Here is a 72,089-nt window from a genome sequence, read left to right on the forward strand (position 1 = left end):
CAAAGACGGTGGACATGGGATGGAAAGAGCAGAGAGAATAGAACCGCCATGTGCTTCAAAATGGAAAATTGAGAGAATTAGCCCTCATTGCAGTTTGGAAAGGCTCTCTAGATTTTACTTCAAGGGCTGTGCCAGGTCCCAAAAGAGAACCTGTCGGTTCTTGCAATAATGTTGATGAGACAGTATTAGTCAACCTTGGATAACAAGTAGATGAAGGATACTGATGATGTTGTATTCCCAAACGACATGCTCTCTGTATGCCAAGAATTGTTTGTACATATAAACTTTCCCTCTCTATAAGTGACCGAAGCAAAGCAGGATGGAGAAGGAGATACTCATGGAAAGGCCAATGTTGGGTACAGCTTTTGATATGAGAATTCTTTCCTCCTCACCTGTCTCTGGGGGACAGAAAGCCAGGAGCACCACGTTTGAACAAACAGTAGGTTTACTCCATTGTCTTCAAAAAACTACATATGAAAAACCTTAAAAAAAATAGGAGCACTGTCACAATGGGTCTGTAAAGAAAAGGAAAGAGCATAGCTAAGTCACAGCCCATAGATGTCAGCAGACTCCAAAGGATCTGGCCTACAGGAAGCCGAATTCCAAGCTGCTGCCACAAACAAGAATAGGACTTCATTGATGCTGTGTCCGTCCTTTGTCTGTGCAGAGGCTGCAGGAGCCCATTCAACAGGAACCTCACCCTCTGTATTTCCATATCAAAGACAGTCTGGGGTTCTCTGCTGGCCTGGGTGGCAGTTTCACAGCCAATATCCTACCTCAGATCAATGCTCCCTGCCACTCATTACCACAACGGGGACTTCCTAACTTGTCTGCCCCAGAGAGATTTATTCTTTTCAAATTATTTGTGACGGAAATCTCAGGGGGAAAACCCCACAGCCTTTTGGCTCTGGAGGTGAGATGAGACCCTATTATCAGCAGAGCTCACCTCCCTCCACATTTTCTCTTGGCCTCAGAATTAAGTGGGACCTAGAATGAAAAACACTGAAATAAGATATGTAGGTATTTTCAGCTTCAATGATTGTTTCCAGCTTTTCAAGGGATTTTATGAAACTGACAAAGGCTTGAATGGGGATAAATTATTCTTTGGATGCAGGCCATAGTTAGAAAAAAAATCTAGTCTCCCTCCATCCCTCCCTCCCTTCCTTCTTTCCTTCCTTCCTTCCTTCCTCCCTCCTTCCCTTCCTCCTTCCTTCTTTCCTTCCTTTCTCCCTCCCCAACTTTCCCTTTCTTCTTCCTTTCATCTTTCTTTTCTTCTTCCCTGCATGAGAAAAGGGCTTAGGAACACTAAAACATCACAAAGACGTTACTACTATATTCCAGTTGATGCTACATGTCTTAGTCACAACGGGCAACAGCCATAATAGGAAGCAAAATGGAGAACTTCAGTTATTACACTGTGATCAGTGTTCCTCAAATACACCCTCGGGTAATATGTTAAAGGCTCAGAGTCTCACTGTAGACATAACTCTTAGACATTGTAGTAACAGAAGATTCTAGTCTTTCAAAGAACTCTGGCTGTGTTCGGACAGTAATGAGACTTCTAACTCATTGAGTAATTAAGCCATGCACTTCTATGTGCAATTATATGATGACCATTCACATCCTCTTAAAATTCTTTCGTCCTTTGTTTGCCATACATTTACACCAGAGTTTCCCAAACTCTGTATCTCAGGACATTCATTCCATGAGAAATAAATAGGTTTCACTCTCAATAAGGGTTCTCTGTCCTCTAAGTTTGGGAAACACTGCAACATACTCTAGAGCCCCAGAAAAATCTATGTGTCAAAGGCTCTATAAGGTTTTGGCGTCAATAAATTTTCTTGACTCGGTTTACCCCAGTGTTTCCCTCACATATTTGACCAGAGAACTTTCTTTTGCATATCATTCATTAGTGACTGTGGATCTAGAGCAATGCTCCAGTCCGCTCTTGTCCTGTGTCTTTTCTCCGATCAGTCTTCATTTGGTGTCTCTGAATCTCCTTTCTCCTTTTGCTACCCAGTTATAGACTTTCCTCAGTGTTCAACTTCTGCTTCTGGGTCTTTGTTCCTATGCATTGTTTTGAGGTTTTCATCCACTTTTATGGATTTATACAGCAAGTAAACTCAACTTTATGGAAGGTCTTGTTCTTTTTCCTTTGTTCCATTTTTATTCCCATTTGTCTTTTTTTATAAGTCCATTTGAAAGTACCCCCTACCTCACTCTCCTCAACTGAACTGATTCCATCTTTTTCTGCAATCCAGTTTTCACTTTCAATTTGTTTACGTGTTAATGACACTGCCATTCTCCCTTGAGAGGGAAATCTTGTTTAACTCTTTTCCCCCCACCCTTGGAAAAATGATTACTGACCTTTTTCATAAATAGCTTGAGGATTCTTTCTTCTATAGAGAAACATTTAACATGAAAAGGATGATAAGAACCTATATACAAATATGAAGACTTCACTTTGTGGATTTAAATGGCTAGAATAAATGGTTGGTGTCATCAAATGTAAGTCTTATTGGAATGGTATTCTTAGAGAACTCTGCTGGGTCTCTCCCTACCTCCTCAATTTAGAGACCAAATGAACAAATGGAAAAAAAAAAAAAGAACAAGAGAGTGAAATTAAAGAGCAAGAAATACTTTTTCCAAACTGGAGAAAGATGGTAGGTTGGTGAGGGATACATGCTGAGCCATTCTGGGAACACGTGGAGATGAAAATGTGTCCAGTTGGTGTGTCTGATGCCTGCACATGAGATGTTCTGCCACCCTGTGGGGAGTCCTGGTGTCTGTATATTTTATTGTGGAAACAATGCTTATTAATTAGGATTCATACTATTTGAACTCTCCTTGTGGTCTGGTGAATGGGGGTGGGGTCCCCACATTCCCCCCAGCTTGCTCTTTAAGATATCCCCAGACCACACTGATTATGCTGGTTACAGAAATTATTTCTTTGAATTCTGTTTCTTAGCTGTTAGCTTTTTTTTTCTTTTTGGCCTTATTGCAAAAGCAGTGCATATTCATAAAAAAAAATACAAGTAGTGCAAGAGAATAAACAATACCTATCATTCCATGCAACCAGATGACTTGGTATATATGCTGTCAGTCACATTTTTGCTTTTGCATAAATATGTGCATTTCTTTTTTTTTTAATCCCCACCCCAAGCACCTTTTAAATTTTATTTTATTTACTTATTTTTAAATATTTTATCTTTTTAAAAATTTATTTATTTACGTATTAATTTTGGGCTGTGTTGGGTCTTCATTGCTGTTCACGGGCTTTCTCTAGTTGTTGCGAGCAGGGGCTACTCTTTGTTGAGGTGTGCAGGCTTCTCACTGCTGTGGCTTCTCCTGTTGCAGAGCATGGGCTCTAGGTGCGCAGGCTTCAGTAGTTGTGGCATGCAGGCTCAGTAGTTGTGGCACACGGGCTTAGTTGCTCTGTGGCATGTGTGATCCTCCTGGACCAGGGCTTGAACCCGTGTCCCCTGCATTGGCAGGTGGATTCTTAACCACTATGCCACCAGGGAAGTCCCCATGCATTTCTTTACAAAGGTCATTCTGTGATAGTTTCCTAATCTGGATTTTTAAATGGATAATCTGCCTTGAAAATATTTTCACACAGTAAATGCACTTCCACAGCTTTATTTGTGAAGGTAGCATAGTATTTCATTTCTGGGTTTCCTTCAATGTTTTTTGAACAGTTAGATTAATAGCATTTCTTCTGTTATAAACAGTGCCATTATAAACTCTTAGAGATAAAACTTTGTGCAGAATCTCAATTTTTTTCTTTTTTTTGGCTGCGTTGGTTCTTCATTGATGTGAGTGGGCTTTCTCTAGTTGCAGCAAGCGAGGGCTACTCTTTGTTGTGGTGTGCGGCTTCTCATTGCAGTGTCTCCTCTTGTGAAGCACAGGCTCTAGGATTGTGGGCTTCAGTAGTTGCAGCACTTGGGCTCACTAGTTGCGGCACGTGGGCCTTAGAGTGTGCGGGCTTCAGTAGTTGTGTCGCGTGGGCTCTAGAGCGCAGGCTCAGTAGTTGTGGCGCATGGACTTAGTTGCTCCACGGCATGTGGGATCTTCCTGGACCAGGGCTCACACCCCTGTCCCCTGCATTGGCAGGAAGATTCTTAACCACTGCACCACCAGGGAAGTCCTCAATAGAATGTTTTGTTTTCTTTTTTTTTTTTTTTCTATTACTTCAGGACATCTGTTATTTGGGCTCATTAAGAATTAAATTCCTGGGACTTCCCTGGCAGTCCAGCGGTTAAGACTTCACCTTCTAACGCAGAGGGTGCGGGTTCAATCCCTCGTCGGGGAGCTAGGATCCCACGTGCCTCGCGGCCAAAAAACCAAAACATAAAACAGAAGCAATATTGTAACAAATTCAATAAAGACTTAAACAAAAATTTTTTTTAAAAAAAGAACTAAACCTTCTCCATTCTCTTTTCTCCACTGTATTACCTTTGCTCCTTTATCAAAGATCAGCAGACCATATTTATGCGGGTCCTTTTCTAGGCTCTCTATTCTGCTCATTGATTTGTCTATTCTTTCACAGTACCACACCGTCTTGAGTACTGTAGCTTAATAGGAAGTCTTAAAGTTGAGTAGTGTCAATTACCCAATTTTCTTCTTCTCTTATAATACTGTGGTTTCTGTTCTGTTGTTTTTTTTTTTCCCTCCTCTCTGTATAAACTTTAGAATTAATCTGTTGATATTCATGAAATAACTTGTTGGAAGTTTTACTGAAAATGCATTGAATCTGTAGATCAAGATGGGAAGAACTGTCATCTTGACAATATTTAGTCTTCCTACCCATGAACATAGAATATCTTCATGTTTACTTAGTTCTTTGATTTATCGTATTGGAGTTTTGTAGCTTTTGTCCTATAGATCTTATACATATTTTGTTAGATTTATACCTAGGTATTTCATTTTATGGGATGTTAATGTAAATGGTAATATGTATTTAATTTGAAATTCCACTTATTCATTTCTGTTATGTTAGGAAAGCCACTGACTTTTGAATATTAACCTTAAATCCTACAACCTTGCTATAATTGCTTATTAGTTCAGGAGATTTTTTGTGTGTGTGTCAATTCTTTCATATTTTCTACATAGATGATTTTGTCATTTGTGAACAAAGATAGTTTTATTTTTTCTTCTCAATGAGTATGCATTTAATTTGGTTTGCTTGTTTTTTTTGCATTAGCCAGAACTTCTAGTACAATATGACAAGGACTGTGAGAGAGGGCATACTTGCCTTTTTCCTGACCTTAGTGGGAAATCTTTGTTTCTCACCATCAAGTATGACATTAGCTGTAGGGTTTTTTTGTAGTTGTTCTTTATCCAGTTGAGGAAGTCTCCCTTTATTCCTACTGTGCTGAGAGTTTTTATCACAAATGTGTTGGATTTTGTAAACTGCTTTTCTGCATTTATTGATATGATCATGTGACTTTTAATTTTTAGCCTGTGTATGTGATGGATTACATTAATTGATTTTTGAATGTTGAACCAGCCTTGCATACCTAGGATAAATCCCACTTAGTTATGGTGCATAATTGTTTTTATACATTGGTGGATTTGATTTACTAATATTTTGTGGAGAATTTTTATATCTATTTTTCATAACAGATATGGGTCTGTAGTTTTCTTGTAATGCCTTTGTCTGGTTTTGATATTAAGGTAATGGTGGACTCATATAATGAGTTAGAAAGTGTTTCCCGTGTTTCTATCTGCTGGAAGAGATTACAGAGAATTGGTGTAATCTCTTTCTTAAATGCTTAGTTGAATTCACCAGGAACCCATCTCAGCTTTGTGCTTGATGGTTTGGAAGGTTGTTAACTGCTGATTAAATTTCTGTAATAGGGGCTTCCCTGGTGGTGCAGTGGTTGAGAGTCCGCCTGCCGATGCAGGGGACACAGGTTCGTGCCCTGGTCCGGGAAGATCCCACATGCCACGGAGCGGATGGGCCCGTGAGCCATGGCCGCTGAGCCTGCGCGTCCGGAGCCTATGCTCCGCAATGGGAGAGGCCACAGCAGTGAGAGGCCCGCATACCGCAAAAAAAAAAAAAGAAATTTCTGTAATAGATATTGGTCTGCTAAGATGGTCTATTTCTTATTCTGTGAGTTCTGGTAGATTGTGTTTTTCTAATAATTGGCCCATTTCATTTAGGCTAGCAAATTTGTAGGAATAGAGTTGTTTATAGTATTCCTTATTATCCTCTTAATGTGCAAGTGATCTGTTGTGGTGTCTCTTAATTTTGATATTAGTAATTTGTGTCTTCTCTCTTTGTTTCTTAGCTTGATTAGAGGCATTATCAATTTTACTGATTTTTCTCAAAGAACCAGCTTTTGGTTTTGCTGATTTTCTCTATTGATTTTCTGTTTCCAGTTGTATTGATTTCTGCTTTTTTTTTTTTTTTACAATTTCTTTTCTTCTGCTTGCTTTGAAATTAATTTGCTCTTCTTTTATTGGTTTTCTAAGGTGGAAATTTAGACGATTGATTTTGGAGCTTTCTTCTTCTCTAATACATGCATTCAATGCTATAAATTTCCCTCTGGGCACTGCTTTCACTGCATCCCACAAATTTTGATAAGATGTACTCTCATTTTTATTTTGTTCAATATATCTTTAAATTTCTCTTGAGATTTCTTCTTTGACCCATGTGTTATTTAGAAATATGTTGTTTATCTCCAAGTATTTTGGGATTTTCTAGCTATCTTTCTGCTATTGATTTCTAGTTTAATTCCATTGTGGTCTGAGTGTATACAGTGAATGACTTCTATGCTTTTAAATTTGTGAAGGGGTGCTTTATGGCCCAGAATGTGGTCTATCTTGGTAAATGTTCCAGGTAAGCTTGAGAAGAATGTGTATTCTACTGTTGTTGGATGAAGTAGTTGATAGATATACATTATATCCAGTTGATTGATGATACTGTTGAGTTCAACTATGTCTTTATTGATTTTCTGGCTACTGGACCTGTCTGCTCCTGATAGAGCCATGTTGGAGTTTTCAACAGTAAGAGTGGATTCATCTATTTCTTCTTACAACAATATCAGTTTTTGCCTCATGTGTTTTGATGCTCTGTCAAATTAACAATTAAGGATTGTTATGTCTTCTTGGATAATTGGCCCTTTTATCATTATGAAATGCTCCTCTTTAATCCCGATAATTTTCCTTGCTTTGAAGTCTGCTCTATTTGAAATTAATATAGTTACTTCAACTTCCTTCTGGATCGCGTTAGCATGGCATATCTTTCTCCATCCCTTTACTTTTAATCTTTATGTATCTTTATATTTAAAATGGGGTTCTTGTAGACAACATACAGTTGGGTCTTGTTTTTTCATCCACTGACTTTTAATTTGTCTTTTAATTGGTATATTGAAACAATTTACTTTTAAAGTGATTTTTGATATTACTGGATTAATATCTACCATGTTTATTACTGTTTTCTATCCATTGCCCTTGTCCTTTTTCCCTATTTTTGTCTTCCCCTCTTTTTCTGCCTTTTGTGGTTTTAACTGAACAGGATTCAATTTTTTCTTCTTTCTTAGTGTATCAATTATACTTTTTTTTTTTACTTTGTGTTTGCCCTAGAGTTTGCAATATACATCTACAACTAATCCAAGCCCATTTTCAAATAACACCAACACCACTTCATGAATCGTTCAAGTGCCATATAATAATGGAATATTCCTAGTTTCTTCCTGTTATCATTCCTGTCGTTATTTCTACTTTTATTTAAGTTATAATAATTAACTACATTGTTGCTATTATTTTGAACAAACAGCAACTGTTATGTGTTAGATCAATTAAGGATAAGAAAAATAAGTTTTCATTTTGCCTTCACTTATCCTTTCTCTCATGTTCTTTCTTTCTTTATGTAGATCCGAGTTTCTGACCTATATCATTTTCCTTCCCTCTAAAAAATTTTTTAACATTTCTTGAAAGGCAGGTCTAGTGGCAACCTAATCGCTCAGTTTTTGTTTGTCCAAAAAAGTCTATGTCTCCTTCACTTTAGAAGGATAATTTCTCAGGATATAGAATCCTGGTTAGTTCGTTTTTCTTTTTTCTCTCAAAACTTTAAATATTTCACTCTGCTTCCTTCTTGCTTACATGGTTTCTGAGACTAAGTCAGAGGTAATTCTTATCTTTCCTACTCTGTAGGTGAGGTTTTAAATTTTCCCCCTCTGACTTCTTTTAGGATTCTTTCTTTATTTTTGATTTTTCACAGTTTGAATAGGATATGCCTAGGTGTAGTTTTTTTTTTTCTTCTTGTATTTATCTTGCTTAATGTTCTCTGAATTTCCTGTATCTGTGGTTTGGTGTCTGACATTAACTTGGGGAAAATGCTCAGTCATCATTGCTTCAAATGTTTCTTCTGTTTTTTTTTTCCCCCTGGTATTCCCATTATGCATATGTCATATCTTGCATACTTGTCCCACAGTTCTTTGATATTCTGGCTTTTTTTTTCAGTCTTTTTCTCTTTGCATTTTAATTTTGGAAGTTTCTATTGACATATTCTCAAGCTCAGAAATCTTTCCACAGCCATGCCCAAGTCTACTAATAAGCCCATGAAAGGCACTCTCGTTTCTGTTAGTGTTTTTGATCTTTAGTATTTCTTTTTGATTCCTCCTTAACATGTCCATCTCCCTGCTTACATTGCCCACCCCCCTCCTTTGTTCTTCCATGTTGTCTACTTTATTCATTAGAGCTCTTAGCATATTAACCATTAGAGCTCTTAGCATATTAATCACAGTTGTTTTAAATTCCTGGTCTGATAATTTCATCATCCTTGTCATATGAGTCTGGTTCTGTTGCTTGCTCTGTCTCTTTAAACTGTGTGGTTTTTTTTTTTTTTTTTATCTTTTAGTATACCCAACTTTTTCCTGATAGCTGGACACGATGTATTATATCAGCTAAAAGGAACTGTGGTAAGCAGCCTTTAGTAATGCGGTAGCAGTGTTTGCAGGGGAGGGAAGCAGTCTTTACTTCTGTAGTACTCACTGAAGCATTGTTTAGTGAGCGTATGCCTCAGGACTGTGAACTTCACATGTGCTTTTCACACATTTTCTCCTCTTAGGTGGGACAAGATGGCTAGCATGGGCTGGAGTTGGGATTTTCTCTTTTCCCGCAAGGAAGGTTAGAGGGAGTTCTTCCCTAAGCCAATTAAGCTCTGAAAAAGCCCCAATAGTTGAGGCTATGGTAAAATAGTTTCTCTTGAAGGCAGGCCTTGTTAAGAAGCATAGAATACTTTGCAGTATTTCATACTCATGCGTAAGTCTCCCCCATCCCCCCATGACTGGATCACTTGGGAGTTTTTGCTCTAGACTTGCCCACACTAAGCCTCCAGCTATTCACCGCTTACAGGTTAGGTTTTCCTAGCCCAGCACTGGTTCTCATGCTTTCTGCTCTGGTTAGTTGTGACTCTCTGTATCTGCTTGTCTGTCTCTCCAATTTTGGGGCCAGTGGTTTGCCCCAAATGAAAATGATATAGGTCAGAAACTTGGATCTACATAAAGAAAGAAAGAACATGAGAGAAAGGATAAGTGAGTGACCTCATTTCTGTGACAAATTTAAGAAGAGGTCATGATTTTTTTCAGTTTGTTCAGCTTTTAAGTTGTTGTGAAGACAGTGATGACTTCTAAGCTCCTTACATGTTGGACCTGAAACCAGAAATTCAGGCCAGTATATTTTTATGTAAGAAAGTTTTATCAATCACTCCATCATATCTCTTTGCAAAAAAATTTGTGAATATATATATATACACATATACACATTATACATATATGTAAATTGAATTAATTTTTTCCTTCTTCTGACTGTAAGGCTTTACGTGTTAAATGTTTATTCTGGATTAAGTAATCATCACAGTTATTACAAGGTAATGGATCAAATAAGATAAACATATTGCACATTTTGATAAATAATTATTAATCATATAAAGTAAAATTTTCTGACTTAACATTTGTTAACCCAGTCATTTATCATTAATCTTCTTAATTTCCAGGAGGTACACCAAAAAGTCTTTACTGAGTCTTATCAAATGGTATTAATTTTACTAGGTACTCTTGTACTGACAGTCACCTTTTATTAAAACTAAACTTAAAGCTGAACTAAAACGTGAAATCTCACATTTTTGTATTTTATTATAGTAGGCTGTGAATAATGAGTGGTTTATTCATCTCAAAGTGTAATTTTTCATGTTATCTCAAAATATCTTTTTAAATGACAGTCAGACACTTGAGAATTTATACACATAACACATACATATTATCGAGTTCATTTCATGGTTGAAAATGATTTGGCAGAATTAGAGTAATATATAAAATTTGAGGAGGAGGAAGTAATTCAGATTAAACAAAGGTGTTTTCTAAACTGTACGGCCCCAGTGGATGCATGGGCATCATTTCGGTTGCACGTTGGAACGTGTTGCCTACACGTCCATTCATTAGTAGTTGTTCTCACTTTGAAGGAGGAGTTTAATGTACTTGTGGAAATAAACTGCAAATAGAGAAGAGAAGATCTGAGGCCACTAGTTAGCTAGCAAGTGAGGAGCTTATAACAGGCACATGAATGGTTGTTGTGAAGTGCTATGTTATATTCCAATTATGCTAATACAGACCTGAGAAGTGTGTAGTCAAAAGAAAGAAATGAGCAGGTGTTGGAAAACACAGTTAGCAAAAGACACGTTGCCAAGTAAAAAATAAATATAGATTTACAGCAGCCAATGGGTAAAAGTTAATGAAATTATTTCTTCCGTGGGCTGAGTAAATAAGCAGGAAGATATAATAACATTCTATCTTACTTCTGATCTATTCTCAGTTTACTCAAAGCTACAACATGATCTGTTGGAACAAACTGAAAGTTTTTACTTCCTCCTACTTGAAATGCTACAAAATATGCACCTGACACTCACTCAGCTTTTTGTGTTTCCCGAGAATGGTGAAAATGCAGAGAAGATGTGCCTGCGGCAGACGGTTTTTCCCGATGCACGTGTGTGTGTATGTGTATATAAACCCCGACTATCACACGTGTGTGTATGTGTATATAAATCCCGACTATCCTAATAGTATGACGGAGAGATAAAGAGATAAGGCATGGATCCTTGCCCTCAGTTTGTGGCCTTGTGAAGGTAAAATTCCACTGCCTACAGTATTTCACACTGACAGTTTCTTTGCTTTGCTCTCACCAAACTCTCCCTAAGGAGTGATAACTATAGGACTACAGTCAGGGAGTAGAAGAGGTAAAGTCATTAAATGCCAATATCCATCCCTCCTGCTGCCTCAATCTACAATATGTCTGGATTTAGAATGTCTCAACATAGGCCAAAGCACCATGCTTTGACCTTAATAGAAGTGTTACAAATGTGGGAAACGACTCATCCCTCTGAGTGAGTTTATGGTGGCTTGATTAAAAGAAGTGTCTCAGACACTGATATTTAGAATGGTCTGTCCCCTGGGGTATTTTCACACTCTGGGGCACTGTAGTACAGTAAGATTCGGGATGGAGGAGAGGTACCTCTTTCTTTTAAAAAGTGGGTGGGGCTTCCCTGGTGGCGCAATGGTTGAGAATCTGCCTGCCAATGCAGGGGACACGGGTTCGAGCCCTGGTCTGGGAGGGTCCCACAGGCCGCGGAGCAACTGGGCCCATGAGCCACAACTACTGAGCCTGTGCGTCTGGAGCCTGTGCTCCGCAACAAGAGAGGCTGCAACAGTGAGAGGCCCGCGCACCGCAATAAAGAGTGGCCCCCGCTCGCCGCAACTAGAGAAAGCCCTCGCACAGAAACGAAGACCCAACGCAGCCAAAAATAAATAAATTTTTAAAAAAATTTTTTAAAAAAGTGGGTGAAGGTGACACTGAAAGGGAAAGAGACAAAAGAGATCCACTTGCCAGCTCTACCAGAGGACGTTTTTAGGCAGACCAATTTCTGGGGAGAGGCCTAGTGTAAAAGAGCTACTTTATTGTACCTTATATTAGTTTCCCGTGGCTGCTTTAAACAAATTTCCCCACACTTGATGGCGTAAAGTAACAGAATTATACTCTTCCATGGTTTTGGAGGCCAGGAGTTGGAAATCTGTTTCACTTGGCCAAAATCAAGGTGTCAACAGGGCTGTATACCCTCCAGGTGCTCCAGGAGAGAATCCATTTCTAGCCTCTTCCAGCTTCTGGAAGTTACTGGCATTCCATGGCACGGGGCAGCACCACTCCTGTCTGTCTCTGTGGTCACAATGCTTTCGCCTCTTCTGCTGTGTCAAATCTCCCTCTGCCTCTGTCTTATAAGGACACTTCTGACTGCATTTAGGGCCCATCCAGATAATCCAGGATAATCTCGCCAACTCATGATCCTTTACTTAATCACACCTGCAAAGACCCTTTTTTCATATCAGGTAACATTTACGGGTTCCAGGGATTAGGACCTGGTATCTTTGACAGGCATTATTCAGCCTACTCCGGTACTCAGTAAATATTTTCCATCTACTTTAAGGAATTTTCTGCTGTAGGTTTAGCACATAAATGGCTAGCTTCTTAAATTCCAACAGTGGTGAATTCTCTTGGGTTCTATAAAAATGTTGCTTGTTGGTCTTCATTTTCACAGTAGTTATGAATTTTAGTGTATGTGTGTGTGCACAGCATGTTCCTAGGGTACACTGGCCAATGCAACATTAGGATATCAGGTGCTCTGTAAAATTTTGGAGAGCAAAATCAGGTGGGACATCCCAGTAAGAGAGACAAAACCCATCAAACTGATCTGCTAGTTTCCAATTTCCACAGAAACTTGAACACTAAATTATATCTCCTGGTGCCCCGGCTCCTTTCATAGACTCCCTGACTCACTCCTCCCTCCATAATCTAGCAAATCCCAATAAATATCAATGACCCCAGATGCCTTGGGATCAATGCCTAGTTTTTCCTTGGGTTATTGTAAACATAGACACTTGGCACCATCTGGCCCTAAATTTGGGGGGGTTCAGAGCCATTTACCACATAAAGATCACGTATTCCAAAGAAACCAAACTCTCTTGTACATAGCAATGATAAAAACAAAATGAAAGCATTATTTGGGCAGGAGAGGCCTCTTATTAGCTAAGTAGGCCCACTGCATGGCAGATAAAGCACAGTAATGGTTATCTCCAGCCCACAGGCCCAAGACCAACTATAAATGATCCATTCAAGTCCCCCTGGGTGCATGTGTTAAAGGACTTCCAGATGTCCTCAAAGGCAGGCCCTCTGTTCTATGATCTGGGTCTCATCCACCATATGGTGCTAATTTGGTTGTCCTGATACAGCAATGTGGGATGAAACACTGGCTGCTCCACAAGCTACAAAAGAGTTGGTAAATTGTTTAAGGCCTCATCATTCATCAGGTTGGAGCTCCCTATGGCAAACACTTCCTGATTTCCGTGGGATAAGGAGGTGTGTAGGCATACTCTAAGGACAGGTTGTTCGTGAAACATATAAATGATTATGTCAGTGCCCTGGAATGACCCTACATATTTTGGGATCTTATCAAAATGCTCAGTCCATGGCCAGAAGCTTGGAGCTAAACTGGAGTTGTAAAATGCAAAGCAGGGGTCAGAATCTTCTGCATGCACTCATCCTTAGGGCTTTATTTCATTACTGAAGGTGCCTACTCCTCTTGGTTATAGCCGATGGCCACTCCCATGGCAGCCTTTCAGTGACGCTTGGAGAACCAGAGAGAATTAGGATCAAACGAGGGTGTTTAGGGCTTCCCTGGTGGCGCAGTGGTTGAGAGTCCGCCTGCCGATGCAGGGGACACGGGTTTGTGCCCCGGTCCGGGAAGATCCCACATGCTGCGGAGCGGCTGGGCCCGTGAGCCATGGGCGCTGAGCCTGCGCGTCCGGAGCCTGTGCTCTGCAATGGGAGAGGCCACGACAGTGAGAGGCCTGCGTACCGCAAAAAAAAAAACAAAAACAAAAAACGAAGGTGTTTAGAGAACATCTATTTCGACACTCCTTTTTTTCCAAATAAGAAAAAGGCATAGAAGAGGGTATGTAGTTCATCCCCAATTCACATATTAGGGTCTCTGCCTCCCAATTTCTGATCCAGTGCCCTTTTTACTCCCATGGATGGCCTCTCTGTCATGGGCGTCATCTTAAACAAGGTCATCTTGACCTGAAAGCCAGAGGGAAGCCCACTGCATTGAAATGCTCGGATCCGGAGCTGCAGGCAGGTTGAGTTGGATGTGTGTACTGGGAGGGAAAACCAGAGCCACCTGTAGCCAAAATCTTGTCTGCTTTGCTAACTTTCCTGTAATAGTCGTCCTCATCAAATTTCACTGTCAGTTTCTCAGAGGAGAGTCAGAACAAAATTTCAAAAGGGATCAAAGATAGTAAACAAAAGCCTGAATAGAAGTTTAAAAGGGACAAAAAATACCCAGTAAAAGGCGGAAGAAGAGTTTCCTGAATTCTTTTTTATAGGAGAATTGAGACTATTTGGAATTAAAATATGACACATGTGAAACTTACATCCATGCAGATAGATGCAAAACACAATCAAGCTTCATATGCATACTCAGAGATAAGATACACAAAGACAAATTGGTACCCAGCGTCATGAAATAGAGATGTTTTGGCAAATATGAGGATGTACTGTGGCTTAATCTTTACTTCATTTCCTCCTTTCCTGGGTATCAGCCATCAAAGACAGTAAATAATGTTCTGACCCATCTGCCTGCCTCCAGTCAGTGACTCTTCCAGCCTTTTTTCCACATTTCTACCCAAAGGAATGTCCTCTGTACATCAGTCTTCCCCCTCAAAAGCCATCAATGGTTTCCTGTGGCCTGTTGAGTAATGACCAAGCTTTGTCTTATGGTATTCTAAGTCCAGCACCAAAACTGGCGAGTAGGTTTCAATTAGGGCACCCACCCTGATGGATTTTGTCCTCCCTGCCTGGAGCCTTGTGTTGAAAAGGGATCTAAAGCTACATCTGAATTCAATGAGAAGCCTGTGTCTTGATTGATAGGGGATGCCTGCCATGATGTGGTATCTGGGAGTGAAAGTCCAAGGCTACATATTTCCCAGCCCTGCCAGACAGCATCCGATCTCATCTGTCACTCCATCTCCAACCCAATTCTTTGCTTCAGCAACTCCAGATTGTCTTATGTTCAGTTAAGGGAGGATTTAAAGAAGTGCAGCAATGTCTTCCTCATTAGATTGGCAGATGTTTAGAAATATCCAGTCTATTCCACCTCTTAAAACCTTTTGTATCCATCCCCTCTGTACCATCCTCACTGCCTCTGCCTTAGTTCAGACCCCCCTCCCCAGCTCTCCCCTGGCCTATTTCATTACTCTCCTATCTGATCATTTTATGGTACATTAAACCCTTCAGTGGCTCCCATTTCAATCTCTTTAGCTCGGCTCAGGCGGCCCACCAACCCATCCCCTCCCCCCACCCCCCCCACACAATGTTTTAGCTAATGCTAACCCTTCCAACAGTATCTCTGCCATACCTGCAAATGTGACCTGTGATTACAGCCAACTTTACCTGTAAGCTCCTTGAGGCCACGTCTTATTTATCTTTGTAACCCACATCACCTATTATATTGCTTACAATACTGCTGACATTAAATCAACATTTGTTTGAATGAACTGATTAATGAGTGAATAAAGACTTGAGGATTTGGATTCTAGTTGACCCGTTGTGAGTGTGAAAAAAGTGCTGAAAATATCCTAGAACCTCAGAGACTTGGGAGTGGAGGGGATTTTGAGAACTGTGACCCACAGAGACCCTCTCATCAGGGTGGAGTGAAGTTCTTGGAAAACTACCTGGCTATGGAATCCAGCCCCAGACCTGGCAGCCTGGTTAGAGGAGCTCTAACCCCTGGAAGGAAGGCTCAGCTTTCAGACTTTTGCAAGGCCAGCTTCTTCCCTTCATCCATCTCTTGGGTCAAATGTCACCTCCCTTCACCAATTACATCACCTTACTTATTTTCTTCAAGGAACTTTTTATTTACCTTTCTTCTATTTTTTACTATTGATGCATTTCCCTTCTTTCTCAATAGCATATGAGTTACATGAGAGCACAGTTATTTTGTTTATTGGGGTGTCCTTGGCTCCTAAAACAGGGTCTGCTACTGTTCAATTTGTTGAATAATCGAATCGATGAATTCTCAGTACTGGTATCCACTCAGATAAGAGAGAGGGGCAAAAGAGGTGATGTAGGTGGAGGCCCAAAACTTGGGGTGGGTAGCAAGAAAATGATAGTCAAGGGAATGAGTCAATGTGCACCTGACCTTATCCTCAGAGAAGAGGGTTGGCAGTAATTAGGGCAACTACCTATCAACTTTAGAGTTTGGGGAAGGGCAAGTATTGGAATGCTACGAAGAGAAAGCGGTAAGAACTCCAATGGGTAAGCAACCATGTCGGGCTAGGGAATGCTCCTGGGTCAAGTCGATGGTCTAGAAGAATTCCAGGGATGGATCCTGGCTCTGGTATGGTGAGTTCATTCCAAAACAATGAGGCTGATGGGGGACTTTAAAGTGGGTGAGGCTATGATATATATCTCTATATATCTATATCTATCCTGATGTTGATGGTCTTAAATCAGGAATTGAGGGAAGCCTTAGCCCACAAATGGAGGCAAATGGAGGCATGTGTATTCAAGCTTAAAAACTTGGGGAAGGCTTGGAAGGAGAAAAAGAGAGAGGGGATGAGGTTCGGGGAAGAAAACAGGTTGTTTTTAAAGGCCTATTAATGTGCCAGTCACTGTAACTGGTTGCTTGCATGAGCCATCCCATTAAATCCAATCCAACCCTACAAGGTCATTATGATCAACGTCATTTTATAGACGAAGAAACTAGGGCTCAGTGAAAGTAAGGAACCTCCCAAAGTTTACACAGGCCATGGAGAAGCCAGGGTTAAAACCCAGACTAGATGACCCCCTAATTCTTGCATTTTCCCATTCTGCCACAGTAGTTTCCTATAAAGCACTGGTTCCCTCTTTCTTCTGGGATATGTAAGACAGATGATCACACAGTGACACACTTCTACACAAACATATATACAAACACAATTTTGAGGTGTCATGTATAACTCTCTCTCTTTTTTCCCACTTAGACAGCATATCAGAATGTGAGTGTATTGCTATCATGGGGATAACATGAATTTTGGATTAAAAAGCAAATGGTTATTAGATTTCTAAACTTCAGTAAAAAATGGTTGTGAGACACCAGGGCTGGGATGGAACCAAGGCCGGAAGTGGGATACTGAATTTGTTCGTATCTTCTTGGGTTCCCCTACTTGGTATGGAGTTAAATTTTCAGAAGGAGGTTGGAAAGTGCGCTTTACTATCATTAAACTCTGTTTAAAAAGGCTCCGTGAAAAGGGAAATTAATCTGAATTTGGAACTCAGCCTGATAAAGCTGTTGTCCTGGATCAATAATTGGGAAATTGGCTGGACTGAATCCACAGTTTGGAAGATTAGTGGGATATATCATGGACTTAGAAGAAAAGTCAGGATTCGTTTTGATGTAAAAATGTAAAGACAGACTCATATTGACTCTCCCAGTTTAACTTAGAACAGCTCTAGCTGATAGGAATTGAACTTAGTTCTGAGTGCAAAAGTCTAGAGATTAGTTGATTTTGTAGACGGCAACAGCAGAAATGGCATTTAATCAGCTTCCTAGGACTGCCATAACAAATTCTCACAAACTTGGTGACTTCAAAGAACAGAAATTTATTCTCTCATAGTCCTGGAGGCCAAAAGTCCAAAGTCAAGCTGTCGGCAGGGCCACGTTCCCTCTGAAGGCTCAAGAGGGAGAATCTTTCCTTGTGTCTTCTAGATTCTGGTGGCTCCAGACATTCCTTGGCTTGTGGCTGCCTAACCCCAATCTTTGCCTACACCTTCATATGGCATTCACTTCTGCGTTTGTGTCTTCTCATTTTCTGTCTGTCTCTTATAAGGACCCATGTCATTGATTTGACTCATCCTAGTAGGTGTGAAATGGTATGTCACTGGGGTGTTGATTTACATTTCCCTGAGGACTAATTACATTGAGCATCTTTTCATGTACTTGTTGGCCATTTTTATATCTTCTCTGGAGAAATGTCTATCCACATCCTTTGCAAATTTTTACACATCCAAGAAATTTAAACCTAAGAATGCTCTCAAAAACAAGAGAGACTGTGGTGAAGGAAATTGGGAAGAGATTCATGAATCTAATGAAGGTATATCCTAGATTATGGGACAGCTAGTGTGCAGGAGAGAACCAAAACATAAGACACCTGGGAGGAGTACCCTAAGACCAGGACAACTATAGATTCTTTGAAAATTAAAATGAACATAAACAGAATAAGCATTTTGAAACATATTTATAGGATCAGTGTTTTAGCCATCTCTTGCTTTAGTATCTTGTCACTGGTATTTCCCTGGAGAATGTATTGTTCAATATGACTTTTTTTTTTTTTTTTTTTGGCGGTACGCGGGCCTCACTGCTGGGGCCTCTCCCGTTGCGGAGCACGGGCTCCGGACGCGCAGGCTCGGTGGCCATGGCTCACGGGCCCAGCCGCTCCGCGGCATGAGGGATCTTCCCGGACTGGGGCATGAACCCGTGTCCCCTGCATCGGCAGGCGGACTCTCAACCACTGTGCCACCAGGGAAGCCCTAAATCTCTTTTTTGAAGTAAAAGAAATGCCCATGTATTCTGAGTTAAGATTTATTTTAAGTCGGGAATGAGTATGGAGTTTTATCAAATGTTAAACCTGTATTATAACATTGTGTACAATCTTTAAGTGAATCCCCTACAGCGATACATAAATACTCAGTTTTCATACAGATATGGAGCAGAAAGCTAGAAAATCTTTGGTATATTGTTGCTAAAGTAGGAGTGGAAGGAACACCTATGATCTTGGATCTATTCTCAAGGCTCTAAGGAAACAAACTCTCATGCCTTTTGGTGGGAGTGTCATCTTGAACAATTTTAATAGATGGCAATCAGGAGGTATCTGTCAAAATTATGAATACAAGCACCCATTGACTAAGCAAATTCTGTTCTATGAATTTATCCTGTCAACATATTCTCAAACGTCTAATGTGACACATATACGAGATTATTCATTTCGGCACACTGAGTGATAGCAAAAGGTCAGGAAACAATCTAAATATCCATCAGTATAAGACGGGTTAAATAAATTATGGTAACATTCATACAGTGGAATAAAGTACAATCCTAACAAGAATGAGAAAACTCTTCATTTACTCAAGGGGAAAAATTGGCCAAGATACATTATGAAACCCAAAAGGCTGTTTTAGAACAATATACCTAGTATGCTACATATGTGGATTAGAAAGGGACAGGGGAATAAGTACGTAGCTGCTCTACATTCAAAATATATCTGGGATTCGACTTATTGTTACCAACCTCACTGCCACCACGTGGGTCCACATCACCCTCATCTCTTGTGGGGTGACCGAGATAGCTCTCCAGATGGGTCATTGCTTCTGCACTTGCTTCTGGGTTGTCTGTTGTCAACACAGTCAGGGTTGTTATTCTTAAAAGGGGCCTCTTCTGCCCTTGAAAGATTTCCCATCCTCTTCAGAGTCCTTAGGGTGACCTGCAGGACCAGGGCTCCCCTACTCTTACTCTCATCCACTCTACTCCAGCCGTACTAGTCTTCATGGGCATCTTCTCTCTTCCAGGCTTTTCCGCCGTTAGTCCCTTCCTGGATGGCTCCCCCCGTTTCTTCAAGTCTTGACTCAAAAGCCATTTTCTCAGTGAGGTCTATCCTTACCTCCATTTCTAATATTTCAAACCATCCCGTATCATTATTTCATATCCATTTCTTTGCTTTACTTTTTTTTCTTTGTAACACTTGTTATTATTTACATTTTTTACATCTTATTCCCCCTGTCTCCCCAACTAGAATGAAAATTCTATGACGGCAAAATTACTTTGAGGAAACCTCTCTCTGCTACTAAATCCTCAGTACCTTGCTCATAGTAGGTGCTCACCAAATGTTTTTTAAATGAGTAACAGAAATGACTAAATGACTGAATGACTATAATTAAAATATTTCTGGAAGATTACTTGGAAACTGATAACATAGTTATCTTTGGGGAAGGGAATTGAGTGGTCAGGGTTAGGCGGAAGACTTTTCATGGTACATCCTTTTATAATATATTAAAAATTTTGAATATTTTGCCTAATAAAAATATATAAATTAATTCAAGATTTAAAAATATATATATTCCTTTAATTGGTAATCACCATTACTCATGCAGCCAGCCTAACTGGCTTTTGTATTGCCAGTCTAGTTATGAATAATGTTCTTTGATTCTAGTTCTAATTTACATTTCTATTGTGAGTGAGGTTAAGGGTATATGAATACATTTCAGAGTCATATGTATTTTCTGTGAAGTGTGTGCACATACTTTGCTCAATTTTCTGTTAGGTTATTGTCTTTTCTTATTGACTTGGAGAAAATTTTAAACATTAGTGACAGGAGTTGGAAATGTGTCTTCCCATTTACTGTTTGTCTTTTGACTTTGCCTACAGTAGTTTTTTTTAAATTCATACATTTATGATTGTATGTAGTTCAGTGTATCTTTTTTATTTTTCTAAAAAAATCTTTTTCTAAAAAAATCTTTTTTATTTTTCTATTTTTTCCTGGGAATAGTTTAAATAAAACAGCAGTTATCTGTCCTTTAAAGATTTGGAAGGTTTCCTCCTTGAAGCTAACCATGTTTAGGTGTTTTGTGGGCTATAGCTCGAGACAACTGTCTCTGATTCTTCTGCCATAATTGATGTGTTTAGACTTTTCATATCATCTGGTGTCAATCTGAATAAAGATTATTTTCCTAGGAAAGTATTTCATTCAAGTTTATTTTCACAAAGTACAGGAAAGTGGTTACTTGTAATTCTTCTAATTTTTCTCTGCATTTGTGATTATTTCCTCTTATTTCTTGTTTTTTGAGCTTACTTTTAAATTATAAATTAGATGAAAGTTAATTTATTATTTTTTGCTGTACGCGGGCCTCTCACTGTTGTGGCCTCTCCCATTGCAGAGAACAGGCTCCGGACGCACAGGCTCAGCGGCCATGGCTCAAGGGCCCAGCCGCTCCGCGGCATGTGGGATCTTCCCGGACCGGGGCACGAACCCGTGTCCCCTGCTTCGGCAGATGGACTCTCAACCACTGCACCACCAGGGAAGCCCGAAAGTTAATTTATTTTTATTTTATTTTTCAAAGAACCAGGTCTTGAAATTATTTTTTAATTCTTTCATTTTCTGTTTTCTAATTTATTTTCTTTTTTATCTTATTTCATTCTTTTTTATTGTATTTGCTTTTTTGTGATTATTCTGATTTCTTGAGTTGAATGCTTAACTCATTATCATTCTTTCATTTAAAATGTTTATTGAAAACAAAAGTTTTCTCTGAGTAATGCTTTAGCTCTATTTCGTAGGGTCTAATATATAACATTTTCATTGTTGTTAATTTTCGGAAGTTTTACAGATTGTTAGATTTCCTCTTTGATTTAAGAATTGATTAGGAAGGGTTTTAAAATTTATGAATGGTAGGGCCTTTTGTTTTATGGTTTGGTATTAATTTATACTTTTCTTTTCGAAATGTATTGATTCAGGGGCATGGAAACAGAAGTGGGATCAGGCACAATACATAAACTCATTTAATCTTCAAAAATAGTGTTAGGCCCATTTTATAGATGAGAATACAAAATTAAGGAATAGTAGCGTGATACACACACACATATTTAGCTAAGAACTCATTGCCAGAATAATAATAAATAAATCCTGTAAATCAAAACCAAACAATCCAGTTAAAAATATGCAAAAAACTCAACCTAACCCTACATAAAGAAGGTACCCAAATTGTCAAACAGCATTTGAAAGGTTGGTGCCCAGCATCACTATTCATTAGTGAAATTAAAACCCAAATGAGATATCGCTGTGCCTGCCCACCACATCTGAATGGCTGAAATTAAAAGATCTGACAAGGCCAAGTATCTTTAAGGATGTTAACCAACTGAAATTCTCATACATTGCTATTTGGAGAGTAAAGTGGTTCAGCCTCTTCAGAAAACTGTTCTTTTTTTTTTTTTTAGGTTAAGCATTTTCCTACTGAGTCTGACCTAGCAATTCTACCCAAGAGAAATCAGTGCATATGTTTCCAAAGATATTCGCACAAAACCAAGTTTAAAGCAACTCTATTATAGTAGCCTAAACTCAACAACCCAAATGTTCAACAGAAGAATAGATAAACTGTTTCATATTTGTACAAAATAATATTACTCGTTAATACAAAAAGAATGAACTACTGTTACACTCAACAACATGGATGAATCTTAGTCAGTTACATTGAGTAAAAGAAGACCAAGCATGGAAGAATGTATGTTGTGTGATGTCAGCGAGCCATAACTAACCCATGGTGATCAAACTCCGAATAGTGGTTGGTTTTGGGGGTGGATCGATGAAAAAGGATTCAAGGAACTTTCTGGGGAGATGGAAATGTTTTCTATCTTGCTCTGTGTTGTGGTAACATGCGCATGTTACTGTTTGTTAATTATCCCAATTAAAAACAAAAAGACCAAAGGAGAAAAGAAAAGCAAGTTATCAAGTTACGTGCCAAGCCTATAAGGCACCTGGTAGACCTTGCCTTCCCATCACAGCTTATAGCTTATAGAGATCACTGCAGACTCTGGGGGCTTGTTCCCTGGCACTGCTGGTGGGTGTCATAGCACCATAAATCTACCCAATATAGGTGCACATCACTGCTTCTTGGTCTGCAAGAGGCTGCAGCTCATGATGGTTGCCATCCAGCCGTGTCACTGCCTGAGGAGCTGACCTGCTTCCCCGGCAGGGGGACAGAGTGGTGCATGAAAACATCACTGCAATGCACTTTACCCAAAATTAAGTGCTAAGGGATGATAATGGGGCTTTTATGCTACGTGTATGTTTTCCTTTCCATTAAATCTCAGATATGCTGTTTGCTTTAGTATCCTTAGTTCAGGCTGCTTTGAAATGCATAGGGAGAAAGAAACCCTTCATTAAGTTCAGCAGCCCAGCCCAGCAATGCAGCAGTGCTCCTATTTGGTTTTCCTTCTGTAAATATTTGTGCTCTCTCAGGCTAAGGAGTGGCCTGTGCCAGAGACTAAAATATTCCCATTTATAAATCCTCCAGGTGCAGCAGGGAAAGCCTGACCCCTCACCCTGCCCCTGCAATGACCCCAGCCTCACTCATGCGGACCACCCTCTAGGCTGCCCCCAATGCAGACCCATGATCACCTCTCCAGGTTGAATGTAGAAGAGCAGGAGAGGATGAGGCTGAAATTGAATGGTTATTGCAACCCAATTTTTTCAGTCGAAAGGTGAAGGTTACTTTGCTTTTTGTTGCTGCTGTTAAGCTTGTTAATGGAAAGATGGAAAAACAATATTGATAACAGTGAAGTCCAATTTATCCAGAAATGAAGGCTGATTTATTATAGAAGTGAAACAGAAGACGAATAGAAAAGTGAGATATGTAATAAGACCAATAATAGAAAGAAAACTGTAAAAGTCTTAGAGAACTATTTCTTTTTCTACTGGGCCTATTCATCTGGGTTTTCAAATTTCTGCTTTTCACAAGAGGCTCATGATATGAATGCTAATCCCATATAAGAGGTCAGACTGAGGCTTAATTATCTTCCACTGCTAACTCCAACTGACTTGCAGCTAAGGGAATTTTGTTCATTCATTCAATAAACATTTATTGAATAGCATAACATTCCAGATGTTGGGCTTATTCATTTACTTTTTAAAGTGTCAATTTTACGTCTCTATAAATTCACTTCCTTTTTCATTTTCCTAAATTCTTATCATGCTAATTCATGTCAAAGCTGTGATATTCCATGCATTTCTAAGTTTTATCTTACATAAATTGCCCCGTCTGGCTTATAAGTCCATGATAAGGAGCAAATGAAGTAATCTTGATAAAAGCATATGAAAATATTTTCCATCTTAAATACATTTCAAAGTATAATCTAAGTCTTAGACTTTTGTTGGAAAAGAAAAACATCAAAGAAGTTAATTCATCTTTGTAATTTTAATAACCTTATAAAAAATGGAAACAGAACAAAAAACAGGGAATGGAAACTGACATGAGATCAGAAATTTTTCTAGTAAAAAATATGATTGCTGAATTTAAAAATGCAGTAGAGAAAAAGTATTTATGGAAAGAAACCAAACGTCTACCCTCTTTAAAAAAGGGCTAACCACAAACAGTCTTACAGGTCAGTTCTTCACTTTTGTGAAACGTTTATGTTATGAAATATGCCAAATCTTTAGAAAGAAATGAAAAAATTTCGTATCTCTGATGCTAGAGCCTAACATATATATTATAGGATAAGAAGTGGAACATAGGGACTGATTCATATGTAAAATCAAATATCCTAAATAAAATGCCAACAAATCAAATATACCAGTATATATACCTGCATATATACATACATATATGAAATAGAGTTCAAATTTTATGGTGAGACAAGAAAAATTTAAACATACGACATTTTTCTCTTCCCTTTGGCCTCCTTTCTCCCCTTCACTGTGCACTGTGTATCTGCATTAGGCATCGACCAAACCTCCGCCATGGGCAGAAATACCTCCTCAACCACAGAGAACAACATTCTCATCGCACCAATAAGACAACTTAAAAGATAACACTCCTTCTTGATCTTGTAAGGGGTCACGATGACCAACCACTTTATCCTTGCAGATCTGAATCATGTAAACTGTCAATAATACGTCATTTAATGTACAACCATCTGTCTCAAAAACGTATATAACTGTGCCTAGACTTCTAATGGGCAAAAGAGTTCTTTTTTTTTTTTTTGCGGTATGCGGGCCTCTCACTGCTGTGGCCTCTCCCATTGTGGAGCACAGGCTCCAGACGCGCAGACCCAGCGGCCGTGGCTCACGGGCCCAGCCACTCCGCGGCATGTGGGATCTTCCCAGACCGGGGCATGAACCCACGTCCCCTGCATTGGCAGGTGGACTCTCAACCACTGTGCCACCAGGGAAGCCCCAGAAGAGTTCTTGAAGCTTTTCTGAGATGCTCTTCCCAGGTTACAGTCCTCAATTTGGCTTGAATAAAATTTTCCACTTCTTTCTTAGACTGACTAATTTTTCATCAACATATATATACTAGTATATACGTATTTCTGTTGGTAGCAGGGTGGCAGGATTTAGCATGTGACAGGTTTTATGGTAGCCACTGGCTTGTCTAAAAGCATAGCCTGAAGCTGAATCAACCTTCTGGGGGATAGCCATTCTGTTCCCTCAGAACTTACTAAAGCCTGGACCCGGTGTGGAGTCCATATAGTGATCAGTGATTGGCTGAGCAAATGTTCACTTTCCAGCCTCCTAAGCAGAGTTGAAGTAGCTGTTACTGCCAATAGGTAAGGAGGCCATCCCTTAGCAGTTTGATCTGACCGTCGAGATAAATAAGCAACCACACGAGTTAGGGTCTCCAGTTTCTGAGCTAATACCCCAAGGGCTGTGCCCCTTCTCTCATGAATGTAAAGGTCAGAGGGTTTAGCTCAATCTGGGAGGGTCAGGGCAGGGCCTGACATAATTGCTTTTTCAATTCTCGAAAGGCCCCTTTGCATTCTGAGTTCCATTCAAAAGGGTCATCATCCTTTCCTTTCAACTTTTCATATAGAGGCCCAGCTATTAGACCATAGTTAGGGATCTAGATGCTCAAGACCTGGCCACTCCCAGGAAACCCCTAAGCTGTCTTCCAGCTTTAAGAGGGGTGAGGCTGCAAATGAATTTGTTCTTTTCCTGGGGTGGGCTTCCCTGACTTTCCGTGAGAAAGAAGCCTAGGCGGGTCACCTTAGTTTGTGACCCATTGCCGGGCCCACCTTCCCTGTCTCCTAGCTGGTCTGGGGCCCAGGTTGTACCACACAAGACGATGAGATGCTTCTGCAGGACGCACCCTAACGGGCTACACTTCAGCTCAGTGGACGTTTGGTTCTCCATCCCTTAGACCAGGGGTCCCCAACCCCCAAGCCGTGGACTGGTACTGGTCTGAGGCCTGTTAGGAATCTGGCTGCCCAGCTGGAGGTGAGGGGCGGGCGAGCAAGCAAGCCTTCATCTGCTGCTCTCCGTCGCTCCCTGTCGCGCTCGCATTTCCGCCTGAGCCATCCCCGCCCCCCGCCACCCCGCACATACACACCGCCCCATCTGTGAAAAAATTGTCTTCCACGAAACGGGTCCCTGGTGCCAAAAAGGCTGGGGGCCGCTGGCTTAGATGCTCTGTTTTGGATTTGTTTCTAACTACTCTGGGGGTGGTTGGCACCCAAATGTCATAAGATTTGACTCAAAGAAGATTTCTGGTTTGGGAAATTCGGACCCAGCAGCAAACTGTTAATAGATTCCGTAAAAGACCCAAATAGGAGGAGTCCAAATGGCATGGACTCTGATATAACTGGGGTCCCCCTTGAATTTGTAATGGTCCAAGCTTGAGATAGTCCCTTCTTAGCCAGAACAACCTGGCCGGAGCAGGTTGGTCCCTTGGGGGGTGGTGCTGCTGTCTGAGGGAGCGGGGGAGGGGGTCTTCACTTTCCTCCTTTAGGCCGAAAAGGAGGAGTTTTTCAGACTTCCTGCTGGGTGAGAGTTAAAGGCATGAGGGGTTCCCCAGGGTACTCACCCGTTCACGGGAACAGCGAGGATTCTGTGCGGACCCTGGGAGGAGAGCCTGGGAAGTTTGGTCGATGGGTGTTTCCTGTTCTCTGATCTCGCCAGCAGCTCACAGGGCTTTGCTCCCGAGAATGGGGTTCCTGGTCTTGCGAGGGGCTCTCAGGGCTCCCCAGCTCACCTCCGAGAAACCAGTGCTGCCCAGATGAGGCCACATCACAGGTCGTGTGGCAACCTTGGGATGCTTTTGCCCCTGGGCATCCCTGGAATCCTTTCCTGAACTTGGATCGAGACTCCTCGTTCTATTTTCTTAGGCATCCTCATTGCCTGGGCCTTTCCCAAGTCTCATCCTTTGGCTCACTGGGCTGCCCCCTGACCTTCACCAAACCAGAAGTGACCGTGGAGGATGCTATGGTTGACCCCTGGAGGTGAACGAGGAGGGCCAGACGCCCTGGTGCGGCTGCTATGCCTCGTACTGGGGTCGAGGGGACCGCACTACTGGCGACATGCCGTGGCTCCCTCTTATCCACAGGTCCCCGCCACCCCCGGGGTCGGCACTGCGGGAAGGCCAGCCGGAGGCAGCGGCAGACACGCGTCACTTTCAGTCTCCGACCCCTAATGATGCCACAGTGTGGTCCTCTCGAGGGGGCGTGGTCCTGATGACTCTGGGGGCCAAGCTGGGTGCGCTCCACACCCGGGTGTCGGGTTGCTGGGCAGAGTTGTTCTGAATTCGGCCCCAGACTGCCGCGTTTTACCCGGTCAGAGAATCCTCAGAGATCAGAGTCCCTCAGGCTCACGAACCTCCCAAAGCCTCTACCGTCCTCCCGTTGGAGCCGGGACGAGCCCGGAGCCTAGAGGAGGGTGCAGGTGAGAAAGGCCACAGTCTGTCCCATCTGGGGTGTCAAAATTTTGTTACCGAGCCTCCTGAGTTGGTCTCCAGCAAGGGTCCTTCTGCCGGTGTCATTGGAGCCAAGAGAACGAGACCGAGTTCGGTTCATAAGCAAAGGAAAGTTTTGTTCTTGGATCTGAGAACGCAGAAGGCAAGCTCCTGCTTTAGAGGACACGCTTCCCGACGAGCGGGGGGCAGGGCTGCTTTATAGGGTCTCGTCAGAGGGGAGGGTGGTGGGGTTCTCGCGAGATCTCAGGGTGGGACGCAGCGTCTCTGCGCACGGCCCGCAGCCGCCATCTTGGACCGTCGTGCACTGCGCGTCTGCGCACAGCCCGGAGTTGAGCTGTAGGTGCGGCTGTGTTGCGCCAGGAGTTCCGGGTTGAAGGGCCCGTGTGAGGCCTCTGCATGCAGACCCCTGTGAGCAAGAGAGACTGGACTCAGCACAGAGGAAAAAAAAGGTTAGACTTTATTTTATTACCCAGGTTCTATGTTTATTTCTGTGTTTATTTCCCGGGAATTGTTCTTGGGCTTTGCCGGTGACAAGGTCGAAGGAGGAGCACCCCGGTGAGATCATAGAAGCCAAGAGGCGGAACGTTTTCAAGGAGCGAGGGGTCGACTGCTGGGAGGCCAGAAATGAGGAGGCTAGAGAAGCTTCTGACTTTCACAGCAGGGAGGTTTTTGATGTCCTTCCAGGAATCGTTGTGGAGGACCATCGCGAGAAGTATCTCGGAGTTTTTTGTTTGTTTTGTTTAGTTTGCGGTACGCGGGCCTCTCACTGTCGTGGCCTCTCCCGTTGCGGAGCACAGGCTCCGGACGCGCAGGCTCAGCGGCCATGGCTCACGGGCCCAGCCGCCCCGTGGCATGTGGGATCTTCCCGGACCGGGGCACGAGCCCGTGTCCCCTGCATCGGCAGGCGGACTCTCAACCACTGCGCCAGCAGGGAAGCCCTCGGAGTTATTTTGTTTTTACTTTTTTTTTTTTTTTTACTGTTTTAAAATTGAAGTATAGTTGATTTACAATGTTGTATTAGTTTCAGGTGTAAACAGGTGATTCAGTTGAGAAGAACCTCCTTTTAAGTAGGTTAAATAGTGAATGAAAGGTGAGTTAGTGTAATTAGTAATTGCAAACAGTTGTTCCCAAAGGTTTTAATGTGCAGGGAAAGAGAAATACGAGGATGTGGGGTTTGGGATACTTTTTGTTCCCCCAAGGAAGATACAAAGTAGATCATATTTATTTGCTGATTAAAATAATCCAGGAAGGAATCAATTACATATGCTGGAGAGAGATCATTGTTGGAGGAAAATATTTGATGATGGAGAAGAGATCCCTCATAAATGGTTAGAAAACTTATTCTTAGATAACAAGATATGTAAATATGCATTGTCATCTCCAAATGAACCTCTGCAGTTAAAAAGTAGTTTTCAATTAAAATCTTAACATTTAATATATTGTATTTGACCACATTAAATGCCTGAGAAGAAGTGGGATGGTTTTGAAAAATAACAGTCTTGAGGAGAGAGTTGCTCGATCATTCAAAGTTTCCGTAATTTTTTATGATGAGGAATAAGCACACTGGTCAGTGGAATAGAATATGATATCTGGGAGTAAGCCTAAAAAAATAAATTGGAAGTTAGTATATGTCAAACCAGTGGAGAAAACATCCTTCATCTCACAGCTTGCTGACTCACAACTACTGAGCCATTTGAAAAAAAAAAATAGCTCATGTTGCCAAATCATATATTAAAATAAATTCCAGGTAGATTAATGCTCTAACAGACACCATAAAATACTAAAAGAAAACTTAATGGATTTCTAAGCATACTTTCAAAGGTAAATAGATATGTAAATGGACTGATAGATGGATTATCTAAAAATTAAAATCCTTATTGTAAGATCCAAAGATGAAAAACTCTATGTGGTCATGAAAACATGCTTTAGGTGAGTATTTAATGAGAAGGGAAAATAATCACAAAAATGTCACATTATTAAGCCCCAAATGAAAAGATTATAAAAGATCTTGTATCGTGCAATCCCTACTTTGCAATAAAAATATTTATATATGCACAGAGCAAAGAGTGGAGGAAAAAATTAACGATGTATATTTCATGACAGGAAATCACCTACAGTTTCAGTTTTTTTGGAGCTTTCCTGCAGTTCTCAGTACATTTTTTGTGATAGAAAAGAGTTGTACTTTTTCATAATGTCTGAGTCAGTGGTGGCTATTTTAGATAATTTATATTAAAGTTACAATCTTAACTAGCAAATTGCCTTTATAAGATTATGTTTGCTGTCTATTTGCAAAAATTGGGGAAAAAACCCTCAGTAATGTAAATTAAGTACCAGGTATTTAAACATATATTTCTTTTCATGGCTAGAATTGAATAACCCTGCCCTTGGACAACACACAGGTACTGGATAATTTTGTATTTGTTCTGCTGGATGCATGGGTGGGGAGGGGATTTCTCTTGAAGGGGGTTCGTGCTATTTCTGTGTCAGTCACTGTATTAGCTTCCTGAGGCTGCTGTAACAAATCACCACAAACTTACTGTCTGAAAACAACAGAAATTTATTCTCTCACTGATTTGGAAGCCAGAAGTCTGAAGTCAGTATCTCTGAGCTGAAATCAAGGTGTCAGCAGGGCCACCCTCCCTCCAGAGGCTCCAAGGAAGAATCTGTTTCTTGCCTCTTCCAGCTTCTGGTGTTGTTGGTGCTTGTTCCTTGGCTTGCAGGTGCATCTCTCCTACCTCTGTCTCTGTGATCACATGGCCTCCTCTCTGCTGTGGTGTAATCTCCTTCTGGCCCCCTCTTTAAAGGGTATATGTATTGTTTTTAGGGCCCACTCATAATCCAGGATAATCTCCCCATGTCAAGAGCTTTCATAACATTTGCAAATCTTTTTTTTTGGCCATATGAAGTAACATTCCCAGGTTCCAGGGATTAGGATGTGGGTATCTTTTGGGGGTAGAGGGCATTATTCAGTCGATCCACAGTCACCCTGAAATGTGCTCAGTCCTGGGGCAAGACCTTTCATCTGGGGCGAGGAGTGGTTTCATAGTCTAGGTGAGACCCCGTCTTTCACTCTCTGCTAGAAGCCGAGGGAGGTGTGTGTGTCAGTGAACAACATCTACTCCCAGAAGCAGTTTCTGGGCAGCTCGCTCTCTCCAGGAGCATGAACTCTGAGTTGCACCTCCACTGGTGGGTGGCCTAGGCAACCAGAACTCAAGTTTGGACTCAAGGAAACAGTTCTGTCCATGAGGACAAAATGGGGCATCCTCCATGGTCTCTGGCAGAAGGTGACAGGCTCATCAGAGGGTCATTCTCCCATGGTGGTCATCAGCCTAGAGTAGGCAGTGAAGTTAGTGAGAAGAAAGCAAAAGTGAAATCCAAAAGCTTTCTTTTGAAGTCCCTGACAGCAAAAGATCAGAAAATAGCTAGGGTTCAATTTGAATGGGGTTAATTTTACCTAATTGACTGGCAGGAGCCCATGCCTTCTAATATCCTATTTTTATATCGAGGAAGTTGAGGGCATAGACTTACTGCTTATCTTTCTTTTCTGATGATTTTATGTTTTGTTGCTTTTCATATAAAATGTTTTATTACTTTTTTTGTTTTTTGGGGGTATGCGGGCCTCTCACTGTCGCGGCCTCTCCCGTTGTGGAGCACAGGCTCTGGACGTGCAGGCTCAGTGGCCATGGCTCATGGGCCCAGCCGCTCCGCGGCATGTGGGATCTTCCCAGACCGGGGCACGAACCTGTGTCCCCTGCATTGGCAGGTGCTCTCAACCACTGCGCCACCAGGGAAGCCCTATTACTTTTAATATAAAATTTTCGTGTCTTAGGCTTGGATCTTGGAAGACAAACACTGGATTTAAGTATCTTGGAAATGATTGTCTGAAACACTTTCTGTGTCTACTCATCAGCTTCAGTAAGAATAAAAAATGACATGAAGCCAGCATAGAGAAAGGAGATGTCTCAGGGAGCAGGACTCTTCCTGAGAATGTGTGCACCCAGGGCAGTCATGACAGTTGGCCGACCACTCAGAGCTAATAGATCCGGAGGAAGTTGAACAAAGGGACTCCCAGATTTTTATTATCTACCCTGTTGGAATAGCCACACCAGCACCCAGAAATAGTTTGTTACCGTGGTGATTTTGCTGCTCAGAGCATGATGTCACCCAAGCCTTATTTCTGCATTCTGAGTTGTTAAATACTTGGTGATTCATATTAATGGAACTACAATTCTCTGTGCCTGTACCACAAGTTATGATATTTCCCTTTTGTCTGTGCCTGGTTCAGGACCTAGGAATTTATCATCTGTATCACTTGGGGGGTCTTTCCATGTGCAGACATGGCCATGGGTTACCAGAGTCTGATCTCTAGCCTCAAGCTACTATTTAACTCCGTTCGCATAGTTCCTTACTTTGACATTTATGGATCGCTGTTTTACCACTGCTCCAATCTTGACATGTTATTCCCCAACATGATTATTTACACATCTCAATATTTCTGTATTCATCAAAGCTTTCTATTGTTCCTTTTGCAACAAGGCTCAATATCTTGGCATCACATTTGATTCTTTATTCTATTTGTTGTCCCTTATTTCCAAGCAGTTGCCGGTTGCAGTTGTTTATTTAAAGTATCTCTCCCCTTTGCCTCCCACTGCTCCCTAAAGTTTAGTCTAGAATCTCACTAAGTACCCGTAAATAATATTAAAATACTTTGTACTTCTATTTTCCTTATTCCTCAAACCAGCGCTGTGTGTACTCAGGTAGACACATTTTAAGGGCACAGAGGAAGACTCCAGAATCTCTAGCTCGGTTGGCTAGAAAGGTTATCATTGAGGGTCCATTCCCTTGGCTGTAAAATCACCTGTGTGATCACCATTAACTAAAAAAGATACAGGTGACTATGTACTCTGGCAAGCTCAGCATGAAGAAATACTCAAACAGAAAAATAGGATGAATTGAGGAACTGAGAACTTCACCTTACGTGGTTTGGGACTGTCATGGTCAGAAAATCACAGATTTCATGCTTTATTCCAACTTCCAAAGCCTTAACACACTTAACTTTATCAGTCATTTACATTTTAGAGTAAGTGGTTGCCTTAGCTTCTTTGAAGGAACTAGTTATGATAAGGGGGAGGAAAAGATAATTATAATTTAGTGTTGGAGAGTAGGAGTTGCAGACAAAAAAAAAGAGTTTGAAGAAAGAGGAAGCATGAAAAAACAGGCTTTTCCTTCTTAAGAATTCTGAACTTGTTCATTCAACAAGTATCCGATGAGGACACACAGATATTATGTGTCCATCTCTGTGTTTGAAACTGGACACAGAGAAGTAAGCAAAATGGACCACATTTTACTTGCTTTACGTTTATATCCTAGTAAGAGAGAAAGACACTAGACAGGTAAACAAACAAACAATACACCAACTAAGTCAAGAGAGTGATATTGATATGAAGGAAATAAAACAGGGTGCTCTTATAGTGATTGAAAGTGGCTGCCACTCAGATTGGATGGTCAAGGAAGACCTCTTGGTGGAGCTTATTCTTGACCTGAGACCCAAATTATAAGAAGATACCAGCCAATGGAAGATCTGAGAGAAAAGTGTTCGAAAGAGAGAGAAAATAGCCTGCAGAGACCCAAAGGTGAAAAGAAGCTCATTGTGTTCAAGGAACAGCTAGTGTGGCTGGAGAATAGGAAAGAACCATGCAAGATAAAATCTGAGGTGGTCAAGCCATTCAGAGTTTTGAGGGTGATGATGGGGGTCTGTATATTATTTTAAAGGAGCTGGGAAGCTCCATTGAAGGGCTTGAAGTACAGGTGTAACACAATATGCTTTATACTCTATAGAGAGTACTTGAGCTGCTGTGGGAGAATAAACAGATTGTGGAGGGAAAGAAGACACCTCCTGAGTAGACTATCAGTGAATTTAAGTGAGAGATGATGGCTTGGACTAGGATTGTGGCAGTGGGGTTGACTGGATATGGTCAAATTTAAGACAAAATTTGGATTTGGGGTGTTACTGCTGCTGGATAAGGTAGATGTTGATTGAGAGAGGAAGATGGATAAAGATGGCTTGATGTTTTTGCCTGAGCAACTGGGTCACTCATGGTGCCATATTGAGATGAGAGGTGGATGGGACAAGGCTTTGGATACACCAAAGCCTTTCGTGTGTGCTGAGCTTTCTTTTTGATGCTGACAGGGCAGTGTGGGGACTGGGATGGTGAGTGAGTTCCCTATATCAAACCCTTTGGTGGGCACAAGACTGAGTGCTTGAGTTTAGGTTTATTTTTTTATGAATGTCCAGATCTGTTTCCCCCTGCCCTCTCAGACTTGTGTGGCCAGTTGGAAATGTCTGGTTTGTGTTAATCTCTCCCTTATTTCTGGAGCAGGGGCTGAGACCCCGCCACATCTCCTGTGCTCTGCATCCACGCCTTTGGGCATCTTGAGATGCCCATTTGGCATCCCAGTGGAAGTTTCAGATCAGCTGTAGGTCCTATGAGTCTAGAGCTCCAGATAGAATTCGAGTCTAGACGTGTAAATTAGAGCACTGCCGACTTATTTGCCAACAGGAGACTGAGAGACTGGATCTGATTTCCTAGGAAGAGAGTGGGAAGAGATAGAGGGAAAAGCAAAGTTCATAATCACTTTAGTCTTCTAAAAATACTCTTTTAATGTGCATTTTCCTGCTTTCTTACTCCATGATTCTAAAGCTTTTCCATTTCTCACTAGAATGTAATCCACTTTAATGTTTAAAGTGCTGAATGAAAATCCCATATCCTTTCTAATTACTCCAGTCCACCCTGATCTTTCCATATTCTGCATTTCTGTACCCTTCTGGCTAATGAAGAATTAACCTTATCCAAAGGGCTGCCTGGCCTTCGTCTTCAGCTATTGGAAGGTGATCTCTGGGCATCTGGGATATCCTGCCTCATAGAAGTGTCTTTGTTTGCCTGGGGGCTTTGGCCACTGGACAGTCTAACAGTGTGATTCATGTTGGGGCCTTTGGTCCATGTGGTGTCAGTTCTGGTCCTTGGAGGGACTGGAGACCAAAGGAAGTGACCCCACCTCAGGGAGAAGCTGGACAATAAAGGTCAGTCATGCAGGTGGTATGGGATGGAGTCCCAATAAAAACTCTGGACACCGAAGGCTGAGGTGAACTTCCGTGGTTGGTAATACACCCTGCATATTGTCACACATAGCAACTGGGAGGAGTTAACTCCTTCCACAAATCCACAGGGAGAGGATGACTGAAAGCTCTGCATTTGGAAATTTCTTGGACTCTGCCCTCTGTGTGTCCCTTCCCTTGGCTGATTTTAATCTGTGTTTTTTCCCTGTAATTAACCATAACTGTGAGTATAATAGCTTTCAATGAGTCCAGTGAGTCCTTTCAGTGAATTATCAAACCTAAGTGATTTTAGAAACCCCCTGTTATGGACTGAATGTTTTTATCCACCCCTCCCACCCCCTGCCAATCCATATGTTAAGATCCTAACAACCCCCCCCCCCCCATGTGATGGCATTTAGAGGTGGGGCATTTGGAGATTAGGTCATGAAAGTGGAGTTGTCATGAATGGGATTAGTACCCTTATGAAAGAGACCCCAGGGACCTCCCTCACCCCTTCTACTATGTGAGGCCACAGAGAGAAGACAGCGGTCTATGAACCAGGAAGTGGGCTCTCACCAGACACTGAATCTGCTGGTGCCTTGATCTTGGACTTTTCAGCCTCCAGAACTGTGAGAAGTAAATGTTTGTTGTTTAAGTCACCCAGTCTGTGACATTCTTATTACAGCAGTCTGAACCGACTAAGACACCCCCCGAATTTGCACTTGGTATCCTGTGTGGTCTGTTCCCTCTAACTTGGTCGTTTTGGCCCTCCTCTTCCCACTTTCATTTTGGTGGTTAATAACATTCTTATTTCCTTGTTATTCAGATATTTCACGTGTTTCTGTGTCTTTTTCCCCCAAGAGTGGATCTCCTAGAGAGCTTTCATTTCTTTTGTATCCTTCTTAACACTTAGCAGAATTTGGGGGCTCTTAATAGGTTCTCAATATAAGTGTTAAATTTAATTGTCATGTTAAGTCATTTTCTTTCTTTTTTAATAATTATTATATTACTTAAAAATCCTTGTCATGAAATTTGGACTTTATGTAATTTTTCTTCTTTGTACTTATTAAAATGAGGAGGTGCTGTATATATGTGTATATGTATTTAAGGGGGTGGCCAGAAAGAAGATATAAGAGGAAGCAGTTTTTCTGAATGTGATTTTCTGTACTGTTTGAATTCCAGCCAGTAAATGGTGCAGCTGTATCTTCCTCAGGCATAGGGCAGAGATTTGGGGGAGAGGAGGAAACATGCATTACCGATTTTGGGGCGATGTGTCAAGGAGAAAGCTTGTGTCCCTGGTTCTCTGCTTAGCGTACTTGCACTTGCCCTATAAATCGACACTTCCCAATATGGTAGCTGCTACCCCCATGTGGCTATTGAACACAGGAAATGTGGCTCATCCAACTTGAGATGTGCTGTGAGTATAAAGTACACACTGGATTTCGAAGATGTAGTACCCAAACAAGTAAACTTTCTTCAATGATTTTTATAAACTGACCACATGTTGCTATGATAACACTTTGAATATATTGGCTTAAATAAAAAATATTATTAAAATGAACATTACCAGCTTGTTTCTACTTTTATAAAAAAATGGGGCTGCTAGAAAAGGTAAAACACATATGTGGCTCACATTTGTGTGTCGCATCACATTTCTGCTAGGCAGTGCTGCTCTGATGCCTGGAACAGTCACCTCCTGTCTGTCTCCATCACTGGTATGCGCATCCTTACTTCTGGGTGACAAAGGCTGCAGGAAGCAGGTTTCCTCTTGCCTTGTTTCAGTGCTGGAGAAGAACCCATGGTTTCCCTCCCTCCTTTTTATTTCTGATAGTCATTTTCTTTCATTTTTAAGAGGCGAGGAGGTTGAAGGGAAAGAATGAGATGTTACTCTCAGCCGTCATCTTTCCAGATGTTCTTGAAAAAGCTTCCTTAGAAACAAATTTTGGGAAGCAGAGAAATACCTTAGGATAACCAGTCAAGAACTCATCTTCAACACATCAACTCCAATAGTTATTAAAGACAGAAACTTCAAAAGTCTTGGATTTTTTTTCCTTTTTAAATTTTTCTAAAAATGTTTCAGAGCCAAGGAGAAATTGTGTGTGCCAGGATTTGGTGAAAAGGACTGTTTTTTTTCCTTAATATGATTTTTAAAATTTATTTATTTTATTTATTTATTTTTGGCTGTGTTGGGTCTTCCTTGCTGTGTGCGTGCTTTCTCTAGTTGCAGCGAGCAGGGGCTACTACTCTGTTGCGGTCTGTGGGCTTCTCGTTGCGGTGGCTTCTCTTGTTGCGGAGCACGGGCTCTAGGCACGCAGGCTTCAGTAGTTGTGGCTCGCGGGCTCTAGAGCGCAGGGTCATTAGTTGCGGTGCACGGGCTTAGTTGCTCCATGGCATGTGGGATCTTCCCAGACCAGGGCTCGAACCCGTGTCCCCTGCATTGGCAGGCGGATTCTTAATCACTGTGCCACCAGGGAAGCCCAAAAAGGACGTTTTATTGCAAAGTTACCAGCTCTGAGAATTTGGTTGTCATAAAGAATCTCCATAACCTTTCATGAAACATCAGGAAGGTGATAGTTTAGTAATGACCCTACATGTGTTCTAGGGCAGGGGTCCCCAACTCCAGGGACCTAAGGCCTGATGATCTGAGGTGGAGCTAATGTAATAATGATAGAAATACAGTGCACAATAACTGTAATGCACTTGAATCATCCCGAAACCATCCCCCACCCCCACCCTGGTCCTTGGAAAAATTGTCTTCCACGAACACGGTCCCTGGTGCCAAAAAGGTTGGGGAACCGCTGTTCTAGGGCACAACTAATGAGAATCTCTGTAACAGAGGAAAGAAAACAATTGAGAATTTACAGTTAAATCTCCTGGGATTAATGTATGAATTGTATTAATGACTTCTTCAAAGCAGAATCTAGCTCCTTCTTTTATCAGAAACTCTTAAAGTGGTTGTCAGTTTTATAAAGGGAAGTAGCTATTCTATTTTTCTGAAAGTATTAGAAAATGTAGAGACAGTGCCATCTTTTTTTTCATAACTGCAATGACTGTCTTTGTGCAATAAGTCTAAAATTCATTACCAGATAACCAGAAGATGGTATACTAGACACAGGTGGCCTTGGATGCTCTGCACAGATCTCTCATGCCGTGCAAATCATTACTTCTTTTTGGATGGTTATCAAGGGTGAGAGGTCCTGACCCTATCAAACACAGCTAGTTTAATTATATCCCCTTCGAAAAGCAGTTTAATCATTCAAAATACATTTTTAAAGGCTTCCAGTGAAAGGCATAAAAAGAAAAAAATATCTTTTAACCATAACTTAGTGATTCTCCAACCTTGACTTTTGGCTTTCCTTGCTGCCTAAGTGGTCATATATTTTATAAGCCTTGCTAATTTGCTGTTAAATTTGCTATTTATATGATCCTAGATGATTTGTTGGACTTCATTGAACAGAAAAGATTTTTATTAGCAGCCAGTACTTTAAAAGAGGTGGGTTTTTTTCACACCATCAAGGCCACTTTCTCAGCTTATTGACAGCTTTATGAGTGTAGCTGGATAAAGAACAGTTTCCTGTGTCCAAAGCCATTTTGCATTCCATGGGGCAAAAGCTTGGACTTTTAATTAGTATATAAGGGCCTTCCTTTCTCTCCTGGCGTTCCCTGGGGGCACAGGGCCATTATACTTGCATTTAGATAGTTAATCACTTTTCCAGACTTCAGTCCACTAAAATTAGGGAGGTCTTTAGGGCCCATGTTTACCTCGATCTGGGCCAGCCCAAGATGGTATTTATTTCTGCACATCTGCATTTTGTATATGTATACCCATGGTTTTGCCTTTCTAATTAATTGAAGGTATTTTGCCTACTGCAAAAACTGTCAAATGAGTTCTGTTTAGAATCTTGTTTGAGTGCCTGTTGGATATTTTTCACAAGAGAATGAAATATGCTCTAGACTTTTCCCAGATGAGTTTGCTCTCTGCATCAAGTACCAGGCAAATTCTCCTCATTCCTTTCTCTCTTGTCCTGTCCTCACTATCCAGCAGATTTATAGGAGTTTTCAGGTTTTGTGTTTCTGTTAAAATTTTCCTGATTGTTATAATCCTACCCAGCGAATTCTTTCTCTTTTCAAGATGGTGTTAAGGCTTTGATTATGAAAATGAGATGCCGAAGAGTAAATGAATATTTGGGGGCTCAAAGCGGTAGCCTGGTTGTTGCTAGTATTTGGTGTCTTTTGACCCTTTAGGGGAAGCGTGTGCTTTCAGAATACTCTGGTTGGCTGGCTCTGGTCCCTTGCTCCGTCTTCGCAGACACACGTGGTCAGCAGTCAGAGTAAATGGGCTTCTGCCAAAGGGCGGAATTATTGTTATCCAATAATAGTGATACTAGGACCACCTGAAGCCTATTCATTTATTTAAGTAAAGAGCAGGCTTTTTTTTTTTTTTTGGTGGTATGCAGGCCTCTCACTGCTGTGGCCTCTCCCGCTGCGGAGCACAGGCTCCGGACGCGCAGGCCCAGCGGCCATGGCTCATGGGCCCAGCCGCTCCGTGGCACGTGGGATCCCCCCGGACCGGGGCATGAACCCACGTCCCCCGCAACGGCAGGTGGACTCCCAACCACTGCGCCACCAGGGAAGCCCAAGAGCAGGCTTTTTTTTTTTTTAAGAGCAGGCTTTTGATATGAAGATGCTCCTCAGGAAATTTTTCTGCATTGCCCATTTTTGTTTATTTTGTAACCATGTCAAGAAGATCTATTTCTTGACTCAAAAATGAACATACAACAAACAAAACAAAAAACCCATGGATTTTTATCCATGACCCAGAAATCTGGCAGCTTAGAGATGCTGCTGGTAAACTTCAACCAGATCTCATTGTTTGGGACTGCAAAATAGAAGGCTATCGTAGTGATCTCAGGTTCAAGATCTGACTGCATCTGAGCATCGGCAAGTTTCCTCATTCTTCTTAATCTCCATCTTGTCCTCAAGGAACTCATACACATACAAGCGTTTGCAAACATCTACACAATTTACAATTAGCAGCCTAACCCAAACTAATTCTGAATGTGCTGCCCTGTGAGCCATTTGCTTAGAATGTGCTGACCACTCCCTTGAAGTAATGAACAAAGTCACAGAATGCATTAAGCACCCAGCACACATTCCAGTTTGGGGCTTTGCTGTATCAGTCATTTGCAGATGGTTTCCAGAATATCAGTATTGGTAGCCGATGGAAACTAGCGCTGAAATTTAATCTGTTCGTTTCTTTGACAGATTGCAGTGAAAACCAGTTCTCTTCTAATTTGTGCAAAATGAATATTTACTTTATGGGCTACTTTACACTAGTAACTACATAGCCTGAACTCCAGCATCTCTGGGGAAACCTATCCTGCTGCTATATTCTTGCTTGAATCCATAGGTTAGCAAAATTGAGTTTTAATATCTTCTATTTCCACCCTCATGATTCTGGCAATTGTATTTATTTTCTCTTCCTAGTCTAGGCAGTCACTCTGCTTGCCCATTTTTAGGAAGTAGTCTCCGATGTTCCCTTTGCTGCTCAAGATTTCTTTTCTCACAAATCAGTGATCCTGATCTAGTGATTCTGTGAAAAGTAAGTCAGCCTGGGAGCTAGGGAGCCTCTACTCTAGCTCGTCCCCTCATAGCGGTGAGAACTTGGGCATAGCACTTCACCTCTCAAAATCTTTGCTCATCCAATGAATAAGATGAGATGTTTCCCCAAGGCACTTCCCAGTTATCTGATTTTGCTGTCCTCAAGAGGCAGCTTTATCCACTAGCATTCTTGGTATAGAAATATGCCTCAAGGAACAAAACGTTTAGTTTCAATGCTTCCCTTTCCACCTTTTTGCTGACAGTGCCCTAGGAGATTGTGGTACCAATCGAATGCATGTGATTTATGGAATATTCTAGAAAATGTCTTCAAGTTCCATGTATGCGTTTCACCTCAGCTCTTGAGCGTTGTGGTCTTCATTATCAAACAGGGTACAGTTTTCTTTCTTCCTTCCCTCCCTCCCCTTTTTCTCCCTCCCTTCTGCGGCAGGACAAGCAATGCTCCTTCTCTGTTTATTCCACAGAAAGATGTTCCTGAGCTCACTGTCCATTGCCCACGCTCCTATACTCAGCCACGTTCTCCATGACCTGCATGCCCTATGGATTATATGGGCACACATGACCCGTGGATTTTCCTAAGGCACCAGAGTGAATGATAGAATCAAAACTGTACTCAGTAGACAAGAGTGTGCTTCTTATGTGGGTCCATTTGCCCCATATTTTCTCCTCTTTGTGGTTTTATATCAGTCACACCCATTTTTAGTTAAGAAGTAAGTAATTTTCTTAACTAGAAGCTACCTAGGTTTCCTTAGTGGTTTTTTTTATGTTTATTTATTTTTTTCTTATTAGTCATCCATTTTATACACATCAGTGTATACATGTTAATCCCAATCTCCCACTTCATCCCACCACAACCACCACACCCCCCTGCTGCATTCCCCCCTTGGTGTCCATACATTTGTTCCCTACATCTGTGTCTCAATTTCTGCTCTGCAAACCAGTTCATTTGTACCATTTTCTAGGTTCCACATATACGCATTAATATATGATATTTGTTTTTCTCTTTCTGACTTCACTGTGTATGACAGTCTGTAGATCCATCCATGTCTCTACAGATAACCCAAGTTTGTTCCTTTTTATGGCTGAGTAATATTCCATTGTATATATGTACCACAACTTCTTTATCCATTCGTCTGTCGATGGGCATTTAGGGTGCTTCCATGGTCTGGCTATTGTAAATAGTGCTGCAGTGAACATTGGGGTCCATGTGTCTTTTTGAATTATGGTTTTCTCTGGGTATATGCCCAGTAGTGGGATTGCTGGGTCATATGGTAGTTCTATTTTTAGTTTTTTAAGGAACCTCCATACTGTTCTCCATAGTGGCTGTATCAATTTACATTCCCACCAACAATGCAAGAGGATTCCCTTTTCTCCACACCCTCTCCAGCATTTGTTGTTGGTAGACTTTCTGATGATGCCCATTCTGACTGGTGTGAGGTGATACCTCATTGTAGTTTTGATTTGCATTTCTCTAATAATTAGTGATGTTGAACAGCTTTTCATGTGCTTCTTGGCCATCTGTAGGTCTTCTTTGGAGAAAGGTCTATTTAGGTCTGCCCATTTTTGTATTGGGTTGTTTTTTTTTTTAATATTGAGCTGCATGAGCTGTTTACATATTTTGGAGATTAATTCTTTGTCCAATGATTCATTTGCAAATATTTTCTCCCATTCTGAGGGTTTTCTTTTCGTCTTATTTATGGTTTCCTTGGTGGTGCAAAAGCTTTTAAGTTTCATTAGGTCCCATTTGTTTGTTTTTGTTTTTATTTCCATTACTCTAGGAGGTGGATCAAAGAATATCTTCCTGTGATTTATGTCAAAGAGTGTTCTTCCTATGTTTTCCTCTAAGAGTTTTAGAGTGCCCAGTCTTACATTTAGGTCTCTAATCGATTTTGAGTTTATTTTTGTGTATGGTGTTAGGGAGTGTTCTAATTTCATTCTTTTACATGTAGCTGTCCAGTTTTCCCAGCACCACTTATTGAAGAGACTGTCTTTTCTCCATTGTATATCCTTGCCTCCTTTGTCATAGATTAGTTGACCATAGGTGTGTGGGTTTATCTCTGGACTTTCTATCCTGTTCCATGGATCTATGTTTCTGTTTTTGTGCCAGTACCATATTGTCTTGATTACTGTAGCTTTGTAGTATAGTCTGAAGTCAGGGAGTCTGATTCCTCCAGCTCCGTTTTTTTCCCTCAAGACTGCTTTGGCTATTCGGGGTCTTTTGTGTCTCCATACAAATTTTAAGACTTTTTGTTCTAGTTCTGTAAAAATTGCCATTGGTAATTTGATAGGGATTGCATTGAATATGTAGATTGCTTTGGGTAGTACAGTCATTTTCACAATATTGATTCTTCCAATCCAAGAACATGGTATATCTCTCCATCTGTTGGTATCATCTTTAATTTCTTTCATCAGTGTCTTACAGTTTTCTGCATACAGGTCTTTTGTCTCCTTAGGTAGGTTTATTCCTAGGTATTTTATTCTTTTTGTTGCAATGGTAAGTGGGAGTGTTTCCTTAATTTCTCCTTCAGATTTTTCATCATTAGTGTGTAGGAATGCAAGAGATTTCTGTGCATTAATTTTGTATCCTGCAACTTTATCAGATTCATTGATTAGCTTTAGTAGTTTTCTGGTGGCATCTTTAGGATTCTCTATGTATAGTATCATGTCATCTGCAAACAGTAACAGTTTTACTTCTTCTTTTCTGATTTGTATTCCTTTTGTTTCTTTTTCTACTCTGATTGCCATGGCTAGGACTTCCAAAACTATGTTGCATAACAGTGGTGAGAGTGGACATCCTTGTATTGTTCCTGATCTTAGAGGAAATGCTTTCATTTTTTCACCATTGAGAATGATGGTGGCTGTGGGTTTGTCATATATGGCCTTTATTATGTTGAAGTAGGTTCCCTCTGTGCCCACTTTCAGGAGAGTTTTTTTATCATAAATGGGTGTTGAATTTTGTCAGAAGCTTTTTCTGCATCTATTGAGATGATCATATGGTTTTTATTCTTCAATTTGTTAATATGGTGTATCACATTGATTGATTTGCATATATTGAAGAATCCTTGCATATCTGGGATAAATCTCACTTGATCATGGTGTATGATCCTTTTAATGTGTTGTTGGATTCTGTTTGCTAGTATTTTGTTGAGGATTTTTGCATCTATATTCATTAGGGATATTGGTCTGTAATTTTCTTTTTTCGTAGAATCTTTGTCTGGTTTTGGTATCAGGGTGATGGTGGCCTCATAGAATGAGTTTGGGAGTGTTCCTTACTCTGCAATTTTTTGGAAGAGTTTGAGAAAGATTGGTGTTAGCTCTTCTCTGAATGATAGAATTCACCTGTGAAGCCTTCTGGTCCTGGACTTTTGTTTGCTGGAAGATGTGTGGTTTTTTTTGCGGTACGCGGGCTTCTCACTGTTGTGGCCTCTCCTGTTGCGGAGCACAGGCTCCGGACACGCAGGCTCAGCGGCCATGGCTCACGGGCCCAGCCGCTCCGTGGCATGTGGGATCTTCCCGGACTGGGGCACGAACCCGTGTCCCCTGCATCGGCAGGTGGACTCTCAACCACTGTGCCACCAGGGTAGCCCTGCTGGAAGATTTTTAATCACAGTTTCAATTTCATTACTTGTGATTGGTCTGTTCATATTTTCTATTTCTTCCTGGTTCAGTCTTGGAAGGTTATACCTTTCCAAGAATTTGTCCATTTCTTCCAGGTTGTCCATTTTATTGGCGTATAGTTGCTTGTAGTAGTCTCTCAGGATGCTTTGTATTTCTGCCATGTCTGTTGTAACTTCTTTTTCATTTCTAATTTTATTGATTTGAGTCCTCTCCCTCTTTTTCTTGATGAGTCTGGCTAATGGTTTATCAATTTTGTTTATCTTCTCAAAGAACCATCTTTTAGTTTTGTTGATCTTTGCTATTGTTTTCTTTGTTTCTATTTCATTTATTTCTGCTCTGATCTTTATGATTTCTTTCTTTCTGCTAACTTTGGGTTTTGTTTGTTCTTATTTTTCTGGTTTCTTTAGGTGTAATGTTAGATTGTTTATTTGAGATTTTTCTTGTTTTTTGAGGTAGGCTTATATAACTATAAACTTCCCTGTTTGAACTGCTTTTGCTGCATCCCATAGGTTTTGGATTGTCGTGTTTTCATTGTCATTTGTCTCTAGGTAGTTTTTGATTTCCTCTTTGATTTCTTCAGTGATCTCTTGGTTATTTAGTAACGTATTGTTTAACATCCATGTGTTGGTGTTTTTTACATTTTTTCCCCTGTAATTGATCTCTAATCTCATAGTGTTGTGGTCAGAAAAGATGCTTGATATGATTTCAATTTTATTAAATTTACTGAGGCTTGATTTGTGACCCAAGATGTGATCTATCCTGGAGAATGTTCCATGCCCACTTGAGAAGAAAGTGTAATCTGCTGTTTTTGGATGGGATGTCCTATAAATATCAATTAAATCTATCTGGTCTATTGTGTCATTTAAATCTTCTGTTTCCTTATTTATTTTCATTTTGCGTGATCTGTCCATTGGTGTAAGTGAGGTGTTAAAGTCCCCCACTATTATTGTGTTACTGTCGATTTCCTCTTTTAGAGCTGTTAGCAGTTGCCTTATGTATTGAGGTGCTCCTATGTTGGGTGCGTATATATTTATAATTATTATATCTTCTTCTTGGATTGATCCCTTGATCATTACTTACTGTCCTCCCTTGTCTCTTGTAACATTCTTTATTTTAAAGTCTATTTTATCTGATATGAGTATTGCTACTCCAGCTTTCTTTTGATTTCCATTTGCATGGAATATCTTTTTCTATCCCCTCACTTTCAGTCTGTATGTGTCCCTAGGTCTGAAGTGGGTCTCTTGTAGACAGCATATATATGGGTCTTGTTTTTGTATCCATTCAGCGAGCCTGTGTCTTTTGGTTGGAGCTTTAATCCATTCACGTTTAAGGTAATTATCGATATGTATGTTCCTATTACCATTTTCTTAATTTTGAGGGGTTTGTTTTTGTAGGTCGTTTTCTTCTCTCCTATTTCCCATTTAGAGAAGTTCCTTTATCATTTGTTGTAGAGCTGGTTTGGTGGTGCTGAATTCTCTTAGCTTTTGCTTGTCTGTAAAGGTTTTGATTTCTCCATCGAATCTGAATGAGATCCTTGCTGGGTAGAGTAATCTTGGTTGTAGTTTCTTCCCTTTCATCACTTTAAGTATATCATGCCACTCCCTTCTGGCTTGTAGAGTTTCTGCTGAGAAATCAGCTGTTAACCTTATGCGAGTCCCTTTGTATGTTATTTGTCATTTTTCTCTTGCTGCTTTCAATAATTTTTCTTTGCCTTTAATTTTTGCCAATTTGATTGCTATGTGTCTTGGCGTTTTTCTCCTTGGGTTTATCCTGTATGGGACTCTCTACACTTCCTGGACTTGGGTGGATATTTCCTTTTTCATGTTAGGGAAGTTTTCATCTATGATCTCTTCAAATATTTTCTCAGGTCCTTTCTCTGTCTCTTCTCCTTCTGGGACCCCCTATTATGCGAATGTTGTTGTGTTTAATGTTGTCCCAGAGGTCTCTTAGGCTGTTTTCATTTCTTTTTATTCTTTTCTCTTTATTCTGTCCCGCAGAAGTGAATTCCACCATTCTGTCTTCCAGGGCACGTATCCATTCTTCTGCCTCAGTTATTCTGCTATTGATTCTTTCTAGTGTATTTTTCATTTCAGTTATTGTGTTGTTCATCTCTGTTTGTTTGTTCTTTAATTCTTCTAGGTCTTTGTTAAACATTTCTTCCGTCTTCTCAGTCTTTGCCTCCATTGTTTTTCTGAGGTCCTGGATCATCTTCAGTATCATTATTCTGAATTCTTTTTCTGGAAGGTTGCCCATCTCTATTTCATTTAGTTATTTTTCTGGGGTTTTATTTTGTTCCTTCATCTGGTACACAGTCTCTGCCTTTTCATCTTGTCTGTCTTTCTGTGACTGGTTTTTTCCACAGGCTGCAGGATTGTAGTTCTTCTTGCTTCTGCTGTCTGCCCTCTGGTGGATGAAGCTCTTTCTTAGTGTTTATTCCTCCCACCCTTCTTTCTTTTCCGTTTCTTTTTCTCTCTTTCCTTCTTTCTCTTTTCCTTTGTTCCTCCTTCCCTCCCTCTCTTTTTCTTTCTTTCTTTCTTTCCTTCTTCTTCCCTCCCTCCCTCCCTCCCTCCCTCCTTACCTCCCTCCCTCCCTCCTTACCTCCTCCCTCCCTCCCTCTCTTCCTTCCTTCCTTCCTCTCTCTCTCTCTTTCTCTGCCTGAGCTCTTTCCTCCTTCAGTATATCCCATTAAGCTATGTATTTCTATTCAACAGTGTAAGTGTTATGTCCCCAGGCGTTTCTTTAAGAATAGAATGTCATGGGGGTGGTGTGGGGTGTAGTAAAATCACAGCTACTTGACCCGCTAGTTATTCAGGCCCTTTATCTTCAAGTACTGCTCAGAAACTCCTCCTGAAATGCACCTGCTTTAGTTCTGTCTCGTTCTACACTGCCTTTCTCACAGCCAGAGCCTCGCTCTTCATTCATTGCACAAGTATTAATGGAGCACCTACTATACGTAGGTACTGACACTAAAAGAGTTCTGAGCTCTGCTCTCAGGGAGTTTGGAGTCTACTGAGGAAAACATGAAAATAAAACTGAGAACAGATATAACATTGATGAATGTGGTAAATGTTTGACACCTGAGGGAAACGCATTGTGGGAAAGAACACTGAGGAATGTGCTGCTTATAGATGGGTTCATTGGGGAAGGTTTGAATGAGGGCACGAGTGTGAGGGAAGGAAAGCCAAGCCGAGGGTGTCACGTGCACAACCAGATGCCGCGTTGGGAGACGTGCTGCATTTGCTAACTCTAGCAGGTTGGTGTCTGGAATATAGAAGCAAACTGGGGGAGTAGTGAGAGTTAAAAGTCGAATGGATGACAGAGTATGATCATGAGGTCATTAGATATTATGCTGAGGAAACTGGATCTTTGTCCTGGAGGTAAGAGGGATGACTTAACCAAATTTATATTTGGTTTTGCGGGGCCTGATGCATATACAGTTTGGCGGGGGTTTCTCTTTTTTTAAAAAAAATGTTGATATATTATTGTAGCACTGTATTCCAGAAGGTATATAGAATCTGTTTAAGATGAAGACATCTGACTTAAGAAAACAGAAATATTGAACTCATAATCTTTTTTCTCTAACTTTTAATTTTAGGTTGGAGTATAGTGGATTAACAATGTTGTGTTAGTTTCAGGTGTACAGCAAAGTGATTCAGTGATACGTATACATGTGTCTATTCTTTTTCAAATTCTTTTCCCATTTAAGTAGTTATGTAATACTGGGCAGAGTTCCCTGTGCTGTATAGTAGGTCTTTGTTGGTTATCCCTTTTAAATGTAGCTGTGCGTACATGTCAGTCCCAAACTCCCTATCCCTACCCCCATCCCTTCCCCCTCAGTAACCATAAGTTTGTTCTCTAATGGGGGGGGGGGTCTCTCTTTAAGAAATAAATAATATGAATTTAAAAATCCAAAATTAGGTACAAAAGTGAATATTTGTTTAGAATGAGAAAAGAAAGCACAACAAATTACAAATTTAAAAATGCTGAGAAAAATCCGGAAAAATAACATATTTTATTAATTTACTGCCAACATACTTCTGTAAAAGATTTCCTCCTATATTTGCAGTACTCAACCTTTGGTTCATCTCTTCACATGCATTTTCTTATATCACTTTCTATTGACGGAGTAGGAAGATAGTTTAGTTTATCCTCTAGCATGGTTAATGGAAATTTTATTTATTATTAAGAGTTTAAATGTTTCTTTCATCTTTACAGTTTATTGGTGGTTTATGTAAGTTTTTAGGTTTGTTTACCATATTTGAGAAAACCTCTCAAGGTTATTTCATGTGTTATGAGCCATACGATTTTGACACAGTATATCAAATTTTCTTGTATGGTTACTAATATACTCACTCTTTGAATGGATAACTAATTATTCAGCTTTTCTTTGATGGCTTTATGTCATGATGCTAAGACAGTGGGCACAGAGATAATTAGTAGTATTTCTGAAAGTCATTCTTGTATGGGAACAATAAACAATAACTTACCTCTATGTGGAGATGACTACAAACCATGTATGTATATCCTACTAAACTCCAAGTGTAATCCCGGCCTAACTTCTCCTTGGCTCAATGCCCCCAAAGTACCTGACACAAGAGGAAGAGGGGAAGCATCTTACCTTTGCAAATTTTACAAAACACATGGCCATATGGACATACTACTAGGGCTCTTTCCAAGTCTTGGCAGGGGCCTGTGCAAGTGAGGGACCATGAAACAAACTTTATCAGCCTCAGAGAACATCTGCTGCAAGGTAGCCGAGGTGAAGATGGGCCGAAGGGATCCTGCCTGGAAGCACAGAAACCTCAGTGGGGCTGTGACCCAAGGTGGGTCCCTGAGAATGAAAACAAAGGCATATTTGATTTTTATATCTCTTAGTTTTTTAATTAAAAATTTTTTTATTGAAGTATAGTTGATTTACAATGTTGTGTTTCAGGTGTACAGCAAAGTGATTCAGATACATATATATATAAAATATAATTCTTTTTCAGATTCTTTTCCATTATAGGTTGAGCATAGTTCCCTGTGCTATACAGTAGGTCCATTTTGGTTATATATTTTATATATAGTAGTTAAGAGTTTGGGATTAATATATCCATAGTACTTTATATCTCTTCTTTAAGGGGGAATATAATTGATAGGTTTTGGGTGATTTGTTTTTTGGGGAAGGGGGAAAGGGAAGAAACAAGGATGATTCAACTTTCTGGCTCGAGTAACTGGGGGAGGTTATGTCATTGAGACAGGAAGCATGATTAGGAGATAAGACTTGTGAACATGACTGATTTGAGGGGCCTAATGATAACTGAGTTGGCAACATTGGTCTGAAGAGTGAGCTGGGAGGTGATGGTGGGAGCGATGGGGTTGGGAGGTTGGTGGTGCTGTCAGTCAGTGCAGGGCTGGAGCTGGAACCAGGGAGTGGCTACTGCCTCAGCCGGAGCAGCCCTAGAACAGGGTGGTAAACCAGGTCAATGGCCCTAGCAGTTTGCTACAAGTTTGGCTTGGACCAAACCCTTCTCTTCCAAATGCACTGGCTAAGGTGTCTCACTCACTGTTTCCACCAAGCCTCTCATTCAACTTAATTTGGCATGTTTCATGACAAAAATTCCTGGGCCCAAACTTTATAGGTCTTTAGTTGAATAGCTTTCTGAGTTAACAATCAAGTAATGAATCATAAGTTCTAGCTGATTCTTTTTATTATGCTTCATCAGGTCATTGTTGTTAATCTTTTGCTTCTTACTCGTGCTTTTTAAAATTCTGTTTTATTTTCACAGTCATTTAAAATATTCTTATTTATAGCTAATAAAAACAACCTCAGAAGTCTTTTCTTAAAAAAAAAGTTTTATTTTGCATTTAAATAAAATTTAACCACACCTTGAATTTGAAAATATATTTTAATGCAATCATAATTTTAATTAATTAATTAATTTTCTTCCAGTTCTACTGAGGTATAATCAGCATACAGCACTGTATAAGTTTAAGGTGTACAGCTTCATAACTTGACATATATACGTATTGCAAAATGATCACCACAGTAAGTTTAGTTAATAGCCATCATCTCATACAGTTACCATTGTTTTTCTTGTGATGAGAACTTTTAGAATTTGCTCTCTTAGCAGCTTTCAGATATACCACATAGCAACACCGTCATCATGCTATACATTACGTCCCCAGTACTTACTTATCTTAAAATTGGAAGTTTGTGCTTTTTGGCCACCTTCACCCAATTCCCCCATCTGAAGTCTTTTCAGTTCTGATTCTATGCTTTGTTATATTGGCTTATTCTCACTCATGATGTCTTTTTCCTTATATGCTCTGTCTTTATGTTTCAGTTTATTTTGTTTTTATCTTGAACTTGTATTCACTGAAAATTTATCAGCAGGACGGACGGTAGGGATTCTTTGAGGTCTACATTAAGGGCAGTTTCTTTGAAAAAGATTGTGCTTGATCCTGCCTGGAGGCATTGTAAATTCCTGGAATCAATTTAAACCAACTTCTTAGTTTATTGTTTACTTTGCTGGTTTTTAGAATATTCCCACAACATGAATTCGGACCTCTAATCCATGTAAAAGCCAGCTCATAGTTGCAAATTATGAAGAAAGATTTTTGTTTTCTCTTCACCCAAAGACGAGGTAATGATAGGAAATTTTCTTTGGTGTCTGCTTTTGTGAGGCGTTATTTTCCCACCCACCAATTCTCTCTTTCACTGAAGATGTCCTATATTCACAGGAATTTTTGTATCTAATTCTTTACTTTGTCAGGCAAGGGATGTTTTGTGGGAAGGAGACACTTTCCTAGACTTTGTCTCCTTTCCCTGGGCAATTGTTAAAAGCGAATATTTTAGTAACAGAGTAATGCAGATGCCCTTTGGTTAGTCAGGATCTTCAAAGCTCACGTTGCTGGATTCATGCATTTGCTCTGCAATTGGCCTTTAAGGATTTTCCCTATTTTCTTACCGGTTCAGGCACACATGTTAAATGACCATTTTTAGATATTCTGTTGCTAGATGGTTATTCAGTTTATTGCTGGAGCTAGAAGCCAGCCATGACTTTCTTATCCAGTTCCCAGCCCTGCAACAGAGTTTCTAATTTGCCTTTCTTTCCTCTTGTTGATAAGAGAATGGTGTGGACTTACATATTCTCAAATTTTCTAGCCTATCCATCATATGTATATGGAATCTACATCCTTCACAGCAATTCCCTGGAGATTGCTTGAACCTTCTGCTCCATCACAGACCACTGACTCATCACCTGTCATCCTGAGATCTCCCATCTCTGCTTGCTAGGGTAAACCTACTATTTCCTAGATCCAATGACTTCCAATATTTTGTTTATTTCTGTACTTTCTCTATCATCTCATTAAAGAACTCTTCAATTATTGGACATTTCTCAGTTGACGTATGTCTAAAAACGTCTTTAGCTCTCAAACTTGATTGATGGTTTGCTTAGGTATTGAATATAGCTTCAAAATAAATGACCTGGACTTCTGGTTTCAGTTCCAAAATTTAAAGAGCTCAGAACTCATCACTCTTGTCCTGGCAACAGGAAAAGAGCTGAACACACTGAAAATCATGACTTTGCTTGGGCCCATTAGAGAATTGAGGTCTCAGGGCAAATTGCTACTCCCAGATCTGGAGAGAATGGTGAATCCAGAGAGCTAAAATCTGTTTCCATAGAGCAGGAGCCACTAGAGCCTTAAACTGGTAGAAACTATTACATAGTAATTTTGATGAGTTGCTGGAGATTGAATGTAGAATAGCATGGAAGTGAAAATCACCTAGAGGCTGCAGTTTTAGCATGTTCTCCACAATCATGGATTTTACTTCCAGCCACCATACCAGGTGCTCATCGTGAAGATCTAAGAAAGATCCCTTGGTGACTGGCAGGGGGAAGGAAAAGTAATCTTTTGAAAATGCCCAAAGCACTCTCTATCACAAAGACTTACTATCCAAGGGGAAGGATGTCACCAGGAGCCTTATAAAGCCTAGGGAAAGGCATTTACCCACTCCTGCCCCAACTAGTCTTCAGTCTCATGTAAGGGGGTGGGAGGAAATGTTAAGAAACATTTGTGAAAGTCACGACCCAGGGACATAGACCACTGGAAGACAGATTTAATCATAAGATTATAAAATTCTTCTGCTACCCCACACCTGACCACCGCCTCAGTAGGGCTCTAGTATAATAAGAGCATATTAGAGCTGAAAGACCTACAAGGTACCGAAGGTACCTTTATTTAAGGAGGAGTGCCTAGGGAAACCCCAGGACAACAGGGGAGATGAAAACAAGGACACCAGATGAATTCAGAGTCTCTGGTGCCTACAGCTAGGGTAAGCAGTAAGCAGTCCAACTCCAAGTTAGAGTAACATAAAACCTCATACTAACAGATTTTATCTCAGTTCTGATCCATCATGCCTGGCTTTCATCAAAAAATTACAAGGCCTGCTAAAAAGCAAAAAAATGACACAGTCTGAATATAGAAAGTGCTATGGTCTGAATGCTGATGTCCTCCCAAATTTATATGTTGAAATCTTAACCCCCAAAGGTAATGGTATTAGTAGATGGAGATTTTGGGAGGTGATTAGGTCATGAGGATGGACTCTTCATGACTGGCATGAATGTTCTTATAAAAGTGATCCCTCAGAGCTCCCTGGCCCCTTCCACCATGTGAAGATACAATAAGAAGTCTACAGCCTGGAAGGGGGCCCTTGCCCAAGCATGATGGCACCCTGAACTTGGACTTTTAGCCTCCCAGAACAGTGGGAAATAAATTTCTGTTGTTCATAGGCACCTGTTCTATTGTATCTTGTTACAGCAGCCTGAACAGACTAAGACAGAAAGCAAGCATCAGAACCAGACTCTAATATGACACATATTTTGGAATTATCAGACTAGGAATTTAAAATAATCTATGATTAATATGTTAGGAGGCTTGCATTAGTCAGGGTTCTACAGAGAAATGGAACAAATGGGATAAGTGTATATAGAAAAGCAAAAGACCTAGAATAGTCAGACTAATGGTGAATAAAGAACACAGCTAGGACTCACATTATCCAATTTCAAGACTTACTATAAAACCACAGTAATTAAGACAGCATCTCTTTGGTGAGAGAATAGACACAGAGAACAATGGAACAGAACAGAGAGCCCAGAAATGGAACCACTCACATATATTCAGCTGAGCTCTGACAAAGGAGCAAAGGCAATTCAATGGAGAAAGGAGTCTTTCCGACAAAGGATACTGATACTGGAACATTAGATGCCATATGCAGGAAAAAAAAGGGAAGGTAGACACAGACCTTACAACTTTCACAAAAATTAACTCAGAATGGATCATAAGCTTAAATGTGAAATGCAAACTATAAATCCTGTAGTAGAAAACGTAGGAGAAAATCTATACGTCCTTGGATTTGTCAATGAGTTTTAAGATACAACACCAAAAGAATAATCTATGAAAGAAAAATTTGGTAAGTTGGACTCTATTACAATTAAAAACTTCCGCTCTGCAAAAGGCACTGTTAAGAGAATGAAAAGACAAGCTACAGACTGGGAGAAAACACTGGTAAAACACATATCTGGTAAAGTACTTGTATTTAAAATATATGAAGAACTCTCAGAACTCAATAAGAAAACAAACCAATTAATAAATGGGCAAGAGCTGAACAGATACCTTATCAAAGAAGAAACATGTAAATGTATGAAAAGATGCTGGATAAAATTTGTCAATAGGGAATTGCAAATTAATAATTTGGTAACAGTATACACCTATTAGAATGACTAAAATCCAAAACACCGGTAATACAAATTCTGGAAAGGATACAGAGAAACACTGCTGGTGGAAATGCAAAATGATGCGGCCACTTTGGAAGGCAGTTTGGCAGTTTCTTACAAAGTTACAGTTTTACCATATAATCCAGCAATACACACAAATGTTTATAGCAGTTTTTTTTAATCTATAAAAACTAGAAGTAATTAAGATGTCCTTCAGTAGGTGAATGGATGAAGAAACTGTGTTACATCCATACAGCAAAATATTATTTAGTATATTTACTGAATAATTAAAAAGAAATGATCTATCATTTTCTTTCATTAAAAAGAAATGCTTGATTAAGCTACAAAAACACATTGTGGAATCTTAATGACATATTGCTAAGTGGAAACAAATCAGTCTGAAAAGACTACATACTGTATGATTTCAATTACATGACATACTGGAAATTGCAAAACTATAGAGATAGTAAACAGATTACTAGTTGCCAGATGTTTAGGGGGAAGTGAGGAGGGTTGAATAGGTGAAGAACAGGGGATTTTTTTAGGGTAGGTGAAACTATTTGCTCCTGTAATGGTGGATGTAAGACATTATGCATTTGTCAAAACCATAGGATGTTACAGTACAGAATGAACGTTCATGTAGGCACATGAAAAACAATCCAACCGGAGGAGAAGGTGTTGCTCTAAGTAACTCTGGAAATGAGTGGAGTCTGTAAAATTAAAGGGAAAAGGAACTGCACGTATTATATTCTAATTGATAAAGTTCTTTCCCATGGCTGTATGAGTGAACAATTCTGATACTGTATACATGTGCATATACTGGAATTGAACAATTAAGTGGATGAATGGAAGATGGGGGGAGCCAGGTTTCTTACTGTGAGAGTGGTAGTTTGCAGACAAGCAAGGGAAGGAGGAGCTGAAAGACCTGCAAGGTACCAGTCCTTCTATTGACATTTTTTATTATTCTGTAGCATGGAATAATCCATGTGGTAATGGATTATGTTTGGAGACATCAGTGTGAACTCATGTTCAGTCTAATATAGACCCAGATGTCTACATATAGAACTATTTATAGATATGTATATATACATGTTTTAGTAAACACATATATATTTCCTCGCATTATCAGCTCAGAGAGCCAAGAAGCGGTGACACCTCTGTAGATATAAACACACCTCACACTCAGATTTTGGTTTCTAATCCCATTTCCAATAAAAGGGGCTCCTTGGAGAAATGGCTGATTCTAGGACTAGGGCAGGACAAAGATGAGTCTGGAGCATCTTGCAGTGACAGAAAGTTAGGAAGAACTCAAAAAATACAAAAATAAAACTACAACCCATCCACATTATGTCGAAGGTACACAGTAGCTAACTGAAAGAACTTCTATGCCCAAAGGTGGAACAATCTGGGCCACAAAATAAAGTCACATTGAATTATAACCCAAAGTATAAAATAAACATCCATGAATCCATAGTGATATAAAGAAATGATTGATTGATGGGGTGAAAGAGACAAAACCCCCATACAGAAATATTCCCCCAAAAATCTAGATATTCTGGTTTCATAAAGGTGGATCGTAAGTCCCCACTCCTGAAGTGTGGGCTGTGCATAGGACAGTATGGAAAGGGGGAGCTTTACACTAGAAAAAAGTGGCAATCATAACCTCAGCCATATGATCAAGGTCAACATCAATGGTGATAAATCACATTGATGGTATTTACCCTTGATATGATGTGATGAGAATGGCACTTTGCTTCTGTGATCTTCCTCCCCTGAACCCCTAACCCCAGTCTAGCAGAATAACAGAAAGCAAGTTCCAATAGAGGGACATTCTACAAAATACCAATCAGTACTCCTCAAAACTGTTCCTATCAGCAAAGACAAGAGAAGTCTGAGAAACTGTCACAGTCAAAAGTTGCCTAAAGAGACAGGACAGCTACATGTAATGTTGTACCTGAGTGGGATCCTGGAACAGAAGAGGGACATTAGGTAGAAACTAAGCAAATCTGAATAAGTATATATCAAGCCTGGTTCATTAATTATAACAAGTGTACCATATTAATGTAAAGTGATTTATGAGAACTGTTTATACTACTTTCTCAGTTCTGTAAATCTACAAGAATTCTGAAATATACCGTGTATTTTAAAAAAAATTAGCCCCAGGGCTTCCCTTGTGGCGCAGTGGTTGAGAGTTCACCTGCCGATGCAGGGGACACGGGTTCGTGCCCCAGTCTGGGAAGATCCCACATGCCATGGAGTGGCTGGGCCCGTGAGCCATGGCCGCTGGGCCTGCGCGTCCGGAGCCTGTACTCCGCAACAGGAGAGACCACAACAGTGAGAGGCCTGCATACTGAAAAAAAAAAAAACAACACAAAAATTAGCCCCAGAAGCTGGAAGGCAGTATCTTATAGCCAGCCAGTGGTCTTCGTGAGAAATCAGATTGTTGTTCCTTTGTGGGAGATAAGATTTTTTTTCCACTCCTCTGGAAGCTTTCAGACTTTATTTATTTTGTTAAATCCAGAATGTTCTTAAGTTTCATGGCAATCTTTTAGATGTGGTTTTCTGTCATTTATCTTGATCATCACACCATTGCCTTTTTATTCTGAAGAATGTTGTGTTTTTTCATGTCTGAGTTTCTTTCATTCTATGTTTGTTACTTTTTTCTGCATTCTCTGATCTCCTTTTTAGTGACTTCCATCAGTAAGGTGCTGAACCACATGGAAACTACTTGTATCTGTTTTCTTCATTCTGTCTACCTTTATCATTCTGATCTATGTTTAGGAGAGGTATCCTACTCTTTCTTCCAGTCCTTCTATTGACATTTTTTATTTTGGCAATCTTATTCTTAATTTCTAAGAACTCTTATATTTTCTGATTAACCTACTTTTCAACATCCTACTTCTTAATGGATAAATTTCCTCTCAAATTTTGCGGTTAAAAAATATGTCTATCTTATTTGTTATCATTTTACTCACCTGATTCATTGGTTGCTATTTCTTTTTTCCATGCTTCTGGTTTTTTATCATATCTTTTGTAATTCTTTTTTTTAAATAAATTTGTTTATTTTATTTATTTATTTTTGGCTGCATTGGGTCTTTGTTGCTGCGCGCAGGCTTTCTCTAGTTGTGGTGAGCGGGGACTACTCTTCGTCGTGGTGTGTGGGCTTCTCATTGCGGTGGCTTCTCTTGTTCCAGAGTGCGGGCTCTAGGTGCATGGACTTCAGCAGTTGTGGCAAACAGGCTCAATAGTTGTGGCTCGTGGGCTCTAGAACACAGGCTCAGTAGTTGTGGCGCATGGGCTTAGGTGCTCTGCAGCATGTGGGATCTTGCTGGGCCAGGACTTGAACCCCTGTCCCCTGCATTGGCAGGCGGATTCTTAACCACTGCGCCACCAGGGAAGTCCTGTCTCATAATTCTTGGTTGTCTATTTATATTTAAGAATGAAGGTCATGTTGGTCATTGTATGAAGCTGATGGGAGATTCCTGTGTACTTTTGCAGGCTCTGAGAAGCAGTAGCCTGGTTTTCCTTCAAGGTGTCTTAGAAGAGGACTGATGACCTCTGAGATTAAGATCATCCAAATACAGAATCAAAAGGGCTTTATTCTGTACCAGGAGCACCCAGTAATGCAAACACTTCCTAGGCAATTTGCTTTACTTATTTGGAGGAGAGCTGGAGAGGCTTTTATGCTTTTTACTATGGGAGGAAACTAGGCTTCCTAGGCTCAGGGCAAGGGTGGGGCAGGTGGCACTGCCAATCTTGCTTAAACTTCCCAGTTGTCCCCATCTATCTCTTCTGTGTATGACTCTAGCCTTCCAGACCTGCCTCCTCGACACTGGGAGCCTGTCATGCATCTGTCTGTCGGATGGACTCTCACTTACCTTGAAGCTTTTTCCCTAGCACGCTCCCATCAGTTTCCGACATCTGAAACTATCCTGGATGTCCCTCGATGACTTCCATTCCCTTTCTCTATGTGGTTATGAATTGATTTCCTTGTAGTATAATTCTACCCACATTGTCCCAAGCTTTGAGAGAGAAGCGGGGGAAGAGGCACATGACAGGTCTGCTACTTTGAAATGAAAGCCTCGAGTTACTTTTTAATTAAGAAGACTTTATAAATTACAAACATATATTTTCTGATTCAGAAATAGTTGGGAAATCACTTGAGGATTGCATTTTATAATTAATTAATCTCCTCATGTTTTGTAGAAAGCATTTTGTCTAATTATTCTTCTTCATACATGAGGGGACCAGGGCTCTGAGCAGAGAGCCCCTAAATGACTCAGGTATTTAGATTTGGGAATGAGATGGGTCCAGTTTGGATTTCAGCTTTCCCACTGGCTAGGAGGTTCTTAGCAGGTACTGAATTTCTCTAAGACCCAATTCTCTCATCTATAAAATTAGAACAACAGAACATGCTTCGTGGAGTTGATGTGAGGATAGAATGAGATTTTATACGTAAAGTGCTCAGTACAGTGCTATAAATGGTCTAAGCTAATAAATATTGCCATTATCATTAATTATTACCATCATCCAGGTTGACACTACTTGTACACCCAGTAAACATTTGTTTTTGTGGTTAATAATGAGCATCTAATTTGATATCCTTTCACTTTGTGACATTTTAAGTGATGTTAAGGTATAAAAGGAAAGGGAGAAAGGAGTTTAACTTTGTTAGGAAGAAAGATTAAGAGGGAAAATTACTGCTGCAACGAGACAGATGTAGAAAAAGAAATCATGAGAAGTAGAGGCCCTGGGAGCAGCCCTCACGATCCATATACGTTTTGTTTGTTTTGCCTCACAAGTTGGTTTGTAAATGACTTTTGTAAATGACAGTTATGAAGAATAACATTCAAATGTTTGAGGACAGCAGAATCTGGAACTGGACTTAGAAGGGACCAGACCGAAGCAGATACACTGGTCTTTGGAGCAGTTGGATGGGAGGAAGAGAAATATTAGGAGGCATTTTACTTTTCATTATGGGTTTCGATAATAGTGTAATTCCACAAACAGCCTTCTGAGCACAAACAGCCTTCCCACTTCTGCGTGGGAAACAAAAGAAGCTTTAGGGCAAACATAAATGAAATAATCCGGTGAGATGGGAGAAGAAGCCATCAGAGCCAGGATGGAAAGTGGGGTCTTGGGAAAGGACACATTTAACCCCAGTATCCAAACCTGAAGATTAATTCTGTGGTTATGATTCAGGGGTTGTGGGAGTGGTGTGGGAAGAAGACACCGGATTCCCTGTTCTCAGTGCTGTATTAATTTTAGAAGGTCTTTCTGCTGAGTGTGTGCTTTTCTCATTTGTTTGACCAACACAGGCGGGGAGTGAGGAAGCTCCTCCTGGCATATATTTCCCCACTTACCGGGGTCCATGTTTACATTAATCACACCCGGCCCTATACGAGCTGCTCTGTGTGTTAACCCCACACGGCTGCTAATTAGCAGGTCACTTGCAGGTTAGAGGTGTGCCTGTGTTGGTGCTTCTTGGCTGGCTGTTGTGTTATTATAAGAACTGTAAATGCCATATGCAGCTGCCATACGGGTTGTGCTCAGAAGGCTGTTTGTATAATTATAGGCATTAGCCAGAGACAGAGCCTGCCAGCTGACATTCAAGAGGCAATAATAACTTAATTTCCCTCACAACAAATTGGCTCTCTAATAGGGAATTTAGTTACACTTCGAACTCAGGGATGGCTTGAGAATTCCAGCAAGCACACTTCTGTCCAGTTATTATCATCAGGGGTGGGGTAAGCACACCTAGACCCACGTCCATCTCCTCGGCTGCCTGAGGATAAACCAAGGGGTGATATTACTCCATACCTTTTCATTTCCAAAGGAAAGATGTCTTGTCAGAGGAGCCAACTGGCCTCAATGAAGGATTTGTCACAATATGTAGTCTTAAGTGCGTCGTGAAAGGTTTTTGCCCACCTGGTGTCTCTTACTGAGCACAGTTCAGGAACCTCTTTGCTTTGTCATGGTGTTTGGAACTAAATCAACTAAAGACGTCATCTGGGAACTAGTTCCCTGGGACTCTAACTTCACCGTGTCTTTGCTCATGCTTTCCTTCAGCCCAAATATTTTTCCTCTCATTCTCTGCCCACCAAACATTTGTGCAAAGCCGTTTCCTCTGTGATAACTTTCTTGATCCTTCTCTCTACCTCCAGAGGATATGGTCGCTTTCTTCTTGTGGTTTTTCTAGCATTTAGTTTTTTGTGCCCACACCTGTTTCAGAGTTGACTGGGAGACCCTAGCAGCATCTGTTTCTGATCCATCTTGGTAACACCTATAATGTCTTTTACCCAGCAGGTGCCAAAAGCAGTTGTTAAATGGATTTAAAATATATTCTAAAAGCCATAATCATTCTGTATTTTAAAATACACAAAGAACTTTGATCACAATGGCAAACAGACATTATAAAAGATTAATGGTTTGATTATTTAAAAATAAAGTATTTTTACACAGTATATATAAGAGATTTGTCTATATATGCATATGTTAGATAAAATTTATATTTTGTACCTATATATTTATACATATATGTCTTCATATACACATACATGAAGATCTCTGCACCCATACCTCAATCTGTGCCGTTTAAATGAGATTGCAAACTTTTAATGACCTGGAAAGACTTGATACCCTCTGAAATGATAAAAGAAGGTTACAAAATATTGTATATATTAGGAATGTAGATTTGTGTAAGATAATCTAATGATAAATATTTATTCACCTGAGGTCCAGAAAGATATGCATACACAATAATATTGAGTGTTTGTACATGACAGGATTTGGATTACTTTTGCTTTCTTTGTTTTGCTAATCTGTATTTCCTAGAATGTTTACAATGTATATGGAAAGCTTTTGTATTCAGGAGGAAATGGTTATTAATAGATAATTTTATTAGTGTATTTTCAAAGGTTTTTTTTTGCGGTATGCGGCCCTCTCACTCTTGTGGCCTCTCCCGTTGTGGAGCAGAGGCTCCGGACGCGCAGGCTCAGTGGCCATGGCTCACGGGTCTAGCCGCTCTGTGGCATGTGGGATCCTCCCGGACCGGGGCATGAACCCGTGTCCCCTGCATCGGCAGGCAGACTCTCAACCACTGTGCCACCAGGGAAGCCTTCAAAGTATTTTAAGAGGAAGGATTTTAGCATCTCCAAATTCTCATTAAGTAATATGCATAAGTGATGTCTGGAAGTGCTGTTTTCTTATGCTTAGTGAGTAGGCATAATTTATTTTGTATGAATTAAATGTTTCAGGGTTAAGGTATATAATGTGCTTCTGGGTTCACATGTGCAATGGGGGTGGGAAAGGAAATTAAGACATTTTGAAGTGAGAAACAGCAGTGCTGGGGCTGAGACGATATTAAATTCAGCACACAATTTATTTAGTTATTTGTTTATTTTGTGTTTATTTTATAAGAAGTTTTAACTTAGTTGGATTAGGCAGCAGCAAAGGAACAATTATCTAAATCTTGCTGAGCTTCTACGAAATTCAGCTAATATGCTGTTTATATTGATACACAGTCTCTTTTAATCCTTACAGCTATCCTATAAGCTAGGATTTAAAAAAATAATTATATCCATTTTATAGAAGAGATAATTTAGCCTTAGGTTAGATCATTTTCCCACATCAGCGTGGCTGAGCTGGAACTCAAAACCAGTCTATATGACTCGATAGCCCAGACTCTGACTGCCTTCCAAATAGCAATCATGTGTGACTAAAGTGCCTAAGTGTGTCTTAGACTTATAGTTCTTTAATTTTTGCTCTAACGCTTTATTTTCTATATAATGTAATGAGCAAAGGCTGTACTTAGTGCAGTGGAAGCACTTGGTGCCCTATCCAGAACCCTTCTCAAGGACAGCGGTACCCTGTCTTTATCCCCTGTGGGTGGAGGCTCCTAATGGCTCACATCAGTCGTTTCTCCAGGGACATCCTTCAGTGAAGGGGAGCTCCCTTGATCAGGAGATTGCATCCTCCTTCCCGGGGGCGGGGTGGGGGGGGAGGCGGTGGGCAGAGAGGAGAGGCAGCCAGAAGTAAAAGACTGACTGACACAGGGACATGAAGAAGGGGGACCACCTCCTTGCCTTGGGGTGGGATCAAACCATTGTGTGACTTGTGCTCCAGGGTTCTCGGATCAGGCAGAAGCCAGTCTAGGGCTGAGACCACATCCTTGCTCAGTTTGCTTTCTCTGCCCCATTCTCCTCCCCACACTCCTTCTCCTGAGAGCACTTCCTGCCCAAATCACTATCATGAGAATCGCCCCGTCTCAGGCTCTGCTTCGCAGGATGCCCTACGCGAAACATTTAGATATGTAAATAATTGAATGGAAATTGTTTATGATGTTTTAAATTCCACTTCTATGAATAAGGTTGAACATCTTTTCATGTGTCCAAGAGTCATTTGTATTTCCTATTCTGTGAGCAGTCTGTTCATAAACTTTGCTAATATAAAATACTATATTAAATATTGAAGCTTATGTTTTTATATCTGGTATGGCCACATCTCCCTTCCCCGCTGCCTACTGCGTGTCTGCTGCATCACTCTTCTTTTTCAGAATTTTGTCCTCACTATCCTTGCTTGTGTATTTGCGTATATTAACTTTAGAATCAGATTGTCTATTTTTCACATAAGATCCTGTTGCTGTTTGTGTTGGGACTGTAGTAAATATTATAGATAAACTAGGATGAATTAACAGTCATTCTGTTGGGTCTTCCTAGCTAAAACATGGAATGACTTCATTTGTTCAAGACTCCCTTTGCATTCCTCAGGATTGTATTAAGGTTTTTCTTCATAGAGAGGTTGCATTTTCTTTTTTAAAAAATTTTTATTGGAGTATAGTTGATTTACAATGTTATGTTAGTTTCAGGTATACAGCAAAGTGAATTGGTTATACATATACATATATCTACTCTTTTTTAGCTTCTTTTCCCATATAGGTCATTACAGAGTATTGAGTAGAGTTCCCTGTGCTATACTGTAGGACCTTATTAGTTACCTATTTTATATATATTAGTGTATATATGTTAATCCCAATCTCCCAATTTATCCTTCCCCCTGTTTTCCCCTCTGGAACCATAAGTTTGCTTTCTACATCTGTGACTCTATTTCTGTTTTGTAAATAAGTTCATTTGTACCATTTTTTTAGATTCCACATATAAGTGATATCATATGATATTTGTCTTTGAGAGACTGCATTTTCTTAAGTTTATTCCTATGTACTTTATTTATTTTTGTTTTTATAAATGGAGCATTTTATTCCAGAGGGACGACTGTCATATCTGTGTCTGGGTGACAGGAGGGTGGAACATATAAGGAATGCAGCCAAACTCCAGGCTCCAGCGTATCTATGTCCTACCCTGTGCATTAAGCCAAACTATACTTTTTAGGGAAATCAAATTTTACGACTTAAATGACTTTTGAAAACTGATTTATGAAAGATGCAATATTAATATGGCCTCACCACTGGTCCCCGTGCTTCTGGGGCACTGGAGCTCACACTGAGCAAGGTTTCTCTGGCACTGATCTGTCCACTGGAGACTGAGAATCTGGCTCTGCCTTAGGATCACTCAGGAGAATCAGTGGAAAACCCAGCTTCCTGGGCCCCACTCCAGAACCACCGGATGAGAAGATTTGGGAGCAAGGCCCACAAATGCATATTTTCAAAAAAATCTCTCCAAGGGATTCTTCTATAACCAGCCCACAAACTGGCATTTTGGAGCACTAATTTACTTTATAGAAACACAGTTCTGGGGCAGAGAGCAAGGCGGTAGGGAGGAAGGACTGGAGTGAATAAGGATGGATAGTAGGAGCAACTCCTTCCCAGTGACCAGAAACAAACCTCAGAAATGTTGCAAAGTGATTCAGCATCTTTTCAAGCGTCCTCGGTACCTTTCCCAGGCTCAGCTCTGATCTGCACCATGCAAGCTTCGTGCTGGGTTCTTCTAACTGCGTACATTCTAACGTAAGAACGATATTTCCAAGATTGCTTTGTTGCACTCCTGGGTGCTGGGATTTTAACTGGGAATAAGAATGTTAAAGCAAAGACTTTATTTTTCAATTATGGATCTTCAGATGTAGCATGAAGGTGGGGACAGAGGGGAGCAGACAACTCAGGGACCTTCTCTGAGATGTTAAAATCATACTTTATAAATTGTCTTCTGTGAATAAAATGCACCTTTCCTAATACTAAGGGAAGTTAGGTAAAGACTGTGAATAACATAGTGAAGATGCTTTTTCCTCCTATTTCCAGGAGACCAAAGTTTCCCCTCATTCTTATTTCATTGAATGAGATACAGTTTGTTGAATATCCAGGCCTGTTCCTTGCACTCAGGACAGGAGAGTTCCCTTCCCATTCCCTGTGAATCCAGTGAACACTCAGACAACATAAACAGTTTGCAGTAGCTTAAAGAACAAAATTAATCTGGGGATGTAAGTATGCAACCTAATTCACAGTTGAGCTGTGTTTCCAATCCAGAGGTGGACTGTACAGTTGAGTTCCTAACTTTAAAAACAATGGAGGATCTCACTGAAGTACTCAGAGTAAGTGAGGGGGCTCTTTCCACATTTGGCTTCAGTTTTAATATTACTGGAAAATAATGTAGAGAATTGTGGTTAAGAGCACAAATTTCAGAATCAGCGCTGGGTTTGAGTCTTGAGGCATTGTGGTCTTAGTCAAGTTACTTAACCTCTCTGAGCCTTAGTTTCCTTGCTTTATAAGATTGGTGTGTGTGTGTGTGTGTGTGTGTGTGTGCAGGCATGTGGGTGCATGTGTGCATGCTTGTGTATGCCTATATATATTGGCATATATATGCATATATATTGGTGTGTGTGTGTATATATGTGTGTGTATATGACTTCACAGAGCTGTTGTAAGTAATACGTAATCTAATTCAAGAAGAGTTCTTAGTACTGTTCGTCAGTAAAAAGAATTGCTGCTTATGTTTTATTGCTTTCTGAGTATACACTTAGTAAACCTCTACCATCCATAGATTAGCAACAAGACAGGTAGATCCTTATGAACTTACTTTGAGCTCGAGATGATTGAAGGCTGTTAACCAAAAACTGATGGTTTTCTTCTTTCTCTGCAGTGTTATATTATTCGTTAGAAAATTATGTCCTCATATTATTTAATTGATGATTGTATGCTTGTGAGTACATGTGTGTGTGTGTCTGTGTGTGTGCATGAGTGCGCGTGCATGAGTGCACGTATGTATCACCTGAAAAACTCAGAGGCTTGAATTTCCTGTGTCCCTTCTCTGTAAGGGGAAACACTGCAGAGAAACTGTAATTTTAGCAGGCCTCCTTGGAGATATTTTACATGATGTTTCAGAATCACTCTGAACCCAGTTCCTTTATGTATTCATTCATTTGACCACTATTTATTGAGTGCCAACTCTGTCCCAAAGGTCAGAAGGGTTAAATATTACAGAGAGGGTCCAAGTTCTTGGAGACGGTTCTCTAACCCTCACGCATCTTGAGTTTATTGCTCTGGAGGTAAATCCTAGGTCCACCACAGCATTCTCTGCAGCAGGCCTGTCTGCCGGGAACAATGACCATGTCAGTGTACATAGACAGTAAGGTGTGCTGGGCTGGGCCTTAGGGGAGGGACAGAGTCTTGAGAAAGGAGCCTGGAGAAGTTGGGTCGGGCAGGCTGTAAATAATGGTCTGATTTAGACAGTGCCCACTGTCTGGCACTTTGCTTTACAAATGTTATTTTATTTAATCAGCATAACAGATAGGTATTATTCTAACCTGACATTAGCACATCAAGCATCTACTTTTAATTCCAGCTGGGGCAAAGAAGCTTGGAAAACAGAAGCGTTCCCAGCAGGCAGCCACACCGGTCAGCAGAAAACTGTACAAAAGCAAAATGCAGATTCCAAGTCTGAAGTGTCAATTATATTTCTAACAATTGCATATGGACTTCATTAGCCAGCTAAATGGTACCTATTTTAGCATCCCGCCAGCTGGAGGGGTTTCCAGTAGGAAATGTGAGAAGGGAAAATGTCTAGGAATCTCAGATTCCCCAGGGCCTTCTGGAATTCGTACAGATTAAGCAAGATAAGGTCAGCTCTAACCCCTTTCTCTTCTTCCTGCACCCCTCTGCGCACTCACCTCACGGGTGAATAAGACCAGAGCACCTGTATCTGTCCAGAGGGGGCCGGGGCTGTTTTATTTGCATCCCTTCGGGCCTCTGAAGCTGTGTCCCCCCTCAGGGATGGTAGGCAGAGCAGAAAGAATTCATTCAGCAGCAGCTCTCTGTGGGAAATCTGTATCTCTTTGACACGAGGCCTCTTTATTATATGCTTTCTATTACATTTTTAGCACAGCTTTGTGTTGGCTTTTCCCATAGGTTAAATATAATGGTGGGTAACCTAATCCTGAAGGTAACAGAATAATCTTCGAAGACACAAGGCTCTATTTAATTCTTGCCAAATGACAGAATATACCCAGACTTTGAACAGACCTCTGCAGAACTCCAATAAGTTTTTGTGTCTTGCTGAGCTTGGAGCCAGATCGTCCCTTTCTATTCTTTTTCCTGCTCCCAGGCTGGATCTGATTTCACACCAATCGATCCATAAGAGGATAATGGTATCACAGTTCAAGACAGGCAACCATGGAGAATTGTTTTATATGCTTCTGATACTCAAGAAGTTTCAGTGGCCTGGGATACGTCTCAGTTTTCAAGGAGAGTCAATTCCAGGGCAGAAGCAGTGTGGCAAAGAGAAAAAGAAAAAACGAAAAAATACCAACATGGACTTTGGAATCAGGTTGACATGGGTGGAAAGCACAGCTCTGTTTCTTATTAGTGATTATCTTAGTCAATGCCTGGGCCTCAGTTTCCTAATTAGTAAAATGATGATAAACCCATACCCATCTTGGAGAAATTTTACAGGAGCAGAATTAAAGAAGTAAGTGGAATGCCATTGAGAGGGATGTATGTGTGTGGCAGGAGGATATTTTCTCACTTGCCTCATTTTGAAGGTCATTTGAAAACACTGTAGAGTGTTGTCCAATTAATTCTCCCCCTACCCAGGAGTGTGTGCCATGCTGTCCTCTGCACAGCCCACAATTATAGTGCTTGATGTTGGGTTGTAGCTGGCATTAATGTTGGTGGACATCTAGATTCTCTATCTGCACTCTTTATATATGTAAAAAGCACTACTAAGGACCTTTTATATACTGAAATAGGTATTGTTTTAGGTGCTGAGGATTAAGTAAAGAAACACGTGCTCTCTGTCTCCATGGGAGACAGTAGGAGAGGTGGGTACCACCGCAGGGCCTGACAGATGCTTGAGTTGCAGGGAGTTCACAAAGAAGGTTCAAGTCAATTCTATCAGGGATAAGGAAAAATCAGGAGAGGCATCCAAGAGGAAGTGGCCTTTGAGCTTAGATTTGAGGCTGAGTAGGTGTTTTCTAAAGGAAAAATGGACTTGGGCATTATGCTCAGTGAAATAAGTGAGACAGAGACAAATACTGTATGATCTCACTTACGTGTAGAATCTAAAAAATACAACAGACTAGTGGATATTACAGAAAAGAGGCAGACTCACAGATATAGAGAACAAACGAGTGGTTACCAGTGGGGAGAAGTTGGGGGAGGGGAAATACAGGGGTAGGGGAGTAAGAGGTACAAACTATTAGGTATAAAATAAGCTACGAGGATGTATTGTACAACATGGGGAATATAGTTAATATTTTATAATAACTATTAATGGAGTATAACCTTTAAAAATTATGAATCACTGTGTTGTACAGCTGTCACGTAATATAGTACAGCAACTATACTTCAATTAAAAAAAAAAAGAAAACCAGTGGCAGCAAATTCCAGACAGAGGGAGCTATTTGGGCAAATCAATGAAACTACCTGGGGTGGATTAAGAAATGATTAAAAGTTAGGTGGCTGGAGCGCAGAGCCGGGGAGAGTGGACAGAGGGGTGTGGAGAGATGATTGGGTCCAGGTTCTGAAGGACGCTATAAGGCATGTTAAGGAGTCTGGCTAAGCTTCTGAGTATTTTTATGGAACCAGTGAAGGCTTCTCCATAAGGAGGTGCCATGAGTAGATTTGCACTTTAGAACATTACTCTGCTACAGCGAGGAGGATGTCTTAAGGTGACTTGTCTTATTTGTATCTCCTGCTTGGGGTTTGTAGTATCTCTCTGAGTCTTTGGCTTGAAGTTTTCCATCCATTTTGGAAAATTCTTAGCCATTACTCTTCAAATATTGCTTCTGCTTCATTCTCGCTCTGTTCTTTTTCTGTCACTTTTTATCATGGGCCGTAGGTCTCTTAGAATCCTTCCTAAAATTTCCATTCTTGTTTCTTTCTGTGCTTAGGTAATCTGTTTTATAAATAAAGCTTTATTAGAACATGGCTATGCCCACTCATTTGTGTATTGCCTATGGCAGCTTTTGTACTCCAGTGGCGGAGCTGGGTAGTTTTAACAAGCCTATTGGCCTGCAAAGCCTAAAATATTTACTATCTGGACCTTTACAGAGAAAATTTGCTGATCCCTGGGCTAATTTATTGTTAAATATATCTACTGAGTTCTTTACCATTATTTCAGTTACACAATTTCTCACTGATTCTTTTTAATAGGTTTCAGATCTCTGCTTAAATTCCCCATAAATGGATTTTTGAATGTGCCAGTCACAGCTATTTAAACTCCATGTCTGAGCAACAGCAGTATCTGGGTCTCTTGGTTTTTATTGTCTTTCTCCCCGCCCCACCCTTAGTCTCTGGCCTTTTGCGTCTGGTCTTCTGGTACAATAATGTTTACTGAATGGTGGCTGGTTTATGATATATTGTAGAGACATTTAGAAGCTTTTGTCTAGATGGGGTTTCTTCACTCCAGATAGAATTAACTATTGTTTCCAGCAAACAACTAGCTCAGGGGCAGATCAGCTTAAACCAGTCAGGGGTTGAGCAGATAGGAAGCTGTTTTTCAGTCTTTGTGAAGGTTGGTATATTTCTTATTTACCCATAATTTGGGGGAAGGTCTCTGTGCGAGTTGCAGTGAAATCCAGAGTGTTCCCCAGACCTCCTCTTCCTTGGTGGGCTCTGAAATCTATTTCCCGTTACCCATCCACAGTAGATTAAGTTCTACTCAGCTTCTGAACCATTGCTTTCCACTTCTCAGCTGCCACCTTTGAATCAGCAAGTACTCTGAAAGGAAAACTAATGCTTCATGTTAGGCCCATATCTTTGCTTTTCCCTTCTTTCCAAGATCAAGGTTCTTCAGGACCTCTTGACTGAGTAACTCTCTCAAGACTTCCAACAGGTTTCTTTGTGTATTTCAGGGGGGCTTTTATGATTATTATTGGAAGGGGGATTTATCTACAGCTAGCTATTTTGCCATTACTGGAAGTCGATTTATGGATTTTAGGTAATCTGGAACAAGACACAGAAAAGTGGGACTGGTTCAGGAGAAGTTGTATCCAGTTAGGAAATAATGGTGATTTGAACTAAAGGCTGCAGGATATGCAGACGGCAAATGAATATGTGAAATATGTTCATAAGCCATCAGGGAAATGCACACTAAAGCCATATGTCTAAAATAGAAAAGTGACAACATCAAATACACGTTAGTGTGTAGAGAAACTATCACTCATACATCACTGGTAAGCACGTAAAATGGTGTTGCTACTCTGGCAAACAGTTGGGCAGTTTCTTATAAAACTAAACATAGAATTATCATCCAACCCAGCAATTACACTCTTGAGCATTTATCCCAGAAGAATGAAAACTGATGTTTATGTACAAAACCATGCACATTGAATGATCATAGCAGCTTTATCTGTAATATTCCCAAACTGGAAACAACCCAGATGTCCTTCAGTAGGTGAATGATTAAGTAAATTGTGGTCCATCTATACCATGAAATACTACTCAGCAGTATAAAGGAGAGACTATTGATTTCTTCAAATCAATGAGTATCTGGGGCATTATGCTTAGTGAAGAAAATCAATACCAAAGGTTACATGCTGTATGATTGTTAGTATCCTGGTTGTGATATTGTACTGCAGCTTTGAAGATGCTATCTTTAGGGGAAATTGGGTGAAGAGTAGAAGAGATCTATCTGTGTTATTTCTTACAGCCCTATGTGAACCTATAATTATCCAAATAAAATTTTAATGAAAACCAGCAAAACAACAACAAAATCATATCACTCAGAATTCTACAAGCTTTTAAAAAATTTCATTTTTCGCATATTTTGTTGCACACACATTTAAAAAAAAATAAAAAATCACAGTGTTAAGCAACTGTTGTACATTCTGCTCATATAGTGCATAGCCAAGTATAATATATACAATTCAGGTCTTCTATTTGTAGATGAAATAATCCTCTATGTTTCGTTTAAACAGACGTACATATCAAAGGATTTTAAGTAGCTTTTAGAATCTCCAGGAGAGCCAGAGTCCCTCTTAAGTGAGAATACATAACTCCAGGCTGAATGCCAGGAGCTCTGAGACTGCTGCCCTGAGGAACTAGACACCTCTGCCATCATGCCTGCTAGGAGAGGGCTGCATGGGCATGAGTTTTGACTTTTCTTGATATTTGCTTTGGAGTCCAAATGTCTTCTGGATGATTCTAATTGGTAAACCTAGATACCCCCATCTCTGTCCTTGCTACAAGAGAATGTGAGGATGCAAGTTGTCTGGGTTCTACCTTAGGAAGGCGCATCACTTAATGTGGAAAATGAGCAAAAGCTAGCATGCATGTTCAAAGATGCAGGATGGACGTAAGTTACATATGCCCACTACAGTCAACCCCTTGGCTTACATTTCCAAATAAGATGAACAATGCTCTTTTCTAAAATAATCCAACGGTTATTCTTCATATCAGTAAAAATAGAATCAATTGTCTTTCCCAAAGGGGGAAAGGTCATAGACTTTCTGGGTGATGGTCATCTTCCTCCGACTCCATCACTATTTTCTTTATTAATCGTTTGTAACCAACGTACTAAGTTGTGAAATTCGCCACCACCAGGATATGCTGTAGGAAATGGCAAAGATTAGGGACAGTGATCACGAAACCACAGCTTGTATTTTTTGCTTCCTTCGTTATCCATTTCATGCTTCTTTTCCCTTCTTCTGTTCACTGTGATTCAGCAAACCCCAGAATCAGACTCTGTATTTGTATTTTGGCTGCATTCATCCTGTATTACCAGGGTTGAAATTCTTTTTGACTAGTTAATGAAAATCCCTGCTAAGGTTCTCATGGATGCATTTGTATGCTTATACCTTACGTTTAGGTTGTCTGAGGTTGTAAAATCTTGCCTCTATTTTGGGAAATGTTCAAAGCAGAGGAAAAGAGGAATGTGCGTCTGATTTGTTTTGACTCTATGTAGCACTTAGCCGATAGTGCTACAGCTAACAAGCTAGAACTTCTGATGCGTTTTGTACTTCAGTGCAAAGGGAAGGAAAAAGAGGCATAAGAGGTGAATAGGGAATAAAGAAAGATTGGAGTCCAGGAGATTATTCTTGATAAAGAAGTTTCCCTTGGGTGGTACCTTCATAAAAACAATCTGAGGCTTCATAAACAGCAAAAATGGCATTTGCTTAGCAAGAATTCACTTAGTTTCATTGTAGGGGGCTGTCCAAGACTTTGGTAGGGAGTTAATGCCTTTCACCCTAGCAGCAATACCCACTTGTTTTCTTATCAGTTATCTTCCAGACCCTGAGAGTTTCAAGTTTTTTTGAGGCTTGTAGGGCTGGTTTTCTTCTAGTAATTAGACATTTGTGTTGTTATCAAATTTTCAAAACTCAGATTTAGTGACTGAAAAAATCTTGATGTGGCTGAATAAAACTGCCTACAGAATAACATCACTCTCCATAATGTGACGTCCACAACCCATGTTATCTCTCCTCCATCCTTCTACAGACTATACTGCAGACAAATCAGATTTTCCTCCCTGAACAGTTTACTTTTAAAAATCGACATGTTTTCGTCAATGCACTTTCCTTCTCCACCCTGCCATTATCCACTTTCTCCTGATTAACATTCTTTAAATCTATAAGATCTCAGAAAACAATGCCCTTTAGTAAATGTGTTAATGCCTATGAAAATATGTAGCATAGATTCTTGCACATACTCAGTAAAATTGAGTTACTTCAGCTCTTCCATTCCTTAGTTATTGCATGAAGCTTTTCTTGATCCTTCCAGTTGAAATTAATTAGTCTTTCTTCTCTTATACCATAGTAACAGCTATTGTGAATCTGAATGTGTCCAGTCCATTTTACTGGATATATATGTACATTTAAGTGATATATTATTTTTTAATATTTTGCAAATGTACCTAAATCCTTTCCCCTAGTCATTTATTTCCAAATTCACTCAAATATATGTTTTTGAAATCTGATTTGATTTCTAGTTTTCTATGCTAGGTATATTTATTTTTTCTCTCTTCAAGGACATTTCTTCATTTTTCTTCTCTTCTCTTCCTCCCTCCCTCCGTTCC

Source organism: Aethalodelphis obliquidens, unplaced genomic scaffold (assembly GCF_003676395.1).
Source record: "Aethalodelphis obliquidens isolate GAN/ISIS:26980383/991018 unplaced genomic scaffold, ASM367639v1 scaffold38, whole genome shotgun sequence".
In the NCBI taxonomy this organism is placed as follows: Eukaryota; Metazoa; Chordata; class Mammalia; order Artiodactyla; family Delphinidae; genus Aethalodelphis; species Aethalodelphis obliquidens.